Source organism: Chiloscyllium punctatum, chromosome 43, assembly GCF_047496795.1.
Source record: "Chiloscyllium punctatum isolate Juve2018m chromosome 43, sChiPun1.3, whole genome shotgun sequence".
NCBI lineage: Eukaryota > Metazoa > Chordata > Chondrichthyes > Orectolobiformes > Hemiscylliidae > Chiloscyllium > Chiloscyllium punctatum.
In genome coordinates this window covers 8303985-8376073 of record NC_092781.1, presented here as the reverse complement: position 1 = coordinate 8376073, position 72089 = coordinate 8303985, and the positions used below count along the sequence as shown (strand labels likewise).

Genomic DNA, 72089 nt, shown 5'->3' with positions numbered 1-72089 from the left:
GTGGTGCCAGGCACCGAGCCGAGCCGGGTGTCAGATCGCTCAGTGAGAGATCATTTCGCTTAAACGAGCCACAACTGCGTCAGGTTTATCATAGCAATGGCAAGGGAGACGAGGAGACAGTACAGCAATGTTTTTAATTGTGGTAGGGAACATTAAACTTTTATTAAACAAGTGTAATTGGGAGTATAAATTGGGAACTAAAGGAAATCTACAGCAGAACTGGAAAGGCTGTTTATGGAACACTTGTTGCGAGTGTTGCATATCTTTGTCCCACTGAGACAGGTAAGGAATGTTAAGTGGAAGAAGCCTTCAATGAAAAAAGCAGAGGAGTTTTTCGTCAAAAGGAAGAAGGAAACCTACTTATGTTTGAGGAAGCAAGGATCTGGCACAGCTTTAGGCTCGCTGAAAAAAAACATGAAAAATGGATTGAGTAGACCCAGGTCGGAGCAGTAAAAAGCCTTGGCAGGAAGGATTAGCTGAAAGCCAAACGCGTTTGACACAGACGTGAGGAATAAGAAAATGATGAGAGGTAGAGTGGGCCAATCTATGATTGCGGATGGAACGTTTGCCTGGAGTCTGAACAGGTAGCTGAGTCCCCAAATGATTGTTTGGTTTCCGAGACAGAGACTTCGTTGTTATGAAGTTAAAGATGTGTAATGTACTTTTAAGAGAGAGTGAAAGCTGGCAAGCACCTGTCATATGACTGATAATTGAAGCATGCAACTTAAGAGGAAAGCTTTGGCTGTCACCTACAAACCTCAATTGCTTTGTCAGCATTTCGAATTAGCCAATCATTGTAAATTAAGTCCCAAGAAACAAAAATCAAATTGAATTCCAATTTTACTCTTTGAGCAATATTGAATCAATGAGACGATCCAATACTTGGAGTATAAAAAGCAGGCGTTTTGGACAGTTAGCCAGGAAGAACAGTATCGACAACTTGTAGTACTGATTTCACCACATTCTCTGCCCAAGGTACCTTTTTCATACGAAACACCCAAGCATCAGATGACTGAGGACGACTCAGGCAGATAAACAAACAGAGGAAGATCGACAGTGGGAGTGACAACCCTTGTCTCATGTTGAAATCTGAGTATTTATAAATTTCGTAGGGATTTTATTGGATCAGTGCATTGTTATAAATTTGGAAGTAAATACCAAATAATTTAGAAAAATGAGACACAGAGTTCCAAGTTGCTCTTGTTTAACGTTCACTTTTAGAGTGACAGCATAAAATCAATATTTTTTGTGAAGTGGTTGAATTTGGGTCAGTTGATTGTCATTCATACTTTAGCAGATTATGAGGCGAAGTAAGATTGATTGTGTGTATTTGCTTTAATTAACAGAAGGGTTTGCCAGCGCGTCACAACAACTTGGGTCTTGGGTACGTGAACTGGATGCAGTAATCAGATCCTGTCTGAAATTTGGACAGATTTGGACAGATTTGTGGTAGGAAAGATCGCAGCAGATTTAAACAAACGCTAATTAGTGTCCGACATCTGAAATAAAAGGTAGGTGATACAATTTCTTAAATTTCTGTTACTTGGGATTGGTTACATTAAAACTGAGAGAAATGGCTCTAAAAATTGCTAAAGATATTCTGGGATTTCAAAATGGCTCCCAGATTTGCCAAGAACGTTTCGAAACAAAAGAAAACAGCATACGTTTAAAATTAGTGAAGAGGGTCGAATTCTGTTTAATTAAGGACAAATGTAAAACTGAAATTGTAAGTGAGTTATTCAACCACTTAGTTGTGTCAGAGAAACAAACAAGTGCAGTAAAGTTAGAAAAATATACCTAAATTATAATTGAGAAAAATGGAGTTAGCAGATGTATAAAGAGAGAGCGGGAAACGAAAAGAAAGAGAAGCTTCTGAGCTGAGCAAAGAGAGAGACCGAAAAAAAGTGATGGATAAAAAGAGCAGCAATGGAAAAGGAGAGACAATTTGAACTTCAGAAATTATGACTTATTCAGGAAAGTCAAGTTACAGGATGGAGATGAAGAGACAAATTAGTGACAGATACGATTATGTTAAAATACTATAACGTCTTGATGAGAAAGATGTCGAAGCCTTCTTTATTTTATTTGAATTGTTGGTGAGGCAAATGGAGTAGTCAGTGGAATTGTGGGTAATGCTAGTTCTGTCTAATTTCGTAGGCAAAGCCAATGAGGTCTGTGCAGTGCTGTCAGCTGAGTGATCAAAAGATAATGAAGAGGTTAAGCAGGTTAATTTGAGTGCTTATGAATTGGTACCAGATGCGCATAGACAGCAGTTCAGAAACTTAATGAAGAAACCAGGAACAAGCTTATTTTGAGACTGAGAGAAATAAAATAATCATCTTGAGATATAGGTGCAAGTCTTAAAAATAGTTAAGATCTATGAGTCTCGAGAAGAGATTATTTCCCTTGGAGAATTGAAAAACTCATGTCCCTACACAACAGGAATTCATGTGAATGAACAGAAAGCTCAAGAAGTGAGACGACGTGGCAGATTGGTGCAGAAGGCAAAATTTAGTTCCTGGCAAGACTTGCATCCCGTGAGGGATAGAAATTGGGCGAAGGGGAGATCCTACAGTAAGGAACAAAGAGTAGGGAACACTGGTTATTGTTTCCCACAGTTTAAAAAGGAACCTAATGATGTGGAAAGAAGATGAAAGGCCTCAGATTTCCACTGTGCAAAGATATTACTTGTACACTCACAGCACTGTTCGTTAAAGAAAAGCCCTGTGGGAAAAGATGTGGTAAAAGAGGCGAAGCTAGTGGCATTAATTAATGTAGCAAAGAAAACGGCAAGAAACGTCGAGAAGTTGCAGGACAGTGCACAGCCCAGGAAATGTCGGAGTTCATGACTGATATCTATCAAGAATTCGCTTCTGTTAGTAAAGCTAACTGAGGAAGAACAGAGCAAAAATGGAAAGAAAGTATAATTTTGGGAGATACAGAATCGAGTCATTTTGTAATAGTAAGAGACGAATGTATTTGCACTCTTTTTGATCTGTTACCCGAGACAGTGGTAATTTCTGGGATAGATGGATAGAAATTCAGCATTGCGCTATGAAAGGTCAGGTTGGAGCGCCAACTCAAGACTGGGGAAGTTCTTAATGACAGAATGTCAAGTCAAGAACGTCAGTTTGTTCTTGGAAATGTCTTGGCAGGATCCAAGGTGGGAGTGACACACTTTTTTGCAGAGAAGCCGACGAAGACCAGGTAACTGAGAACTTAAATGAAAAATATCCTGAAATTTTCCAAGACAGTGTAGAAACCAGATCCCACAATCAACTCACTGACCGACCCAAAAACTAAAGAGAAAGAAAACGGAGCTGAGGCTCAGTTAACGGACACCTTGTTTGACATAATAGCCTTTGGAAAAACCAGAACAGGAAGGGAGTCAGGGAGAAATGCTCAGTCCCGAAAAACTCATGAACTGAAAATCGAAAGATGAGACGAGAAAAAAAATGTTGATGCCTACTCTGAAAGGGAGGCAGAGAATGTTCCTGAAGGCGATTATCTTAAACGAAACTAGAGAGCACGGCATGTTAGTGCAGAGGAGAAATAGGCTGAAGTACACAAGATTGTGTTGACGGTAGAATATAGGCAGGAAGTGTCACGGGTTTTACATGAACTACCTGTAGGATGCCATCTCGGTGTACGAAAGACTCGGGCAAAGGTACAAAAACATTTTTACTGGCCTGCAATGAACAAGGATGTGGTTAAATATTACCATACATGTCGCACATGTCAAATGGTAGGTAATCTAAAGACTAATAAACTCAGCACCGTTGTTGCCATTTCCTGCATTGAAAGAACCTTTCACAAGGGTTAAAACTGCATGAATATGTCCTTTCCCAAAAACTAAACGTGGGAACCAGCGCTTGCTAATCAAAATGAATGTGTCTACCAGATTTCCGATGGCAATTCAGTGACAGAATATGAAGGCTCAAAGTTTAGTAGAGGTGTTAATAGATTTCTTCACACAGTATGGCCGACCCAATGAAATTCAATCAGGACAATTTTAATGATAAGTTTTTTTTAAGGAAGTCATGTATAGTTTAGTCATAGGGCAAATTAAATCTATTGCGTTATGTCGAAAATCCCTGGGAGCTTTCGAAAGCTCGCATCAGACCCAGAAGACCATGCTTATTGTCTGGAGTACGTGACAGATCGGGATAAAGGTGTCCCATTCGAATTGTTTGCCGTTAGGGAATTCCTAAACGAATCTAATCATATGACTCCCTTCAAATTAATATCTGGGCATGAAGATAGAGGCCATTTGAATTAATTATTCAGAAATTGGCAGGACGAATGTCGGGGATCTCACATTTAGGTTATGTGTCGGAGGTGTGAGGGACATTAAATTGGGGAAGTAAGTTAGCTAAATAGCACAGAAAGAAGGCACAAGACACAAACACAAATGTTCCCTGTATAGATTTGTGCAGAACACCACTGGTCATGGAAATGTCACAGTCGTTCCCAGGCATCTTAATCTATTGCATGAACTTACTGTGAGGGACCTTGTTAAACGCTTTACCAAAAAGCATGTAGACAACATTCACTGCTCTATCCTCTTTGATCACCGTTGTCACCTACTCAAAAAGTTCAATCAAACTTAGTAAGACATGATCTGCTCCACACAAAATCATGTTGATTGCCCCTCATTCGGACACGCTTTTACAAATGCACATACATAGTCAGTATTCTCTCCAACAGCTTCCCAACCATTGATGAGAGACTCACTGGTGTACAGTTTCTTGGATTATCCCTTTCGCCCTTCGTGAACAGAAACAAAAACATGAGATACATGCCAGTCCTCCAGGATCTGTCCACTGGCTAGCGTGGATGCAAAGATCATCAAGGCCCAGGCAAACTTCTCTTTTTCCTCTGAGGTAGGTACTATCAGGCCCTGGAGACATATTCAACTTAATGCTCTTCAAGAGACCCAACACTTCTTTCTTATGTCAAAATGCCCTGGCATGTTCGCATGCTCTGCATTAATCTCACGATCCTCCATATCCTTCTCCTGGGTGAATATCAATGAATGTTCCCTCCACTATCTTCAATTGATCATACCTTCTCCCGATTATCCTCATATTTTGAATGTCTGTATACAATGCCTTGCGATAATCTTCAACCTTATTTGCTGAATTCATTTTATGGAACCTTCTTGCTCTACTAATTCCCTGCTTGAATTATTTCTACTTATTATGTTCATTATGGGCCCTGTCTGATTTTAGCATCCAAAAACCTGAAATATGATTCTTTTATCCCTTGGACAAAATTTACACTTTCCCTTGTTATTCAAGCATCCCTGATACAGCCTTGTCCTTCATCCTTCCCAAAACATGGCGTTCCCAATATTCACACTATGCGAACTCTATTCCAAACCTCACTGCAGATCGAAAAACATCGAAACATCCAAAAAGATCTTCTGTCTTTCCCACCACACAGTTTCTGTTGTATCCATGTTACCCCTGCCTGTTACACTATGAACGACAACGAAACTCAAGTCTGTTGCGTGGTGCCTTCAGGAAATCCATGTAAACTCCATCAGTAGCATTTCCCTCATTAAACACTTTGTTAATCCATTGAAAAACATTAGCAAGTTAGTTATGAACAATTTCACCATGACCTTTCCTTACCAACCCACTTTCTTCCACGTAACTACGAGCTTTCTTCCAAATAATTATTGCCTGAAGCTTCCCTGGAGTTAAGCAGACATGACTGTAATTAACTGGATTTGCTTTCCAACACGTTTTAGAAAACGGTTTTCGTGTTGACAACGGTCCAGTTTCCTGGGACCTCATCAGAATCTCGTAAAGGCGATAGTCTTATGGCTAGTGCCTCGAAAATGTCTCCTTTCCACGCAAAACCCTTGGATGCACCTTATCTAGTCCTGCTACCTCTGAGTGCCAACACCAATTGGACAGGTGATTGGATTGGATTGGAGCGTTTCATTGTGGGAACAGGCCATTGTGCCCAACGAGTGAACACCATTCCTCCAAAGAGTAACCCAACCAGACCCATCCCCCTTCAAATCGCTGCCAAACCCTATAATCCTGCATATCTCACAACTAACGCACATCTATGCCCCTGAATACTAATGTGTTCGTTAGCCTGCTCAATTCACCTAAACTTGCACATGGGCGGCATGGTGGCACAGTGGTTAGCACTGCTGCCTCACAGCGCCAGAGATCCGGGTTCAATTCCCGCCTCAGGCGACTCTCTGTGTGGAGTTTGCACGTTCTCCCTGTGTCTGCGTGGGTTTCCTCCGGGTGCTCCGGTTTCCTCCCACACTCCAAAGATGTGCAGGTCAGGTGAATTGGCCATGCTAAATTGCCCGTAGTGTTAGGTAAGGGGTAGATGTAGGGGTATGGGTGGGTTGCGCTTCGGCGGGTGCGGTGTGGACTTGTTGGGCCGAAGGGCCTGTTTCCACACTGTAAAGTAATCTAATCTAATCTAAAAAAAAAAATATTTGGAATGTGGGAGGAAACCAGAGCAACCAGCAGAAACTCACACAGAGAGGGGGAGAATATACAACCTCGACACAGTCGCCCGAGGGTGGAATCAGACCTGGGTCCCTGGTGTTGAGGTAGTGCTAACCACTGAGCCACCACTTCACCTTAAAGGAAAGGTTCAGAGGGATCGGAGCCAAACACAGCCAAATGGAGCGAGTTCAGTTGAGGAAAGCCGGTTAGGTGGTGCCAGCCCAGAGAGAGTGCTCTCAGCATGGAGGGTTTGGCCAATGACAGCTCTCAGGAAGGCTCACTCGACCCGAAGGGTTAACTCCGCCAGAGCTGTTGAGCTTTTGCAACAAGTGGGGATTGTGTTTCTTGTGGCCTGTTTCCCTGCTGTGGGCCAGTCTGACCTCCCTGCCCGGGAAAAGTAAGCTGTTTGATGTTATCTCCCCCACAGTCTTCCGACACACGTTAACAGTTTGTGAACCAACATGGAAGCTGTTTCCTTACCATCAGTGAAAGGATTTTGTTTCGACACAAACCCTTTGACTCCAGTGCAGCTAAAACTCCGGGCAAGAGGGAAAGCCAGTAGCCGTCCTATGGGTCCCAGCTTGAAATGCTCAGCATGCGCAAGCACCGCCCCTCCCTCGCGCAGTGTCAGTTAAACGGCGACGCCTTGAGACACCTCGATCCCACAAGACGGGACCGAGTTCAGTCTCCGGCTCCGATTGGGTAAGAGCTCTGTCAATCCAGTGGTGCCGACGAATGGGGATTGCGGTCCCGCTTGGGGCCGCTCCCTGGAGGTGAATCCTTGGAAAACTCAGCAGGTTTGGCAGCTTCTGTGAGATTAAAGCAGAGGAAACGTTTCCCATCCACTCACCCTTCATCACAACTGACAGCAAGAAGGAAAAGCAACCCTCCTTAATCAGTTTAGTCTGCAGACAATCAGATGTCTTGAAAAATTCCCAGCACATTTATTTTTGTGACTGCTCCAAGTAAGCGTCTTTGAGAACTGGAAATGTGATCTTCCAACGTGAAGGATAGGAATTTTATTCAGTTATTAGATGGGGGAGAGGGGAAGGAAATTTGGGTTGAGTATGATCATCTCAGCCATGGTCTGATTGAAAGGTGGAGCGGATTTGGGAGTGAATCAATTCCTTCTGCTGTTCCATTTTATGATGATCCCTGTTCCATGGGGACAAGAACAGTCCACACTCAGTCCCATCAATGTGACTGTTCTCCTGTTTGGTCTAACAACATTTCATATGGTGGCTGGTGGATCAGAGGATCAGCATACCCCAGGTGAGGGGAGAGTTTGAGAAGGCGAGTCCTTCATGATAACCCGTGGTTGTGGGAATTGAACCCACACTGTTGGCATCACACTGTATTACAAACGAATTCTCTGTCCAACAGAGCTAATCAACTTCATTCCAGGGGGCCTCCCTTGTACAACACAATTATAGCCAGCTCTCAACTCGATTAGAGCCAGGAGCAAGCCCATTACCGCCCCGCCTGAGACAGAAGGGAGAGCAGGGGAAGCCAGTGAGGGAAATTCGTCCCTCCCATGTGTCTTTCACAAACTGCGCTGGAGAAGAGAGCACATCGGGCCTGCTGTTTTGTTCCTAATGACTGGCCTTCTCCACCTTGCACTGAGAGACTAAGGGCAGCTTCGAAGAGATTTCACTTCTCACTCAAAATCTTGAACTCAAATCCGAAAAGGCTGGTTCACTCCGAAACTGGCAGAAGAGTGGAGCAATCTTTGGGCCAAGAGTTGGAGGATTGCATTAAGAACATAAGATCATTCCAAATTGAAACAGAAGAGGGCAGATATTGGAGTTGAAACTCTGACAATACAGCGAAAGAGAGAATCATCAGACAAGAGATGGAACCAGAGAGAATAATTGAACACCTCCTCTTTCCTTGTCGTTCATAAACACACAGCGAAGAGAAATGAGGGGTTTAGGCTGTCTCTGGGATTTTACCCCCAAGGGTGACTCCCGATTGGGCCGTGTTAAATAGCAAAAACAATCGCTCAGGGGCTGCTGCAGAGTCTTATCCAACAACTATCACTGACTCCCTCTGTCACTACAGCTCTCATCTCCATTTCCACTTTCCCAGAGTCTCTCCTGCATCTTTTCTTCAATCCCCATCCTACCCCACCGTCTTTATTTCTCTACCATTGTTCAAATTCCTTTCAGATTCCTTTCCTACAACTTATGGCCTCCCTGTCACCTCGCCATCCTTTTTTTTCAGGAATGCTTCTTCATTCAATCCCTTCAAAACCAACATCTTTGCTCATGTCTCTCTGCATCTTTCTCTCAGCTCTATGGAACCTTGGTGTTTGTGTCTGTAGACCATTTTGTCTGCACTGCAGTGGCACACCCACTCTCTTAGCTCGACCTCTCAGCGTTTGCAAATCTCTGTTTCACTGCTCTATATTTCTCCTTGGGATTTCTGTCCAGCTCTCTGTCTGACCTTCTTTCGTTCTCTTCCTGTATTTTCCCTCCCTCCATCCCCTCTTCAATCCTATACCTGTCTGACATTATGCTTTGTTCCCCAAATAAACCCCCACGGTTTTCACTGTCGGTTTCTCGCTCACGTTCTCTCTATGCCCTTCTCTCAGTCTCGCACTCCCTCCTTCTATCTGTTGGTCCTTCTCTCATTTTCTCCTTGCATTTTCTCACGCTTTTTTTCCCTTGACTCCTCTGCTCTGTCCTATTGACTGTACAGGCAGCATTGGGAAGACTTGAACTCAGTGACACAGAGAGCTGTGCAGTTAATCCAGTGGGATCCTCCTTAAAGTGCCTCTTTCCCACGTTTTGCCACCACTATAATCCAAAACAGTGGATGGTGGAGTGGAAGGGGCATGAAGTGACCTCCTGATGACAGTGTGCCCAGGACGGCTGAAGACTGGAACATTGCACTGAATTAATGTGGTCAGTGAAACGGCTGGATCGGAATGAGAGAGAGTGGAGTGTTTTATGGGGGTATGGGAGGGAGGAAGGAAGGGTCTGTTGTATGGGAGAGATGGAGGGGAAAGCACGAGTTGCAGTATGTAGGACAGGATGAAGGAGTGGTCTCCACAGAAAGAGTAGTCAATGAGGCCATTCGGGGAAAATCCTGAGCAATCGCACGGGACCAGAATCATTTAATGAGGAGTCAAAGAGGACAGCCATTGTGACGTGAGCTTCCGTAATATTGGCACTCGGGTCTTGCTTAGCATTAAAGTCCACGCAGACTCACTTAACTCTACCTCAGGGAGTGGGCTTGGCATAATATTTGGGGACATTGGTTTGGCCACTGTGTGCAATTCTCGTCTCCCTGCTAAAGGAAGGATGTTGTGAAACCTGAAAGTTTTACAAAGGATTTACAAGGATATTGTCAGATTTGGAAGGTTTGAGCTGCATTGAGATGTTGAATAGGCTGGGCCTATTTTCCCCGGTGCACTGGAAGCTGAGGAGTGGTCATATAAAGGTTTAGAAAAATCATGAGGGGCACTGATGGGGTGATTAGCCAAAGTCGTTTCCCTTGGGTGGGTGAGTCCAAAACAAGAGGGCATGTTTCGAGGTGAGATGAGGAAAACGAACAAGGGATCTAAGGGGCAACATTTTTATGCAAAGTTTGGTGTGTCTATGGAACGAGCTACCAGAAGAAGTGGTGGAGGTTGGTACAATGATAACATTTAAAAGGCATCTGGATAGGAATGTGAGCGGGAAGGATTTGGAGGGATATGGGCCAAGTGCTGGCAAATGGGATAAGAGTAATTTCTGTTATTACATCGGCATGGACAAATTGGACCTCAGAGTTTCTGTGCTGTACAACTATGACTCTGTGACAAACGTAGAGACACGCTGATACATTTCCAGGCAGAAGTAAACCCCAGGAGAGGAGGAGTGTCAGAAAATATCAAAAGCGCTGGGAGTAACTGGGATAGCGAGAAACATCCTTCATTCTGCCGTCCTTGTTTCTCTCTGTTCTCTCTCCCGCCATCTCTGTCCTTCTCTCTATCCTTTCTCTCTGTCCTTCTATCCATCTTTTCTCTCTATCCTCCCTTTCTCCCTCTTTCAGATTTGTGTGTTTCTCCGTGTCAGTGTCTCTGTGAATGGGTTCTCGATTATATTTGGACTGAATCCTGTCTGCCTCTCTCATGTTCTCTCTCTGTCCAGCTTATGCTTGGAGTGATAAAATACCACGTTGTACTGGACAGCCACATCACTGCGTAAGTAGCAGATTTCTGAGGCGGGAATATCAGAGTCTGTGTATATCTCACATTGCAAACTAAAAATCATACAGATTGTGGATGCCATAAATCAGAAACAAACATAGAAAATGCTGGAAAAGCAGAGCAGTCTGGTAGCATCTGTGAAGAAAACTCAGAATTCTGATTTGGATCGGGTGCAGTGGAAGCATTCTATATAATGTGTATAATGTCATGAATATTGCACAAACACGAATCATTTACCAATTGAAGAGGGAGCACAACATTTCCCCCAGTGACCATGTTCCACACTGAAACGTCTACGTCGAGTTGCAAACCTCTCCACAACTGTCTTGTATGTGTGTCTCCGAGTGTGTGTGTATGTGTGTGTGTATGTGTATTTGCATTAACAGTGTTGTAAGTTTAGATGGTGTTGTGAGCTGCTGCCCTCCTCCTCTCCCTCCCTGACTGAATCTTTGAGTGTTTTCATCCTTCAGCACCCCATTTGCAATAGTGTGTTGGCCAGCAGAGATTGACATTGAGTCACTTTCAACACAAGAGTTTTGTTTGCACTATTTCGAACGTTCACTGTATGACAGGAAATTGCTTTTAAGACTGCATTGGGATTGAAATTGGAATTGAGAAACTTAATGGCTGAAAAGTAAGGAGCCCAGACATTTATTTATCATTTAGCTGGTCACTGTGTTCTGATAATTATTACTGGGGAGTGAGACAATGTATTTAATAGTGAAACATATTCTGATTAACTATTCTGTTTAATTTCATCAACAACCGCAAAAGGATTTCATGTTATTGGACACTTACAGAGGATTCCAAGCTGATAGGAATTACCCGGCAGGAAAATCCATTTCCGTTGTACAATCCAAATGAATTGTCCATGATGGGAAATTCATTGTTTTTCAAGCTAAACTCTACTTCTAAAGTGGGATAAGAACTTTCTGTCAGAATGTGATGAAGTACTCCTGTATTTGTACGACTACAACAAACATTCGAAGCTTGACACTAGCCTGCTTGATTGGCACCACATGCACAAACATCCATTCCCCCAACACTGACCCGCATGAGCAGAAGTGTGTCCCATCGACAAGATGGACTGCAGACTGGCATGCAAAATCCGCAGACAGTACCTTACAACCACGCGTGCATTTCCATCTAGAAGGTGTTGTGGACTCTAAAGAAGGACAGGGGCAGTAAACACATTCTAACACCAACTTTTTGCAAGTTCCCTTCCAAGCCTCTGACCCTCTTGACTTGGGAATATATCACATCTTCTTTGGTGATATTGCATCAAAATCCTGGAATTCCCGACCTAACAACATTGTGGGTCTATCCGCAGCACGTGGACTACAGCAGTTCAAGAAGGGAGCTCACATCCACGTTCTAAAAAAAAAACTAGGGAAGTGTAATATGTTCTGGACACAATAAGTGATGCCCTCATCCCACGAATGAATAAAAAATATTATTTCAAAATCTGGAAAAATTGGGGACCTCCTGTGGACTACACTGAGGAGTTTCGTTTAGTCATAATTCAAGGAATTCATGTGACCAGTTATTTTATTTCATGACCGTTCTTCGTTGTGCACCTAAACAATCATGTCTTTGTACAGCAACGTACGCTTCATGACATGAAACCAACTACAATAAAGTCATATGGAATCAGCAGGTAATCGACAAGATTAAATCCTTGAAAGACATAATATGAGAAATGTAAATGATCGATTAAACACAGGTAGTTGAAGCTCCGAGATATGGTGAAGAGCAAAATCACAGAATTCCTTCTGCCTTCCACCTCTGGATTTCTGATTCTCTCCTTGTTCTCTACCGTCAGCCTCTTGCAAACTTGACTGATCACTAAAATGTGTCTGCCTGTCAGAGCATTGAGCAACAGACTTAAAGCGAATGGCAGTAAAGGCGGTAGAAACAAATCAATCCAGTCTAGTGCCACCCACCAAGTCTCAGTAAGATAGCTTCATTTTATGTGGGCCAGGCAGGATCAATTGTTGTTTTGGGGCCTGGAACGTTTCACCTGAGTGGGTGAGGAGGCAGGGTGAATTGAGGATTTTGGGACAGGAACAATGTGTCTAAGAGTGTGGTGAAGGCAAGGTCAATTGAGGGCTTAGGATCAGGATGATAGTGCCTGAGAATGTGGCCGAGGCAGGTTCATAAAGTTGTGCAGCACGGAGACAGGTCCTTCAGCACAAACTGGTCCATGCCGACCAAATTGTCCATCCATTGTTACCCTATTTCCCTGGACCTGGCCCGGATCCTTGTAAACTTTTCCTATCCATGTATTTGTTCAAATGTTTTTTAAAAATATGTTGTCAATTGAAGGGTTAAGGTATTGAACACATTGAATGAGAGTGCTTCTCAAGGATTGAGGGATTGAACATGCTGCCTGATGGAATAATAGATTTAGCGTCCACAAAACACTGCCTGAGAGTAAGGCAGGGCAATCGAGGGTTTAGCGTCTGGACATGCTGCCTGACAATGTGGGGAAAGCAGATTCGATCGAGGATTTAGGGTCTGAACATGCTGCCTGAGAGTGTTGGTAAGACAGGGTCCATCGAGGTGTTCAGGCCTGAAACGTGCTGCCTTAGTGTGTGAGGGAGGCAGGGTTGATGAAGGGATTGGAGTCTCGAACATTCTCCCTGAAAAAGCAGTGCAAGCAAATTCAATCCGGAACCTGTGGAGCAGAGCTCGACAAAAATGGAAAGGGACACTCCAATACTGTGGCACTTCTTCAATACTAACACCTGACAGTGCGGCACTGCATCTCTCCTGTCCTGAGACAGTACTGTACTAAACATTCGATAGTAGAGCACTCCCTAAGTACTGATCCTCCAAAACTACGGTGATTCCTTAGTTATGACCCTCCAACAATGCAGCACTCCTTCAATATTGACCCTCAGTTGCTACCTTCCCTGTTAATTTATCTGCCCAGTTTACCTTCGCTGTTCTGACAGTCATTTCATTATAATTGTCTTTATATATGTTGAACACAATTGATTTTAATGCAAATAGCTCACTCCCAAACTGAATATTATATTCTATCATGATATAATTGCAGCATCTGAGAAGATCGTTCATTCAGAGGTCCTTCCTTAAACCTGCCCCATTACCATTTCCAGATCCAGTGCAAACCACAATAACAGCTTAATTACAAGGAGCACACATAGTCCAATTGGCCCTTTGAGCCTCTTCAGCTATTCAATAAGATCATGTCTAATCTTTTCAGGTGCTCAGCCCCACTTACCACCTTCACACCATAGCCCTTAATTCCTTTACTGTCCAAAGCGTTATTTATCTTCGCTTTAAGACATTCAATGAGGAAGCCTCAACCATTTAATTGGGCAAGGAAATCTATAGATTCACTGCCCTGTGGATGAAGAAGTTCTTCCTCAATTCAGTCCCAAATTTGCTCCCCTAACGTTGAGTTTTATGCCTTCTTGTTCCAGTTTCACTTGCCATGCAAAACATTCTCTCTAATTTGATACTATCTATTCACCTCATAGTTTGATATGTTTCTCTTAGGTTCCCCCACTATTCTTCTAAGCTGCAATTTATATATTTCTGGATTAGTGGTGCTGGAAGAGCACAGCATTTCAGGCAGCATCCAAGTAGGTTCGAAATCGACCTTTTGGGCAAAAGCCCTTCATCAGGAATCAGAATCAAGAATCTGGTTTCCAGCATCTGCAGTCATTGTTTTTGCCTCTTTGCAAATTATAAATTCCCAGTCACCTCCGCCTCACGTCATAGGTCAATCCCTTCAACTCCAGCATCAAACAAATGAATCTCCTCTGCTCCCTCCCCAGCGCTAGTACCTCCTTTCTCAATTAAGGAGACCAAAAGTGATGAGATCTTCATCACTTAAGACAATGACAATGAGACCTTTGATGAGTGCATCTGACCACTGCTAATCAAAGCATCCATTGAGACCACTACCGCCATCATCTGGTTTCAGATACGAATTATCACTGTGGTCCTGAATGCAATCTGTGTTTCTTTGGTTTTGCTTGTCTCCTGAAAGTTCTAATAAAGTTCATTGATTTTCCTTTATTTTCTCAACATTGTTCTTTCATGTCTGTGTTTTTCCTCGTATCTTATTGTTAAGTTATCCCTTGTTCATTCTGTACTCCTTTATAAGTTCTGCTATTTTCAGCGCACAGTATTGACGATAAGGATTCTTGAATGTGCAAACTTTCTGACACTTTCAGACTTGTCGAGAAAAAGTCTTCTTCTAGTCCTCTCTGGCCAAACCTCACATGACTTTATTTAATGCGGCATTCCCCTCATTTAGAACTTCGATTCCAAACCGATTCTCGTCTTTTGTTTTCCATATAAATCTTGATTAAAACGGAGTCTCTAATCTCCAGCATTTGCAGTTCTCACTTTCTCCTTGATTATAGTGGATCTGTGAACTAGTAGATGTACTTTAAGAATTCTCCTGCCTCTAAGCCATTCACGTTATCATTATTCCAATTAATAATCGGAAAGTTGAAATCGCCAAACCAGCTCCATATGAATTTGACAATTCCTGGAAAATAACCGACATATATACTCATTTGTTTATCCCGGAGTAATAGAGGGCATATAGTACATTCCATAGTGATGTAATCGCTCATTTTGGGTTCGTTTTTATTTACTTTTAATTGGATAACTTCACTTGAGGAAATTCCTCACGCTTTATCATTCTGTACTCGTGCAAAGTGATCACTGATCACTATTATGTCTTGCCCTCCAATTTTTACTGCTTCTCTGTATCGTTTGAAGCCTGTACATTCTGGAAAATTGACGTACCTATCCCTCTGCTGGCCTTCAGTGACATTAATGACTTCAATCCCTTTCTCTTAACTTATGATATCAAATCCTCTGTCTTTGTTCTTCAGACCCATTGCTTGAAAATATGTATCATTCAATCTTAACAATTTCAATTTCGCTTCAACGTGACTGGATTTCTACTTATTAGAACCTCCTAATTTATTTCCGGACTGTGTTTTCTCGATCTTAATCTGTATCTCCCCGGATGACTCATCCCTCGGGATACCTCCCCCAACCATCTTAGTTTAATCCTGCACCAACAGAATGAGCAATCATTACCGGAGGGATTCAGTTCTCATTCTGCTAAAGGTACAACTAGTATGGCTTTGCTACGACCTGACCAACAATTGTCACAATGTCCCAGAAAGCAAAATTATCAAGACAAATTTCATGCAGACTAAAAACAAAAGCAAGATTTATTCTTATCGTGAAAGACCTATGATGTGCTTTCATGGTTTGCAAAACAATTTAAGACAAATATAAATAATATCCATGAGTAATACAAAGAAATTCAAAGGATGTGAGAGATCAGAGGGGGGTTGATGAGAATGGTCGGGGGAATATCCATCCTAGTAGAACAGCCAACCAACTGTACAATCCTTAGAAAAAGGATTCTTGAATGAGCATCAGATAAACCATATCATTCAAGTCTATGGATCACATGGTCAAAAGTGGGAAGAGTTGATAGACCGTAGTTTTGGCAGAGTAGCCTCGATGGTCCAAAGGCCTTATTATTTAGTGGGTGATTAGATGATTATGTCTTATGACACTAGGTAAACCTCCCTCCACCCGCCACACACCCCTCCGGCTCGATAAGTTAAACGAGCAAGACAGATAAGATTTACCCCATGCGTTAATATGAACATTTGAGGTGCAAAGAACTATCCCAAAAGTCACTATTTCAAGGAAAAATTAGCATCTTTTTTTAATGTCTATCAGGGAATATGAACGAACAACTGATTACAACTCATTTATCTTACCCTATCGATTACCTTCCCCTCTACAATACTGGTCTGAAAAAACACCTGATCACGCTTTGCTGAAAAATTCAAATTTCAAAAAAACAGCCAGCTGTTGAATCTTCTCTTGGCATCTTCCTCTGTAGGTTTGCTCTCCGGGTCGGTGTAGATTATTTTTATTGTGCAAATTCCATCTCCAGACAGGTAACTCTCAGAGAGTTCTGAACAGCAGCCTACATTTGCTGGTATTATGGCAATTCTCTCTCAACTGATCATTATTTTTTTCTGGTTTTATACCCCAAAACATGGGATCACTTCATGGTTTTAATATTGGCAAAATACTAAATTCAAATTTGATTAGAATTTGGTGTCTTGGGCATAATGCACACTGACTGGTTGAATTTGCATTTGCTTTTGTCTCACAGCAGGTCATCCCGTGCTCGTTGTTCTGAACAAACGTTACATTATTATCTTGTTCTTGTCTCTGTGCCTCTCTGATTCCTTGCTAGCTTTCAACTGTCTTAAAGGTACAGCACCCCTCACGTCATTAATGATTGCAAAAGAATAAAAATTGTTGCAAGTCAATTATATTTTCAGGTATGTGGAAAACTACAATATTACTCGTTGAAATCACAGCAACCCAAGCTCACACGGAAGTTATGTATCATACTTCATATTTAATGTAGCACATAATTTATTCAACACGTAATACATATCACACAGTTGACATTACAACATCTTGCGAAGGTGGCCAGCATCTTGGAACAGCACACTACATTTCAGTGATGTTGTGAATAAAATATATCAAGTTGCATTTCAGCTTGATGAATCCCCACTAGAACAGGAAAATGTTTGAGATGTTCAAAATCCAGTTTCAAAAACACATTTTTCATAACCTTTGGTTTTCTACAGATACCATGCAGTCACTTGGCAATAATTCCTCCTTGGTCAACAGAGAGGTCCGTTTCATCAAAGTTTTCGTCATTTCATTCCTCCCAAAAATTTGTAAGTTCTGAAACAAAACAACAGATTCATGGCCTATTCCACAGAAGAATATAAAACATAGAACTTGGGCTGGCATGATGGCTCAGGGGTTAGCATTACTACGTCACAGTGCCTAGCAGCTGGGTTCAATTCCCCTCTCCTGAGACTATTTGTGTGGAGTTTACACAATCTTCCTGAGGCTGCAATGGTTTCCTCCCGAAATCCAAAAGATGGGCAGACCAGGTGAATTGTCCATGCTAAGTTACCCGTAGTGTTAGGTGCATTTGTCAGGAATAAATGAAGTGAAATGAGTCTGGGTTGGTTTGTCTTTGGAGGGTTGGGCCAAATGGCCTGTTTCCACACGACAGTGAATCTAATGTACAAAAACACATGAAGGCCCTTCAGCCCATTGAGTGCGTGCTGTCCATGTCGTCGTTCTAAACATACACCGTCTTCCACCCCCCTCCCCCACTAACTTCAAAGTATGCAGACTATTACGTGACATTTCCACCCTGGGATAAAGGCTCTGACTATCGACCCTATTAATTCATTCCAACCTTTTGCATATCTATCAGGTTTTCCATTTGACCTCTGAAACCTCTTGAGGTCATTAATCCAAGTACATCCTTCTTCTACTGATAACTAATGGTTTCCGATCCATGAAATATCCTGGTAAACCTCTTTCACACGCGAAACCAAGACTTCATATCCTTTCCTAAATTTCAAACAGAACTGCACGCAATACTCCAATGTGGCTCAAATCTTAGATGCTTGCAATATGACTGGCCAACTATCGCAGTGAAGGATCATACCAATGTCAAAAAGCATAGCATTTGCCTTCTTTACCACCTTATGCACTTGTATTGTCACTTTCAGGTACAAATGGTATTTATCCCATCTAATACTTCATCCAAAATGAAAAAGGAAATCTGAAGTAAGTTTGGAAAGGGTCAAATTGAATTCAATAATATCTACAATTTAGTTTAGATTTAATTAAAATTAAACTAGTTTGATGGATATCATGTAACTATTTAAACCGCTGAAAATAACATCTAGTTTACGAACATGCTTTTTCGAAGGAAATTTGCATATCTTACCGGGCGTGGTCTACATGTCATTAAAGAGATATAAACATTCCGGTTGATTCTGAAATGGTCTTTGAAGCAGCTTCGGAAGCCAGTCATGTGTGTAGAAAATTGTGAACTATAATAGGTTTTGAGTTACTCATTGAAAATTAAATTATTCATTTCTAGTGTGTGGTAATGTATACATTTCACCTACGCGTATAAACATAAAAATCAATGTATTTCTCGGTCACAGTTAAATGTCAGAATCAACATAGTGGGATGATTAACAATCGTAGCCGCAACTTATAATCAATAGTATATAGAGCATTATTGGCTTCGTCGGAAATAATTATTTTCTGTCACTTTTGTCATGTGAAATTTATTTGAAAATGATCACTTCTAATCTGGAAGTTGTGCAGCTCATTAAGCACGCGGACATGGTTGATTTGGGTTCTGAGATGTCACTAATATCGTACAACCTTTGAACATCACTGGTCGAGATGGACAAATGTTATAATTCCTCATTTATTAAGATGTAATGCGTCACTTGGTATGGTTGGACTGAGCACATTGGGCTGAGGAACACCTGAATTGGCAAGGTGTGATAATTGTAATCCCTATCAAGAATAACAATCTTGTTTGATTCCTGCTTTGACAGTCCTGAGACTTCCTGCTGGCTGCAATTGATTTAAGATGCATTTGGATTCTTCGATGTTGTGATTATTCAATAGCTTACTCCAGGTCATGGGTAGTTAACCATAGTATGTGCATTTCCTGATCTCGCTCATCGATATCAGCCAAATGGAACAGAATCTGTTCCTTTCAGCAAGGTCTGCAGAAATTGAGCATAGTTGAGAGGATGGTATGTCACATCTGTTTTGATGAGACCTCCGATCATGTTACTAATGGGAAAAAATTGGACAAACTGATCTTGTCACGTTCTTTATCAAGTAATTGTCATCTTTCCCCAGCAATGCGCTGGTGCAGACTTGGTCAGTGTGCAAGTCACCCTGAACAATACTTTAGACAATGGGATTGATACAAGTTGCTGCTGCCAGGTCTAAAGCCATTGGAAGATAGATCTTTGCATTAGATGACATGCCTGCACTATTTATAACGTCTGGATTTGCACAATCTGTTCGGAGGACCGGGTTCGTTAACGGCCATATGTCTGTTGAACATTAACCCATTGTTGGAATATATACATCACAGAACCATGTCAGCTCGATGGTGGTTCCATTTCAGTTTCTTTGTTGAATAGTTTGTATCATTGAAGAACTTCTACTGTTCGGTGAATCATTACAGATTGGGGGCTACTCTGGAGTTGAACCTCAAGCACTTGTTGGAGAGTGTCTGTTTTTTGGATGATATTACTCAATATATATAAGATTGAGGGACTGGGAATTCAACTTACAGTGTGATATGTTGGGATCATTTGTATTATTTGCACTTATTTCAAAAGTCGAATAGGCTGCATTGTTTGCAACATGTGCTTCTAGGAACTGAAGTTCATTTTAAATGTTTTATTGCCTCGAACTTCCGCGAATCCCAACACTGTGGAAACAGGTAATTTGACCCAACACATCCAATACGACCGTCTGTAGGGTATTCCACTCAAACCCATTTCCCGACCCCATTTGTCTACATTTCCCCTAATGCACCTCACCTAAACATCCCTGAACACTACGGGAAATTAATCTAATCTGCACATCTTTGTGTTGTGATCGGAGATTGGAGCACACAGAGGAAACCTGTGCAAACACAGGGCGAATGTGCAAACTCCACACAGACAGTCGCCCGTGGCTGGAATCGAATTTGGTCCCATGTGCTGTGAGGCAGCAGTGCTCACCACTGAGGCACCGTGCTGCATGAGGTAGAGATACTAAATGAGTTGATGTTATAGAAGTAGATTCAGATTTTCAATTGAGTGTTTGTTTCTGTGTGTGCATATGGAGAGTGTTTGTTTTATGTGGTTGCAATCGTCTTGCACAGTTGTGAAAATTGCTGCCTCAGAGGACAAATTGCTGGAATGAACAGAACTTAACAGGCCTGGAGACAGTGTTTAAATATAGGTTTGTGAAATTGCAATATAATTCCAACCGTCCACACTAATTTTTAAGGCAGGCTGATTGTAAATATATACATATCAAAGAGGAGGCTTAAATGTACATTATAACTCTGAGATATGAAGCAGGCATCAGTATTATTGATGACAATGGTATCATTGAATAAAAATCGATTTAAAAAACTGCGGATGCTGTGAATCAGAAACAAGAAGCATAGATGTTGCTGGAAAGCCTCAGCAGGTCTGGCGGCATTCGTGGAGAGAAATCAAATTTAACATTTCGTGTCGACTGACACTTCCTCAGAACTGTTGGCTCCTCGGTCAGTTTATCTGCAGACGATAGACTGAGGGAGGGGTAAGGAGTAAGGGAATATAATCCGAAGAAAGAGATGGAATGTTGAACAAATTGATATGGCCCAGGAATGTGACTTGCAAATTTACAAACATGCCTCAACAGGTCAATCAAGCAATTCTGATCGATGTTGAAAATGTTCCATGAAAGTCTATGGCAGGGGACGTTGATCATAAACTTGCAAAACCAGGAATTGTGAAATTGGAAATGGCATTCTTCGGGCACAGGAACGGAAGTGGGTGATAACACTGAGGAACATGAAGGTGAAGGCCATCGAGGAATTCGCAAACCCATCCTCAAAGAAGGAAGTACGACGAGTTTTACAATTGAGTGGATACTACAGGAAATTTGTTCCAAACATTAGTAACACTTTTAGTTCGTAGTTCGGGTTCAACCTCCACTTCATAATAATGTGCATTTTGCTCTTGCATACATTACATCATCTGTGACATAGCTAGCGTTGAATACAGCTGCAGCATCACTTTCGCGCTCCTATTAACAAAGGCACGTATACCATATGCCTTCATAACGAGGTTATCCACCTGTTCTGATCAGAGACTTCTTATGCAGATCAACGAGGTTGACAATCGGGTAGGATAATGGCTGTCTCACGTTGAAACACTACTCTCTACAATTTCCCCACCACGCCAATATCTAAATCTTCCGTTATTCTCTTGAATTGTTTCCTGTATTCTGATTTGCTTTATCTTTCCTTGCAGTTGGTTTGCTGGTTCATCATCATGTTTTGGTATACATTGTGAACTGGACCCTTATGCTGTACCTGACAGCCTTATATTTATCTGTACAGTAACTGCAGAAGACAAGTTGGATTGGTTCATGTGCTAATCCTTGTTTTTACCGGCCCAGGTTCTAATTAGCAAAATAGAAGGACTATACGAAATCCTCAGAGAAAGTTGGCGATACTTGTTTAATTGACTGCTCAGGCTTTATACGTAATACTGAGTAGTTAGTTATTTTGCATTTGAAGAAGATAATCTCATTTCAGACACAGTACTATGCGAACCCTCTTTCTCAGAACCACTGTATCACACATACACACACGAATACACATGCACACGTGTTTTCACACATACTCTCACACAAACTTTTTCAAACAGACTCATTGTATCAAATACACTAAATCAAAGTCACACACGCTGTCTCTGTCGTTCTGTCTCTCTCTCACACACAAATGTAGTCACATGCGTGCTCTATCAGATATGCAGAAAGACCGCTCAGTCTCTCCCACATACAGTCACTGACGCACATGAGCAACTCCTGCCTCCAATACATACGCTGGTCGTTATCCAGGAGTTCGTGTTTTCATTTTCATGCTTATATTTTTACGATTCATGAAGACTTAGCTGCAGCTACATGTCCTTAAATAATTCTTCGTGGTTCCAGGCATCTGTTCTGCTCTCTGTGTCGAACGAAGTCCAATTGATCAGTGAAATGAGACAGTTCGTGCACTTAATGTGCAAATCAATGCCAATTTTCTGGAATAACGGGACTTTCATTTTCAACGATTCTCCCTCTGAGAGGTAACCCTCCAGTACTTTACTGAGGATTGTGGACTATCGTGGCTGTTCGGGCCATGTGTCCTGTCAGAAGAGTCTTCAAATCTCTGCCCTCAATCCTTTACTTCTGGGTTTATCAGTTGAATTAAGAAGGGCTTATGCCCGAAACGTCGATTCTCCTGTTCCTTGGTGCTGCCTGACCTGCTGTGCTTTTCCAGAAACACATTTTAAGCTCCTAACTAACTCAGTAGGCCAGGCTGAAAGGTAAGTGTGGAGAACAGGCTGAAGGTAGATACTGAAGGGGGCCAGGATTCTTATTATAATAAGTTGTCCTGTATTTCCCTCACAACTGCTTTCCTCACGTTATGGTGGGCTCTTGCCCGAAACGTTGATTTTCCTGCTCCTCGGATGCTACCTGACCTACTGTGCTTTTCCAGCACCACACTAATATCGACTCTGCATTCCTCACCTGAACCATGAGCCTCGCCCTTCCTGGAGACAGATGGCAAAAGAAGATGGACGCCTCTTAAAACATCTGTCAACCTAACTTTCACTCACATTTCGTCTATTTTGCGTCATCCCGATCGGAGCCAAAATGCTGGTCTGCAGACTAGTCACATGCCTTGCACGACAGACAATTGTAAAGACTGCTGGCTGGAATTTGTTGACCATGATGTTCCAAGATCGTGGTAAGTTGACGAGGAGCCCTGCTATTTTTATTTATTTTTTGAGAGTCCTGTACTGACCATCAGTCCTACCGGTGTGTCTTTGGTCCTAACTATTTGTCTTGTTTGTGTCTGGCTTTGTTGGTGCTGCAGCCTGCCTTACATGCGGTCACTGAAGGGGATATGAGTGCACAGAACCCCAGACTCTGCGAAAGCAGACCGCCCACAGGCACAGCTCTGCCTTTCTCCCTCAGTGAGAATGGACCACAGCCACTGATTTTTTTTCACGGAGGTCACAAAGCTGCCAAGGTAAAACGTATGTTTCAATTCAAATAGGAGATCCTCTTGCTGCAAGAGTGTGTTGCTGGAAAAGCACAGCAGTTCAGGAAGCATACGAGGCACGAGTCGGAAGATCGACATTTCGTGCCACAGCCCTCGATATCCAGCCCCACTGCAAGTCCGAGCTCTGGTCCCAACTTTAATCCAGTAACAGATCCTAGCTCCCATCCCAGCCATGCCTACACGTTGTCCTGGACATCTCCCTCACTGGGGATAAATGTTCAGTCCTCAGTAAAGGCTGCACGTTTACCCCTCTACGGTCCAGATTAATGAGGTGAAAACACGCTGCGACCTTGAAGTTATTCCTCCTCCGTGCCCAAATTTACAACTAGACACGTTCTCCCACCTCCAACACACCTCATCTACCTCGACACCCCGTGCTGATCTGTACCTGCCCTTGGTCTCTTAATTTCAAACTGCCGCCGTGACATCAACTGCCTCAACCTGTCCAACTACCTCAGTAAATCTACGCTCTCACCCTCACAATACGCAGCCCTCCACTCCCTCTGCTGCAACCCGAACCTCACCATCAAACCAGTGGACACAGGGGGTGCAGTAGTAGTTTGGTACACTGACCTCTACACCGCTGAAGCCAGGCCCAACTCGAAAACACATTCTCCTACGTCCTCCTGACGACTGCCTCAACCCCATCACCAAATCATCATGTCCTAGACCATACACAAGCTCATCACCTCCCGGTATCTCCCACCTAAAGCTTCTAACTTCATAGCTCTGGATCCACGCACCGCCTGATTCAACCTCCTACCCTAGATTCACAAGTCTGAGTACCCTGGCTGACTTGTAATCTGAGCCATTTCCTGCCCAACGAAGCTAACCTCCATAAATCTCGATGCTGTCCTATCCCACTAATCCAGGAACTCCCTACATACATTCGGGACACCACCCACCCCCTCGACCACCTCCAAAACTTCCATTTCCTCGGCTCCAACTCCTCATCTTCACCATGGGCAACCAGTTCCGCTACATCTCCATCCGCCATGACCTGGGTTTTCAAGCCCTCCGTCTCTTCCTCTCCCGATTTCCACACCAATATCCTTCCATGGACAATCTTATTCGTTTTGCTGAACTGGTCCTCACTCTCAACAGTCTCTCCTTTCAATTCTCCCATATTGTCCAGATGAAAGTCTCCAGACCGAAACTTCGATTTACCTGCTCCTCGGATGCTGCCTGACCTGAAGTGCTTTTCCAGCAACACACTCTCAACTCTGATCGCCAGCATCTGATGATCTCACTGTCTCCCTGTAAATTCGCGCTGGCGACTCCAGAAACGGACTCACTGGTGAACGAGGTGGCTGCTTGTTACCGAGCAGCTGCATAGAGAGCATGACAATCACAGAGCAGCCTTATCTAACACCGCCACCCAAACCCGCTCACACCTGTCGCAGGGAGGTACTGCTGCCCTGAAATCTCCAGACAGCTGCAGCGCAATCATTACAGACTTAGTGATCAGTTTCAGAGAGGCCACTGTGCAGACGAATATTGGGCAGCCTCAAGCCAGCAACACACGAATCGGTCCACTCTCTCCCAGCCCTCCCACACAGAGCAAAACCGATTCCTGTATCGTGGTAGCCTCAAACGGCTGCCTACACTGTGGCTGCGCCATTTCCCCAGACTCCGAAATCCTCGGGCTGCCTCGCAAAGGAGCTGGTGCAGTCTGCCTCCATACGCCTCTTCCAGTGTCTGTCAGAAAAAGGCAGGATGCACGCGGAGTTGGGGGGGAGAGGATTCTTATTCCAGTCTTGCTTGAATCTGGGGCCATCGACTGATCTACACCTTCCTCTGTGGAACTTTCCTCCAGTTCTCAAACTGGTCCCACCATGGCTATCTCTGTAGTACCCTTTTTACAGTCGTTATCTGAATTGTCAACTTTTGCATAGTATCTGTCTCAGTTCCGGATACATCAACAATATCTGCATCATGCCCAGTCGCCTTCCTGGGCCTGCAAACTGTGTGAATGAAAAGCCAGCATTCATTGCTCTCTACAAGGTGTCTCGCTCGAAATCCTCGACACACATCTTTCCATGTTTTAGGCTGCCACTTCCAAATGCCCAGTGTCCTGTACGCATTCAGAAAACATCTGTGCCTGATCATGTTCGCACTCACCTGATCGTGACCTCCTTGACCCCCTCCTTTCCCTCTTGCCAACAACCTTTCTATCCCCCACTGCACCCTGCATCAGCTGAGTGGTATTGACAGATCTGCCTTTGCCAATTGAATTGCACTGCCTCAGGCCCGCAAGAGCAGACTTCACATCACAGTGTGCTTGTGTACTTTCATCTCGCTCTGACAATCCCACTGGCCCTGATCGGACCGCATTTTTTAGGACGACAGGAGGTTGCAACAGAAGTCTAGCTCAATGCAGAGCAGACTGCACTGCTCTGTTACGATCTGGCTGAGATTCTGCATGTTCCTCCCATGGTCTAGAGCCCCTCGCTGCCCCAGAACTGGTAATCTTTGACAGTGCGGCTACAACAGCGACCACTGTAATTTGCCCCCATTGACCCTGTCAGAACTCCCTTAGTTCAGATTGCCTAACTAGCGCAGAATGAGTTCTGCGAGGGTTGCATTCTGATATCGTTGCTGGCCACCTTCAACAAACAGAGCCCAGCTACTGACCCCTTTTACGAAGCACCCATACTGCTGAGCAACTTTCCAGCCTCGGTGTGGACACAGAACTCAAATCATCCAGGTCAAGTTCTATCTTCCCCATCACATACCATAACGCTCAAGCAGGGAAGTGTCCTCCCGTCAGTACGGCAATACAATCTATCACCGTCGGCAACAGTGGGAATCAAATCAGTCATTGATTCCATCTTACAATATGGCGTCTTAGTGCCTACGACCGGCGCCTACAATATCCCTGTGCTGCCTATAACAAAAACCACGAGGTCAGGGATATTGGACTTCATTCATGACCTACAGGAAACCAATTCTGTCGTTGTTCCCTGCTCGCTGGTGGTTCCTGAAACTAATGTCATTCTCAACAGTATCACTGCATCGGCCACTTGCCTCTCTGTTATCGTCTTCTTTTCAACCTTTTTCTCCATGTAATTATCCCCTGAGAGCGCGGACCCTTTTTTCCTTCACTTACCGTCGCTGCCAGTGTACATGCACGCGGCTTGACCAAAGGTATATGGAGAACCCCACTATGTATGCCTCTGCATACAACGGACACGTGCAACTCTCCACTTGCCAAGCCAAATCAAGCTCCTTCTGTGTGCTGACGATTTATTCGTGGTCTTTACCTCCACTGATTCATGCAGACAGGACACTGTTCTCTTATCTCATTGCCTGACTCAGGATGGACACAGAGTCTGCATGGACAAACTGCAACTCTGTCAGAAGAAAATACAATACCTGGGATATGAACTGTCACACAGTATCAGAGCACTATCTAAGGAGCAGGTGACAGCCATTACTAAGCTCTCCCCAAACGGATCCAGCTGCCAGCTTTTCTGGGGATGAATCAATATTGAAGGCACTGGATTACTGATTACTGTGTCGTTGATTCACCCTTATGAACGACATCCTCACCAAAGTAGCCAGCAAAGGGGCGCTAGTCACCTGCGATGGAAGAGGCATTCACAGACCTCAAATCTCCGTTCGTGCTCCAGGGCTCGCTGACTAAACACAGCCATTTCACTGAGAAAGTGGGACATGTGTTCGCCATCTTGAAAAAGGTTCATTGGGATCTCTGGCGCCCTAGAGCTTTCTATAATTGCCACCAGCTGTAAGGGGAATACAGGCCTGATTGAGAGCTGTGGAAACCACTGCGGTAGAGTTAGGGACTGCCAGCCCAATTATGCTGGACTATCGATGCACTGTTTTATTTCCCGATTTGGTCTCCCTGCTGTTTTACACAGCATCAAATCAACATTTCATAGCCACTGGGCGAACAGGCTCTGAGGTAATCTTGCTCCCTTGGACCAACCTCTTCCTTCAGAACGTCCCTGCTTTAAAACATTCATTCGGTCACCCAGGAGCTCTGCAGACAACAATCATCGTGTGGACTGAGTGCAGCCGTGCCCTGATCTCTCTGAGACACCACGAGATAAGACTGGCCTGTTCCACTTCACAGATGGGTCTTCTTTCAGAACCTCAGACCATCAGACACTGGCACAGTACGCCATCTGCATCCTCTGTGAGACTCTCCTGTGTGCCTGCGCTACCGGATCAGACATCTACACAAGCTGTGGAACTGTTCGCTCTTACCAGAGCCTTTATTATCTCTGAAGACACCTCAACCAACATTTATTCAGACTCCAGGTATACATTCAGAGTCGTCCACGAATTCAGCAATCTCTGGAATGCAAAGGATTTATTACATCAGCCATTTCACCACACTCAGTTAATTGACAACCTGCTGAAAGCAATCTTCCTACCCTCTGTCCTGGCTGTTATATATTGTGTTAATAACATCACGGCCAGTGACTCCATCACTCGCGGAGATACCTCCGCTGACACAGCAGCTCCAGAAGCTATTTTTAACTACACTACAAAGGTACTGGAGACCCGCAGGATACGGGAATTTCCAGAATCACTTTGACGCCACTGACACTTTACGAGTCGCTAAACAGGTTGCTGGAATGGTGGATAAGGACAGTTGGATCCGCCGGGGGGCTTGGGAATCACCATTTCGACAACTACGGATGCACCTCATAAGGCGGTCTTATCTAACCCAAGACCCACGTCCATCTATTAGATCTGGAAGCCCAAAGCATGGACCACACAGCGAAGAGAGGGACGATACATGCGGACAGGTAATCTCGGTATGGGATGGGATTTGTTGCCGTGGCCCCAACCCTACTGTCACGCGGTATGATTTGGCTCCAAGACATTGCGGGTTAGCCGAAAGCCAATTATGACGACCTATCTACTCCTGAGGGACCCTTCACCCACCTGGAAGTCATTTTAAAAAAAAAAATAAACTCCTAAACAAGGCTTTAAATATATTTTGGTGATTATTGGAATGTTACGCAAGAAAGTGAAAGCATTCAACATGAACGATGACGTGAGGACAGCGTGTAAATTTTGGACGAACGGTGTTATTTCGATATTCAGAGTTCAGGCTAACATTTAAATGGACGAGTGGACCTGGGAATATCATGGAATCATCACGTTCCATATCAGCCCCAGTTATCAGGTGAAATGGCATGCTTATAACTATCCTACTAACATTATCCAGGAATCAGGTCTGTCCTGGCAGATGCCTTGCTTTAGCCCTTTACACAATACGTGGTAAATTAAACTGGAGCACGGGGCTCACGCCTTTCGAAGTTCTTCTGGGAAGATCCCTGCCGACAGTGACCAGGCTCACAAAACCCCCCACAGGTACAGCGCTACTCCTGACCCAGGAGACCCTGCTGGATTACGTTCAAGCCCTTAATAGGGCCATTTACCTTAACGATGATTTGGGAAAGGCAGCAATGCCGACACTCCACCGTGAGTCAGTTCATACATTCCAACCTGGGCATTACATCATGAGCTGAAAATGTTTTGCCGGAAAAGCACATCAGGTCAGTCAGCATCCAAAGATAAGGAGAATCAACATTTCGGGCATGAGCCCTTCTACAGGAATGAGGAGAGTGTGCCAGGCAGGCTCAGATAAAAGGTATGGAGGAGGGACTTGGGAGAGGGGCGTTGGAAATGTGACAGGTGGAAGGAGGTTAAGGTGAGGGCGATAGGCCGGAGTGGGGGTGGAGGCGGAAAGGTCAGAAAGAAGATTGCAGGTTAGGAAGGTGGTGCTGAGTTCGAGGGTTGGGACAGAGACAAGGTGGGGGGAGGAGAAATGAGGAAACTGGAGAAATCTGAGTTCATTCCTTGTGCTTGGAGGAGTCCTAGGCGGAAGATGAGATGCTCTTCCTCCAGGCGTCGTGTTGCTATGGTCTGGCGTTGGAGGAGTCCGAGTACCTGCATGTCCTTGGTGGAGGGGAAGGGAGAGTTGAAGTGTTGAGCCACAGGATGGTTGGGTTGGTTGGTCCGGGTGTCCCAGAGGTGTTCTCTGAAAGGTTCCGCAAGTAGGCGGCCTATGTCCACAATATAGAGGAGGCCAAAACGGGTTCGGGGATGCAGTAAATGATGTGTGTGAAGGTGCAGGTGAATTTGTGGCGGATATGGAAGGATCAACACGATGGCTGGAGGAAGAGCGCCTCATCTTCCGCCTAGGAACCCTCCAACCACAAGGGATCAGCACGACAGCTGGAGGAAGAACGCCTCATCTTCTGCCTCGGAACTCTCCAACCACAAGGCATGAACTCAGATTTCTCCAGTTTCCTCATTTACCCTCCCCTCACCTATTATCAGTCCCAACCCTCGAATTCAGCTCCACCTTCCTAACCTGCAATCTTCTTCCTCACCTCTCCGCCCTCACCCCCATTCCAGCGTATCACGCTTACCTTAATCTCCTTCCACCTATCGCATTTCCAACGCCCCTCCCCCAAGTCCCTCCTCCCTACCTTTTATCTTAGCCTGCTTGGCACACTCTCCTCATTCCGACAGAAGGGTCCATGCCCGAAACGTTGATTCTCCTCCTCCTTGGATGCTGCCTGACCTGCTCTGCTTTTCCAGCAACACATTTTCAGGTCTGATCTCCAGCATCTGCAGTCCTCACTTTCTCACGACATAATGATCAATTCACTGGAAAAAGATTTTCTCATCGAATTAGAAAGACCCATAACTGCTGTTTCTGACAACCCGGAAAACTGTCAAATTGAATAGAAAACCAGCATGAGACCTGCTGCAAGCGAGCTCCACCGCAAACGGCAACAAACAGGAAACAGAGCCAAAGTCAGCTCCGCTCCCTGAGGAAATTCTAGCTGACCGCCGCAATACTAATCATTTATCTCCTCACCCTGATCATCCTGCCACGGAATGATTGGAACCGGGGGCAGGTAGTGAGAAATTTTAGGAGTTCACGACTTACGGGTCAAGCAGATTAGATGTTGCGTTTGCGCTCATGCCTCCATGCACTCCCAAGAGTGAATTCCCTTGAAACCCATCCCCTTCAACGAATCAGAAATCAATGGCGGCTGGAACGCGACAAGTCCCCGAAGTAACCTCTCTCAGCTTGTCACCAGGAATGGAAAGTTACGGGTGTAAATGTTTGGCCCACTGGAAACCCGCAGGGTAGCCATTAAACAAACTTTAGGGATGGGTCTTCGCTTATGCAACCTTTCCAACGATACCCCGGCACTACCCCTCACAGACTCGACCAGACAGTGCAAACCCCTGTAATCTGTCAGCCTCAAAAACAGCCATCCAATCAGATGGAATGCTGGCTGGCGCCAGTGCATGAACTCGTTGGTCCTCACTCCCGCAGCAAGGTGGTCCACAGGAGAAGACAGTTTACTGATCCTTCACGTCATCATCGTTGCCAGCCAAAACGCCACCTTCACCAAACCCTAGAGAGAGTTCCAGACCGGAAAATTGAGAATCTATAATGGTATCTATGCTATTTGTGGCCCCAAACATTACCTTTCATTATCCTGACCCAGGAGCTGTTATGTTGTATATGCTTTGCAGTCTCATTTGCATATCATTCCCAGTATTTCCCTTTACGACACCACCATATCACAGGAAGCGAAGCCTCACCGATCTTCACCTGGTTCTCTCTATCGTTTCACCCAAATATGCAACCACTCGATTCAAAATAAAAACTCATCAGCTGGCCCCCACCTTGGAGGAGGTAGCCAACGACCAGTTGAATGTCAAAACTGTTGGCATCCCCAATGGCACCCTGCAAACCTGGATGATCCAGGATTATCTGCTATTCGAGAAAGTGGACGCATGCACCCTCATCGTTTCTGATTGCTGCACTAACTTACCCAACCCCAGTGTGGACATCAGTAACCCAGCCTGGCATATCCAATGTGCTGCCGCTGTACTGCTCAACCAAAAACCAAATGGGACCTATGGAATTGGGCAAGAACTGCGACAGTTTACCTGGAGCATAGGCTTGCGACAGGGATTCATATTCGTCATTACTATCATTGTCGACATCGCACGACTTGCATGGCTATTAAAAAGTGTTTAAATCCCCAGCGTTTGTCCTCCAAGGTGCTTCCCCCACCCCCTTACTTTGCATCAATGAAGGCCCACTCAAACAATAACTTTGCAACCGACAAGGAATATGCAGCTTTGGATTCGGACTCCAAATACTAACCAACTGATTCTCGCCCGACCGCGTCAGATTACCCCCCGGTTCTTGCGACACACCCCCTTCACCTCAAACTCAGTTCTCAGATAAAAACAAAAAAGGTGGAATTGTCGGAGAAAAAAAAATGAACTACTCTGCGTGCCCACTAATTGCTTGCAGAAGCCGTGTCGATTATTAAGTAAACACAACATACGCAAAATACCTCAACTTGACTACAACGAGTTCAGTGACAAAACAGCAAAACAAGCCATTTTCTAAACAGCTTCCAGACTCAATGAATACACTCCTGAGATGATCTGACAACAGTATTCCTAGCTCACAATAGCATCATCTCTTTATAGAAGCGTTGTGATGTGAGGACATCCCCAGTCTCCTCAAGTACATAACCCCACAAAGCCTACCGAGACTGAGTGACACCTGATACGACGGAAGATTGCACACCACCCTGCATAAGCATTGAAACGAGGAAACTGGAGATGAGCACTTGCACTAGACGAGGAACGGACACCCCTGTTACAATTATATATATTTTTTTCCATTCAATATAATTTAAGTCATATTGTCTTGGAATTAACAATGCACGACCAGAACACGGACGTAACACTATGCACACTATTTGTATCTGCAGCACGGGATAGAGAATCCTGGAATTATCTGTGCAGTTTGTCCATGCTGTACCACTCCTAGCAATTTCTCTTGCCCATGATATCGTCAGAAATAAACCAGTATTCGTCTATTTCACAAGATCTGTGTGTGACCTCTTTTTGTCTTTGACGATTCTCCACAAATATTGCTTTGCCATACTTAAAATACTCGGTTTGCCACATTTTCTGTTCAGTGACAATTAGTAGATGAAACTACCCATTCGCATTTGTCTGAACTGAATCTCATCGGGACACTCCCAGTCTACAGTCTGACCGGCTTAACCTGTTTCCAGGAGGGTTTCTGGTTAGACTCTGTACAATTAAGCCTTATTGTCCTCAACAACCCCATTGCATTTATTCAGTAACTGTGCTTGTGTCAAAAAACGCAGACTCTTCAAATTTTCTGTGCATTTGTGGACAACATGGTTTGACAATAGATTTCATAGCAGACTAGGCAATTCATTAGGCACAAAGACAACTACATTCCTTTGGACAAACAAACTCTGAAAATGATTGCTGGCAGCCTTTATTATATTGTTGGTCATCAGCAGTACATGCAGATTGTCTTCGACAAGCTGGAGAATTTATTTACTCTATCATTTACAGTGGCTATATGTATCAATCAGACAATGCCATTGGTTTTATATGAAGCGATAGAAATGGCAAAAATAGTCATTATTTCACTTTTTAAATTTGCAGCAGACAATTAAAGCAATGTCCTTGAATGAGTCAGCATTAACAGAAATGGTCCGGGTTTTCATTCAGCTGGGATTGATGAAGCTCTGTCTTATCAGTTGGCTCGTTACACGACAGGGTACCACACAAAACTGGCAATTCCACAGTGGTTCCCTCTATCCTTAGCAATTTTGATGTACCCGTCTTCACCCCAGTCAGTTCCCCAGCTGGAAAATAAGAAAATCGATTGGTGTTAGAATCAAAATGCTGATAAAAGAGATATGTTTGAAGAAGCAGCTGTTTTAACTCTGGTATGCAATTGGAATTATTTTAGGGACTGAATTCTGGAATTACTGAGCAAGACAATGAGTTGTAAAGAATAAGTTGCATCAGGGTGGAAAGAGTGAATTGTTTTCTTTAACATCAATTGCTGATCTGTATACTACGTATAGACTCACTACAACAATTAAAATGGCATGAGGTGAGATCATTATCAGGGATAGTCTGCAGCTGGAGTAGATACGAAGTTATAATTGAATAGGGCCGAGTGTAAGTGCATATGGCCTCCTGGAGATTTCCTTCTTGCCTTATGGAGGAGGAGATTTTCTCAGGGTTTTTTTCAACCAACATCGTTCTGAGATTGCCTGCCACAGGATAGAGTCTGTAGAGCATGAGTTGATTTGGGCAAAGGTTACCCCGTGTCTCCTAAACTGCAAGGATACTTCGGCCTTAGAATTTGTTCCATATCCGGTTACCCTGCCCAAATCACATTTCCAAGCTTTACCAAACTATTCCAGCACCCATTACCCACTAAATCTACCTTATTAAAGAACAATGTGTGTGTTTTTATAAGCTACCCACATACTGTTTCTTCTTGGAAATCAAGTAGAAATGTGTGTATGTGCCAGTGTGTGCCAGTGTGTGTGTGTGTGCGTGTGTGTGTGTGTGTGTGTGTGTGTGTGTGTGTGTGTGTGTGTATTCACCAGAACCACAGGACTTATTTAATCAAACATTTTGTATCCAATCTGGCCCTGAAGATGTGACTGCTTCTTCCAAACCTGACTGCCGTGATTTAAATGACGGTAGCCAGCGATGCCTCAAAGAATAAATGTCTGAAAGGAGACAGGCGGTGGTAGTTGATGGAAAATATTCATTCTAGAGTTCAGTTACTAATAAAGTACCGCAAGGATCAGTTTCGGATCTACTTTTGTTTGTCGATTTTTATAGAAATGAACTCAATGAAAGAGAAAGATGGTGGACTAATATGCGAATGACATTAAGTTCGTTAGAGGTGTGGACAGTTACTAAGGATGTATGGATTGCAGAGATAAGTAGAAAAGCTGCAGAGCTATGACGACAGGTGGCGAATGCAGTTTAACGTGGTAAAGTGTGAGGTGATTCAGTTTGGAAAGAATCCAATGTAATGGGCGAATGGTCAGATTCGTGCTTGTGCAGATGAGCATAGAGATCTCAGTGTCGAGGTACATCGATGTTTGAATATTGCCTCCCAGGTTGATAGGGTTATTGGGATGGCATGTGGTGTGTTAGCTTTGATTGTTAGGGGGATTCAGTTTCGGAAACAGGAGATCATGCTTCAAGCCATACTAAACTCTGTCGCAACCACATTCTGGGTAATATGCACACTTCTGGTCACCATATTACAGGAAGAATGTGCATGCTTTGGAACGGGTTGAGATGAGATTTACTGGGAAATCGCCAGTTATGGAGGGAGATAGCAAAAGGAAAAGCTGAGGGAGTTAAGGCTGTTTTCGTTAGGATAAAGTTTCAGGTGAATTAATTGAGACACATAAGTTAATTAAAATATTTGATAGGTTGGATAGTGAGAGGCTTTTTTTCCTTGAATGGCGATGGCTGGCAGGAGGGCTTTAAAATCAACAGAGATAGACATTGGACAGATGTCAGTGGTAGTTTCTTTCCTCAGATTGTTGTTGGGGCTTGGAACTCTGCCTGCATCAGTGGAGGTATTGCCACATTTCAGAGTATTTAAATGGTCATTGGTCAGGCATATGGATGAGAATGGAATAGTATTTGCTCCATGGACTTCAGATTGGTTGCACATCGAGTGTAAAAAGACATTTACTGGGCTGTAAAGTTCTATGTTCTACGTTCCAGAATTGGGGCTGTTAATCTGATCCCATCAGTGTCTTAGTGACAAGTAATTAGAGCTGTGTTCTTGTTTTCCTGTGAACAGGTTGTACAGTTGGGTTTGAGATATGACTTTGCCGCCCATTTCCCCAGGAAATTGTTTTCTTTTGTTGTGTATAGCTGTTAATTTTAACCATATGTTTGTAATTTGTACTGGTAAGTTTAAAAACTGGTTGTGATTCAGGGATAATGACACTCTGATGCCTGCCTCTGTGCGAAGCAATACTTCAGACAAGAACCGTACACTTCTAAGTGCAGCGTTACTTGGTGATGGGATACCTGCCTCTGACGTTTTTATTTAGATATCATCTCAGACAGCACAACCATTAAGCATTCAATTCCAGATAAACACAGAGTTACGTGCTCGTTGAACAGATACAAAGGTTGCAGCACAGAGACAGGAAATTCATTCCATGCCACTCTCCCTTCTCCGTCTGTGATCAGGTGTTTGTTATTTCAAAGAGTACGGACCTGTTTTTAACCAGCCAATATCTCATTCCATCCTCAATTCCAAAACCAACGACCAGCACTTCATCAGTTACATATCCATTGCAATTTTCATCATAGTAAACTCCTGTAAGGAGAAACATATTAAATGGTTTATCTGTGAAATATTTAATTAGTGTTAATTTAGCTTTGATTAATGAACACTGACATGTCTGTTTTTACGAACTGTCTTCAAATTGATCGTCCTCACTCCTCACCATGACGTCTGTTGACTTTAATCAATGTTTCCCAATGACATCGCCTCCGCCATTCTCACTTCCTCTCGGCACATCCTTCAGAGTCATAGACTTTTTTAGTGTAGAAATGCTTCGATCCTTCGATGGAAATCGTCCATGCTGAGCACATATCCTCAACCAATCTAGCCCTATTTTCCAGCACTTGGCCAATATCCCTGTAAACCATTCCTATACATCTACCCATCCAGATGCCTTTGCTAATGTTGTATTTGTATCACTCTCCACCACCTCCTCTGGTATTTCATTCCAGACACGTACCATGGTCTGTGCTCCTCAGTTAACGTTTAAATCTTTTCCTTCTCACCGTAAATGTACGGTCTCTAGTTTTGGACTCTCCTCCTCTTTATTCGTCCCATACCCATTATTGTTTATGAACCTCCACAAGCTCACCCTTCAGTCTCTGTCGTACCAGCGAACAAGGCTGCAGCCTTCTCAGCCTCGGGCGAAAGTGAGGAGTACAGATGCTGGAGATCAGAGTCCAGATTAGACTTACGCTGGAAATGCACAGCAGGTCAGGCAGCATCTGAGGAGGGAGGAAAATCGACTTCATCAGGAAGGGCTTTTGTCCGAAACTTGATTTTTCCTCCTCCTCAAATGCTGCCTGTGCTGCTGTGCTTCTCCAGCAAAACTCTAATCTAGGCTCTATTCAGCCTCACTCTAACCTTCAAATACTTCAACCCTTGCTAAGTCCTTGTAAAGTTTTTCTGGATCCTTTCAAATTTAACAAAATCTTTCTGAAAGCAGAAAGTCCAGATTAATATAAAATTCTAAAACTGTCCTTACTAATGTCCTTTGCAGCTAGAACATACCAACGCAAAGCATATACTCAATGCACTGACGAATGCTGCTTTCACTACCCTGTCTACGTGTGACTCCAAAATCATGGAAATATGCATGCAGGCCCGAGGTCTCTTTTTTTTAAAATAACACCTCCGTCAGGCCCTGAAACTTATTGCATACATTTCTTTACTTGCTTTAATTGTCTCCTTTCCATTCGTGCTTGCACTGGACCACCATCCCTTTTCTTATTTAATTTCCTTGTTGCACCCAATCAGACTATCTGTTTTCCAATTGAAGGTCCGACCTTGATTACATTATTCTATTTTATATAATTTTTGTTGTTGTTTTTATATCAATGATTGATAGAGTATCTTGCTGAGATTATTTTCACAGTGGAAAAAATTTACCAGACATTAGCAGAAGACACTGACCATGGTATCTGACCGTGTGAAACATCAGTTTGCTGCCATGTGTGTTAACACATTCTGTTAACTTACAAAATCCTACACCTGGGGTAATGAAGGAGCTCCACTCTGCATTCAGTAAACTCCAGTTTGTCTCCAATTGTGGGTTGTACAGTAGAAGTGCTTTGTGATTTAAAATGTTGATGAAGTCAATCGGGAATGGTCCTGCACATGGAGACGACCAGTATCATCATCACAAGGAGCATGTACAGGCGTCGATCTACCTATTCAGACCACCGTCTTTGCAAGTCATCTCGAGTTGCCACACGAGAGGAGATCAAGAACAGAATAGAAACAGCTGCTGAGAGAAGAGGTGGAGCGGAGAGTGAAGGACTTTCAGCAGGAGGCCGAAAGATGTCAAGTTGAAGGTCTCGCCCTTCCTCTTAATCCAGATACAGTGAGTGTAGTGTCTTCATCTTACAATAAAAAAAACGCTGACATGTGCAGGCACTCAGCAGCACATCAGGACAGTTACACCTCACTGTCAGTTCTCTTAGCTACAGCACAACGTTTTGAGCTATTTGCATCACACCGAATGGAGCAGGTCCATTTCTCATTACCTTTCATGAGCTCAGTTTGTAGTATGATCTAGCTTTAACTCGATGATATCTGACAGTACTAGACGGCATGTAACACGGCGGGAGTGTCGGCAGGAACACGGGTAAGGGTCATGGTCCATGGTAAACTTTGCAGTAATATTAATACCAAAATAGTGACAGCAAATGTGTCTGTAGATGTATGATTTCTAATAACTTTTCTTAAACGGTCGATAATCTGATTCAAAGACATCATCCAGTGCTCCGCGACTTACCTTCTTTATAATGTTGAAAGGATTTCAGACTTGCATTAATCACAACAGACGTCGGTCCTATCTCTCTCACTGCTTGTTCCAATGCTGCCTCGCCTCCCCAAACCCATTTGTAGTCAGTGATTTTAGCAGCAATTTTATCAGATTCAAATCTGCAGTAGCGTCCATCCTAAATTTTAAATAAAATGTTCAAAATGAATAATCATTAAGATCATAATAAAGCTATTTTTTTCTTTTTTTGACACTGATCTGAATTCCCACATTGGCAGCCAATTTATTTTCCCAATCTGTGTGATATTAGTTCACTTTTTTTTAGAAAAAGGTACATTGACAGTGACTTAGCACGAAAACAAACCGTTTGTTCCAACTCGTCCACGCCGATCACATATCCTGATTGTAGTCCCATTCACGAACATTTGGCCCTGAACACTTCCAATCCATATACCCATCGGGGTACCTTTTAAATTTTGTAATTGCCCCAGCCTCCACCACTTGTTCAGGCAGGTCATTCCATACATACATGAGCCTCGTCGCGAAACAATTACAACTCAGATCATTTTTAGGGTTTTCTTGTGTCAAAGTTAATATTTATTGCTCAATGTATTCGAAACATTCTACACTGAGACCAAGCAATGGTATTGCAAATGAATTGAAATGTGAGTGCATGAAGAACATTGTTTTTTGCCTTAACAATTCAATATCCCAATCAAGCTCACCCTCTGGTTAGCTCACAGTGAAACTACATTAGAAAGAGTTGAGCCTCTTCAGAGTTTTCGGTCGACTCATATGAAAATTGTGATCGTACATTAGTGAATTAAAATCTTCACATGCAGATAAACGTTTCCCAAACCGTCAGTAATTGCAACATCAGAATCATTGGATTACAATTAATTAGTATTAGTCTCAGTGCCTATTCAAATTTTTCCCCTTTCATCTTCAGGCTCTGCTCTCTAGGTTTGGACTCCGATCCCATGGCTAAAACATTCTGCTCTTCACCCGATCCATGTACGTCATGATTTTATAAACCTTGATAATATCATCCCTCACCCTCTGTTCCTCCGCTTGGAGAAAAGCCCCAGCCTATTCAGTCTCTCCCGATAACTGAACCCCAATCCCAGCAAAACCCTTGTCAATATTTTCTGCACGCTGTGAAAGTTAACAACATCCTCCTTTTAACAGAGCAACCAAACGTGTGTACAATTTTACAAAAGAGGCCTCGTCAATGTCCTGTACTGCTGCAATATGACGTCCCAATACCTGTATCAATGCTTTGAACACTGAAGGTAACTATGCCAAGTGCCTTCTTCACCATCCTGTCTATCCTCGGTTCCACTTCCTAGGAATTATGCACCTGCACTCTTGGCCTCTCTATAAATTCCTGCATGTTGGAAATGATGGAGTATATTGATTGTCTAAAGTATGGCCACTATGCCCGTGTTTAAACGAAAATTGGACAATTATAAATGTGGTGACTTTGCAGGGTGTTGCTACTGTCTGATGGAGTGAAGATTCTGGTCAATCATTTTCAATTACTTCTCACCAATGTTGCAGTTACTTCAGCTTCAGGACACAGGACAGATCATGATGCCAACTTTAGGGTGAGATTAATACTGGGAGTGATATTGGAATGGGTGTCTGTGTGTAGCAGGAGGGATTGCCACATTCCCCAAATTTAATTCCAAGGTGGCTTAAAATGTAGTTGTGGCAGAGTGTGTCAGCGTTCATTCAAACTTGGCTTGGAGAAGGTGTGATGAGTTGCCTTCCAGAACATTTTTGCGGAATTTTTGATTGGTACTATTCTGTTCAAGAGGGAGTTCAAGGCTTTTGACCCAAAGTCGGTGACGGAATGACAATAAATTTCTGAGCCGGGATGGTGAGTGATTTGAGGGGATATTGTAGGGAGATGTGTCAACTGGATCTATTGCCCTCCTTGGCGGAAGTGGCCTTCGGTTTGGAAGATTCTGTCTACAGTCATCAGTCAACGTCACAGCTGTAGCTCGTGGATTGTACATACTGCTATCACTTTGTGATGATATTGGAGGGAATTAATATTTGTGGATTTGATGCCAGACAAATGGAGTGAATGTCCTGGATGGTGTCAAACCTACTCAGCGTCCAAACATAGAACACTGAACAGTGCAGCACAGTGCAGGCCCTTCGGACCCCAATGTTGTGTCAAACATTTATCTTCATCTAAGATCAACCTAAATACACACCTCTCCAATTGCTGCCGTGCATGTGCTTGACCAGCGGTCGCTTAAATGAGTGAATGTCTCTAACTTTACTACCAAAGCTAGCAGTGCAGTCCACGCATCAAAAACTCTGCAGAACCAACCTACCTCTGGTGTCTTCCCTTTACTTTCTCCAGTGACCATAACCGTATGACCTCTCGTGACAGCCTTTTTCCTAGGTATACGTCTCTGGTTACCTTCCACTTCTTTATCCAAGCCATTTATTTTAAAAAAACAAAGAGCAAAGGCCCAAGAACAGATCTATTGAAATTTGGCTGTCTGTATATGTAATTGGCTGGCCGATAGATGGGAAGTCATTCATTTGAAGGTCGGAGACCAGTGATCTCCTGCAGGGATCTGTTCTTGGGCATTTATGCTCTCTGTTACTGAAATGCTCTCCCACCGAGATATCTGACACCTGGCCTGGCGAATTGCCTCGCTCCAAATCCAATATGGCCTCTCCCAGTCGGCCTATCTATTGATTGCGTCAGTATTACTTCCTGGAAACACCCAACAAAATCATCTCCATCCAGATAATCTGCACCATGGATATTCCAATTAATATTGGGGAATTTCAAATCACCCTCATCAGCAATCTGTTATAGCTGCACGTTTCCAAGATCTACTGTCCAATCTGTCCAATGTCTATAGTAGACAACCAATAAAATAACTGTTTCTTTCTTTGTTGTCGGAGCTGCAGTCATCCAGGGAAGTGGAATTATTCCACTATATCCTTGCCGTTTGTTTCGTTGATGGAAAGGCTTCAAAGATGTTGATAGTGTGCGATTCAGTGATGGTTAAATTATCTCTCTTGTTGGATTATGTCATTGTCTGGCACTTCTCTGGTGAGAATGTTATTTCTCATTTATCTTCGCAAGTGGAGATATTGTCCACACCTTGCTGCATTGGACACAGATTTCTTCAAAATGTGATAAATTCAAATGGTGCTGACAATCGTGTCGATATTCCCCCTGCTTACCTTTTGGATAGAAGGCCACTGACGAAGCAGCTGAAGATGGCTGTACCAAGAAGGCGACACTGAGGAATTCCGATCACATGTGCTGAGCAGAAAGCCGTCAAATAAATGCAAACACCTTCCAGTGTGTTCGATACAATTACAACCAAAATAACTTTTTCTTCCAATTTGAATTCACTGCAGATTTTCTTGGCCTCCTTGACGTCATGTCATGCCTTGAGGGAAAGGGGTGTCATTCTGAATTTCAGTCTTGAGACCAGGTCGTTTCCCCAACTATGGAGTGTAAATTAGGGACGAAAGGTGTACTGAATCACAAGCCGAGTATTCGTGCTGGAGTCCAAACTGAGGCTACCAAATTGGCAATTTATAATACTGAGCAGTTCTGATCCCAATGCCAATATAATTCATTCAGGGGTGAGTGAGGTGATCAACATGAGAGGACAACGACATGCAAATGTGTTCAGCATTGCTTGTAGATTTAGGGATTGGGAAATATCAAGTATCAGTTGAGGAAGGGTACACCTGCCGTTATCTGACCTCACTGCACCACGTCCCAACCCAGCCAAACACACCCCTACTCAAAGCTGTGTTGTGATCGTCACCCCACTCCTCTCACTCAGTCACTTACTGTTGGTCTGTTACCCAAGATCAATACCAGCCCTCAGGATGTTGTTGTAATGAATGTTACTGCCTTCCTGTTGAGCAGGGCCACTGGCCTCTGGCTGGTAATGACCACTCCTTGGCCCTGTCATTTGTGCAAAGCACTTCTCTTGTCCAGCTCGGTGCCTGAGTGACAATATCGACACTGGAGCTTCATGAAAAGAGGGGACTCTGTTAATGTTGATTTGCCATCACCTCCATAAAACATAGCCAGAGAATAGGTTTAGTTTAGAGTGATGCCCAGTCACCAGATCATGTACGCCTGTCATATGACGAGACAGTTTCTTTCATTCATTTGTTTCTTTGGCCAATGAAACGCTGGAGTTTTGAGAGTAGAGTGCGTGGGCAGACAATGAATTAAAGTCTGCGTTTCCTGTGGCCTCAGGCTACCACAGGAACAATTTAACAGTGTTGACACAAACCCAAAACAAAAGCAACTGCTGTCCTAGATAATAACGCACAAGTCATCTGCAATGAATCCAGACATGAGAGTGTGGACGAGCTGTTGTAAGGACTTGAAGAATGAACTGAAGAACAAGGTGAAACTGTGTGGCATTGAAACAAAGAGCTGGGATTTGCACGCAAGAGGCTGATCCCAATCAAATCCAATACTCGGGTCAATTGTGACGTGTAGACAGACAACAACGGCGTCTGGAGGAACAACATCAACTGTAAAGCAACTTACGCAAAACCGTCTCCTGAGTATCGATTCAAGCCAAGTTTCTTAATTACACCACAATATGTCAAATGTCAACCCAGCAAGTTGCACGGTAAATGACATTCCTAAAGAGTAAACACCTCTCTTAACAAAGGACAATATTTATACACAGACCTACCAACGACATGAGCACATAATTCGAAGATTTCTCATCAAACGTTTATAACTTCTCATAGCTCACACTCCAAAAGTTTTCATGTAAAATTGCAGCTTATATTAGAGTGACTGACCAGCATGATGGCGTATATGGGAGAAGCAGACAGACTAAAAGTGGTTACCGTTATTCCTGACTCTTCAGATCTGTCCTTCGCTGTGTTAGGATGTTAACTGTTGTTGTGGATGGTGCACGTACCCGTCTGAAGGACAGAACAGGCTGAATGTTCCGTTGATTCAGCTGAACATCACCTCCACATGCGAGCTCACAGTATCATAGAATCCCCAGAGTGTACAAAATGCCCATTCGGCCCTACTTTATCCCTGTAACCCTCAGTCTCCCATGTCTTAGACACCTAACCAATAATTCCCTGCTCACTATGATTAGCTTAACATAGACAATCCCCCTAACCTCCACATCCTTGTACTGTGGAAATGGTGAGCATTAATTCACAGAAATTGTAGTACTCTTAACTCCTCAGACGCATTGGCTGAGGGTACGAGGTGCTGTGTCAAGATGTAGGAGAGCATTCCAAGATAAGGTTGTGATGACTGAGAGTGCTGAAAGATTATATTCTCTCAGCCTCCTTAATGCTGCTTGTACAGTGACACTTTCAGAAACCTGTGGGCAGATTCTCAGGGAAGGATTGACACGGATCCAGGATGGCAGTTCCCGTTTGAAAAGCGCTGCATTCCACGGTCTGTTGCCATGGATATTGGAAAATGTCCGTGCTTTTGAAAACCACATTAGGATTTTCATTTGAGTTATTTACTGTAACGGGCATCTTTTTTGCACATACAGTGAAATGTGTTGTATTGTGCTGCCACGCTGCAGCACCATCTCAAAACACATTTAAAGTCACAAGCGACAATATAATGGAGAAAGAAATGGAGAAATAAAGAGAACGTCCAACTTCATAGTCCTTGCTAAGTGCTCCATCATGGACATGCTGGTCAGGCATGTGTCCCCTTCTCTATCACCGTCGGAATGAAAGTCGCCCAATCTTTGGCAGCATCTTGACTCAGCTGATGCCTTGGTAAAAAGGAGGTCTTGATGGACCTCAGCAAAGTAGTTGGCACTGATGCTGCTTGGCATGACATTGGTCCAAACACGATTCTGTTGTTACCACGAGGCTGCTTTAGACATCATTTACTAATGCAATCACTGCAGTTGCTGCCGGATCTAGTACTGGGCCTAAGCTCCATTGCTGCCTCCATGAATCTGTGATGGCGACCTGCATTGACAGGTACCCTAACTCACCTCCTCCCCATCTCCATGAATCTGTGCTGGACACAAATCATGACAGGAACCCGAAAACATCTTTCCCCTCCCTCCATTAATCTGCGCTGGATAGCGACACTGACAGAAACAAAACCAATCGGCACTAATCTATGATGGATGCAGTAATGACAGGAAACCAAACTCACCTTTTCTGCCTCCATGAATCTGAGCTGGATACAGATACTGACAGGAAACAAATCTCAGATCCGCTCTGCCTCCGTCAACGCCTGCTGGATACAGGCATTGACAGAAAACTAACCCACTTGCACGCTACCTCCATGAATCTGTGCTGGGTGCGGATGCTGCCAAAATCCCAGACTCACCTGCACAGCTAATTTTGTGAATCTATGATAGACGCAGACATTGCCATGAACGAAAACAGAGCTCATCTGCTGCCTGCACGAAACTGTACTCAATACGGACACTGCCAGGGACCTAGACTCGTCACCGCCTGAGCAGCCATGAATTGGCGTCAGGACAGGAGCAATAAGCAACCCAAACTCTCTTGGCTATCTCCGTTGTGAGTCCATGCTGCTCGACACACTCACAGGTTTCGCTGCTCTTCACCAAGAGGTAATTAAAATAAACTCCAATAAAACTTGCATGTGAACACAGACAGGACAGAAGAAATGAAATAAAACGAAATGAGAATCCCGACTCCACCACAATCTTACTAGAAGTCTTGGGGATTTACCTTTCCTGTGTAAGGGTAAGTTTCCTCAGAGTTGATGCCTTGAAATTCAATCACTTGAAGAAAGCCGTGCCATGCGAATCCCATGGAGCATCCATCAGTTGGTTTACTACAATCAATTAGATTCTGTTCACTGAGAGAAACCAGGTTTCCATGTCTTTTTGCCCACTGTCCTTCTATGCTACCAGTTGCACTGAAAGCCCAGGAAGAACGACATTGACCCTAGTGTTGACAGAAATATAACCACATTAAATCATATTGATCGAAAAACGATAGCCAGTTTGCATCTACATTCATTTGGAACACCGTCTCACACGAATGCTCTTCATCTAAATGTTTGTTCAGGTTTCTCAGAATTACACGGAACCTGTGAATATCGGTGTGCCTGGGTTCAGATGTGATTTGATTTATGTATTGTCACGTGTCGCGAACAACAGTGAAACCCTTTGTTTATGACCAAAAGAGGCACATGATAGTATGCGAGGATGAAGAGATCAAAACAGAGTTGGACAAATGGTACTTCGCAGAGAGTGGGCACAAGGCAAATTCAATGTCAGCAAGCTCAGTAGGATTTGAGCTAGAGAGTTTCAAAGCAGACTAAAAACAGCTGGGGAAAAGCTGTTCCTGCATCTGCTGGTGGATGTGTTCCAGCTTTAGTATCTTCTACCTGACGGAATGCATGTAAGTAGTACATTACCGGGGTGAGGTAGGTCCTTGATGATGTTGCCTGCCGTTTCATGGCAGCGAGATGTGTAAATAGAGTTCATAGATAGAGTATTCGATTCAATGATCGTCTGGGACTCGCATACAACCTTCATTAGTTTGTTATGATCCTGAGCTTCGCAGTTGCTAGACCTGGCCTTCTGGACCCAGACAGTATGCGCTCAAAGGTGCAACTGTCGAATTTAGTGATGGTCCTTGTTCACATGCCAATATTCCTGAGCTCTCTGAGGAAGAAGAGGCATTGTTGTATATTTTCCAACGGCACAAACACATGGTATTTTCCGGAAAGTGTGTCCATTATGGTCAGTCTAGGAAATTTGACATTTCCATTCTCTCAACCTTATTCCCATTGATGTAGATGGAGCGTGTTGTTCTCCTTTCATTCTGAAGTTAATTATGTGTTCTTTAATATTACCGGAATTGAGAGAGAGAGAAGCTATTCCCATTGCACCACGTCAATGATCCCTCTATCTCCATTGTGTCTTTTCATTCATCGTTAACAAATCTCCCTCCTGTTGCAGTGCTGTCGTCAGTGAATGTATAGATGGTGATCGTTCATAATTCGTGTGTGTATAGGTAGTACAGTAACTACCTATTGGGGGACGCAAGTGGTGAAGGTTATTCGGGAGAAGGTACAGTTGCCTATCTTCAATGATTGTTATCTGTGGATACAGCAGATAGCTGCGGATACAGTTGCAGACGACAGAATCATGACCAATGTCACAGGGTTTTGAGTTCAATGTGGCAAAAGTGTGATAAGAGTGTTGAAGGCAGAGGCATAGTCAATGAGCAGGAGTCTGACAAAAGTGTCCTATTCCCAACGTTCAAGGCTTGCAGGGCGAGAGATATTTCACCCACCGTGTCTCTGTTACTTTAATAGGCAAATTTTAATTGTCAGAGGGAGGCTGGGAGAATGGAGTTGATGTGGGTCCTCACCAGCTTTTCGAAACCCTTCATGATTATTGTGCTCAGGTCACTGGTCTGCAATCATTAAGGAACAATGGATGAGTTTTGTTTCCTCACTTATGAATATGATGGTGGTCTTCTTGAAGCAGGTTGGGACTTCAGCTTGTAGAAGAGAGAGTTTGAAGATGTCGGAGATTTTTCCGCTAGCTGGACCACACTGGAGCTATGTTGCCTGGCGGGGACAGTGTTTGGGCCAAGCAGCGTCCTGAGGGTTTTTCCCAGGAGAACTAATCTGATTTCTACAGCAGTGACCAACAACTTGAAGCATTGATATGTAAGAGGATTCTTTGGTTATGAAAAGTCTTCTTAATACCAAAACTTGACTCATTATTCAATTTCCTCTCTTGACAAATTCGCAAAATGCATTGGCTATCGAGGGAGCATAGCATGGCTCTCAGAGAGGGACATGATGAACGCTGTTTCCGATTAGTTACAAACGACCATGGTGTTCGAGCAGACCAAATAGGATCTCAGGGCAAAATGCACAGGCTCCAGTTGTATGGGCCTTGCCCATGAACTTTGGCATCTGGCATTTGCTCGTCCCCAGTCCAGGTATCGACCATAGTCTGGTGCCAGGGCGGGGAGTTGTCCTTGCGTCTGCAATGCAGAGACTTGGTTTCAACAGTCCTTTGGCTACAAAGTGACTAGTTCGGGGATTGGGAACGGTTGTCACAGGGAGAAGAGTTTGCAATTCTTCACCTCTGAGGGCTGTGCGTTGAGAGGTCTGGGAGATTGCAGTTATGAGCGAGGTTGGGTGATAACACGTTAAGCAATGGTGAATAAAATGAATCTTGGATGGGAAGGGATTCCATAAAGTTGTTGGATGAGGTGTGATGGTGTTAGCAGCACAGCCTTACCTCTGCAAAGCTTGCTCCTCTTCCTTCCACATGCGGCACCAGGCTCTCAGTACACACATTGATCCTATGTGACCATGTCATTAGGCATCATGGTGGTGCAGTTTTATTAAGGCTTCTCTCCACCGAGAGAGAAACAGCCAGGTGTAAGGTCAAGCTGATACCACATATCGAAAAGGATCAAATAACGTACGAGGTTAGTCACACTTGCCACTATACCTCATTTTCCTTCATTGTCTCAGATTTCATGAATACCAGTTTCTGGGTTGGGCAGGAAGGATCGGACACATTGTTGCAGCCTGCTAGCCCTGCAAGGGTTTGTTCAGTCAGTCTCGCAGCAATTGTGTCTGTCGGGCGTGAGGGAGCACTGACAATGCTGAGCAGAACAGGGCAGCAGTTTGGAGCTGGAGGCTCAGCCACTTCTATGATATCTGGAGTCTGGGTCTTCGGAGTGACCTGTGTGTTTTCCTCCTCCAGCAGGGCACTGTCCCTATTACTTGTGATTAGAAAGTGGCACCTCTACTACAGGCCTGTGGAGCAGTTGGCGATGGGGTACAGCTTTGTGCCCATGGCCAGCAGACGCTGAGGGTGCTGGGCCTGCTTCTCCATGGCAACTGGCACACTGTCCTTGGACTTTAGATGATTCATTGATTGGGGTATCTGGGTCCCCGCAGAGTATCTGTCATCTTTCAAGTGTACATCCCTGTCTGCTGCATCTGCTGCTCCCTGGTACATGTTGATTTTTGCCGACACCACGGTCTCTTTTGCCCGTCCCGGGACGCTGGCAGCCCTCTGAGTGCTGTAGGAAATGACACAGTGAGGTGCTTACCAGAAAGTGCTCCCACACCCTCAATAGCTCACATTCCCAGGGAGCTGGTGGTGTGAGCTGGACGCAGCCTTACTGATATTTCCTCTGAGGCCGCAATACTTTCATGCTCAGAGAATGAGGAGGTGTCTTCTTTTCCTGTGGAGCTAGAGTAGATGCTGATGGAACCGACAGAACACGAGAGACAGAAGTTTCTGGGACCAATGCAAAGACACACTGAAGAATTAATGAGACTGACAGAGTGCTAACAAGTCAGTGATTAGTTGTATTTACTCGCTTAGTGGGATGTGGGTGTATCATGTTTTCTTGTGAGAAACAGGAGTCACTCCTCACAGGCTGAGGAATCTGGTGTCAGACACCTCTCCACCAATCCAAGAGCTTTCTGTCCTCCAGTGTTCTCTCATCTCCTGGAATGACAGAAACGGAAGGATTGAGTGAGAGATTTAAGTTTGGCATGGCCGTTGGTGTTGGTACATGACGGGAGTTATTCCGAGTAGTGAAGTGGCAATGCCGATGCGATTTAGGTTTTGAAGATGAGGAAGACCTCAGTGACAGCATAAATCTGGGTAGGAGGGGGTGCTGAGGCTGGGATAGAGTGAGTCGGAGGGGGCAGGTGGGTGTTCACAGCGATTCTGACACATAGCATTCTGATGGCAATGTTGGTTGTTTTTCTGTAGCATTCTCTGGCATGTTCGAAGGCATTCCTATCTGAGCAGGGCAATGTTACCATGCTCCTGCTCATGTGGGTTCACAGCAGCTTTTTCATGATGGGTCAGCTCCCAGGATATCGGTAACTAATCAGGAATCTATTGAATTGCACCGGGAAGAATGTGTGGGAAGATTAGACACGGAGCGGATATGGGGATGTTATAGCTGCATTGTCGTAGCTGACGAGATGCTTTTGATAACGTCGGTGAGAAATCTCACTGAGCCTCGTGGTGGTATCCCTCCCAAAAATTCAGTCCAACTGACACTTAGTGAATTACAGTATAATCTGATCTTTTACAGTATAATCCGATCCATCATCACATATCTTATCATGCGGAACTGTGGATGTCTGCATATCAAACTGAGATTGCAGACTGGGAATGAATCATCTGGTGTCCCTTTTTGATGTGTAGGGAGGGATACATGTCGGTTTGAAAGGGGATGAAACATGTCCCATCCTCTGAGTAATGTATGAAGTATATACTTCATATACTTCCCAGCAGGCTCTGCCCTCCTGTCGATCAGCCTTGTCAAGTTGGAGACAATGATTGAGAAAGGTACAACGCCCAACCGAAGTGAACTGTGCATGTGTTTTTAAATTTGGGGTGTCGAGCAAATGATCGAATATTATTTGAATAAGACTGGACATGGTATCACAGGGAAGCTTGGGCACTGCAGCTTGCAACATTACCATGATTGAGTTGTACCAATTTACATCTGAACTTATATTTATTACAGCGGAATTGTACTTGTAGACTTCAATTTTACAACTTAATCTAACCATTGAATTTGTTTTTGCGGTAAGATTTCTCCAGATATTATGAGTAAAAGCACGAACATTACCATTGATACATATACCATGCTGCCTTGCCTGACCATAATCAATACCAGGAAACAAATGCAACAAGAAAACAGGAGAAGCAATTTGGGTTAAAAATGATCTACTGAAACTGAGCCTTTCCTAACAATTCCCACAAGCTGATCATAACGTCCAATCCTGTTGAAAAATTAATGTCTGCACTTAATAATCTTGAGAGCTTTTTCTGATTTTTACCTGGTTTTTCACTGGAGTAACTAAACCTTCTCTTCGCCAGTCAACAGTTGCAGTTCTAAATTCAATGGGACTTTCTTCAGATTCAATACTTTCATCTCTTTCATCAGCTTCAATTTCAGTCATGTTAACAGCTTCGATTCGGCGATGTCCATTCATGAGCTTATTGAACTCTTCATTGGTCTGAAAATTCAAACACATTGGTGAAATGATTAACTTTTAGTGGTGATTATGTAGAAGAAGTGTCAATAACGTAAGAGAGCTACATTCTACATATTCGCTGACTTTAGCATGAAGTGCGGGCCAAGCAATGAGGGCTCTCGTTACTCGTGTTTAATTTTTGACTGAGCAGCAGGCAAATAAGTGGCCATCCATTTCGTACCAATCCAATATAAAGCTGTGTGAGAAGCGTCGAGCAGCTCAAATATCTCTTTTCGATCGTTCAGTTACCAAAATGGCAGGAGCTTTATACATGTGTTTCATTTTGGAAGAATTAGTTCGATAGGCATTTCTGATCATTAAAACTTGACTGGTCAATTTCATCATGGAAGGATAGATTAAGTCACCTCAGATTGGTGGGGTTTATTGGTGTTTGAGATGAACCTTCCCAATCAGGAGGATTTCTAATTCCATCACCAGCCTGATCTGATTTCCAGATAACACGTTGGTCTTGAGTTGGCCTCATGGCCTATGGATCATTAGATTTAGATGCGAAACTCAGATTGTTCATTTTCATGAAGATACTGGATTGGAATGGTTAGAAAAGGACCAGATTTGATGCTATCCATCATCATATATCTTATCATGCGGATCTGTGGATGTCCGCATATGAAACTGAGATTGCAGACTGGAAATGAATCATCTGGTGTATCTTTTTGATGGATAGGGAGGGATACATGTCGGTTTGAAAGGGGAATGAACATGTCCCATTCTCTGAGTAATAAGCGTGGCCCTCGGTTCATGCAAAAGTCAGAGTTGCGCCTGCCTTTTTGCAGGCTATATGGAGCATGCCTTGTTCCAGTCCTGCTCTGACCCCTGTCAAGTTCTGTCTCTGATCCATTGATTGTTGCTTCCTACTCTCACCCAGAATTAGAAATAGTAATCAATTTTACTCCGAATTTCCACCCTTCTCCCAACTTCACCTGGAATCTCTGAAAATCTTCCTTTCCTTTCTTGATTTTAGAGTTTCAATTTAAGGGCGAGACCATCTACTCTCTCCCGCAGTTATGTTGAACTACGTCTCCTCACACCCTGCGATCTTCAGATTCCATTCCATTTCCCAGGTTCTCCACCTGTACTGCATGTTCATCGGTGTCACCACCCACTGGGGTGTTTGTAACATCTTCGTTTTTCCTTACCTAAGGTCTCCTCTCAATGCCGTTGACAGGCATTTCAGCTGTCTTACTCAGTTTGTGCAATTATTTCCTCCCCCATTAGAACATAGCAAATAGAAACATGAGTAGACTAGTGGCCCCTCCACCTTGCTACATCATTACATTCAGCCTCTCCCTATCGCTGGAATCCTCCAGTCCTGCCAAAATACTTGTAAATCTTTTCGGAACCCTTTCAAGTTTCACAACATCTTTCCGAGTGGAATGAGACTAGACTTGCACGCAATATACCAACAGTGGCCTAACCAATGCCCTCTACAACAGCAACATGACCTCCCAACAGCTCTATTCAATAACATTACAAATATAGGGGAGAATAACAAATGCTTTCTTCACTGAACTATCTTCCTGCAAAGACATTCAGGCCTCAGAGAGAAGGAATTCCTCTTCATCTCGATTTCAAAACGCTGTCCATTTATTGTAATTCGATGATGTCAAGTCCTAGCCTCTCTCATTCGCGTCAACATCATCTGTGCACTCATCCTGTCAAACCCAGTAAGAACATGTAAATTTCAAAGGGATCACCTGTCATTCTTCTAAACCCCATTCACTAAAGTCCCAACCTGATTAGCCTTTACTTGCGTGACAATCTTTGGTGCAGTTGTTCCCCTTCATCCCAGAAGGAAAATAGGATTATTTCTGTCTTCACTTTCCATAATCCCATTCTCTGTTTTCTGTTTAGCGAATAAATCCTCAACCAATGCCAATATGTTACGCATTTCACCATAATCTTTTATTTTGTTTAGCAACAGCTGATGTGGCCCTGCATGAAATGTCTTTTAAAATTGCAAGTGAACACAATCTATTGGCTTTCCTGTGGTTAAAAAAGTGTTGCCTGTTTGTTCACTTATTAACATTTGTGTGCACATAGGGCCAGCAAGTTATTAAAGAGGCAAAATAAATATTTGCCTTTAATGCAGAGCAAAGACAGCATCAAAGTGGGGAAGTCTTGTTGCGATTGGACAAAGTCAGTCAGACAGCACAGAGGGCACTGTGATTAGCATTGATTTCACTCGTTGCGGAGGAATATTTGGAAGGAAAGTTGAAGCAGGTTAATCAAAACTATTCCTACGAAGAAGAGAGTTATCACAAAGAAACAGTTTGACAGACTGGGTCCACTTCTCATGAGGGATGAGAAGATTAAGTGCTGAACTTACTGAAACAAATAAGATAAGAAGGCGATTGACAGGGCTAATGGTGAGCGGATGCTTTTCTTGATGGGAAAGGTGAGTACAGAACAATGTCCTGGCATAGACATTGACGCTACTATTTACTAATCTATGTCACTTAACTCTGTGATCTGCCTGTGTTGTTCGCAAGTCAAAGCTTTTCACTGTGCCTTGGTACACATGACATTAAATTCAATCCGATTCAATTCAATTCAATTAAGTTCAATTCAGCTCAATTCAATCCAATTCAATTCAATTCAAGCCAATTCAATACAAATCATTTCTTTTCGATTCAAGGGATGCTGGTGTAATGCTGATGTCATTAGTCACATTTTTTTGAAGTGCCGAGAATAGGGGAAATGACCAACTGTCCTGAGGAGCAATAATACAGAGAGCAGGATTATTCTTTAATATGTTTGGAAAGCGGGCTAGTTTATCCGCTGTGTATAAAGTTTAGCCAGCGATAGGTAGGACAGAGGCAGAGATCCAGCAGACTCAAGAAGAATATTATAGCCGAAGGGAGGAGCCTCCACAGTACAGAATGCAACTCCGGCGTCCAGACTTCATAATAGACAGCATCGATGAAGGCTCAACAACACAAAGGTGTATCCATGCCGTCCATAGGGTGTGCTCAAGCCAGCCAGTTCTGTATAATGCAAATTAGTTGTACAAAATATGATTATGCAAGTGAGCAGAAATTGTCAAATTCAGGGGATTGCCAATCATTAGCGTTCTCTTCCAAGAGAGAAATGGAGACTTGAGTCATGGAATATCTTCAAACTTGAGAGAGATTATTCTGATTTCCAGAAGAGTTACGGGTAATGGAAGCCTGGAATGAGAAGGAAGGAATCAACAAATTGGAGTAAAGTGAGATCAGACATTTAGTGTACTGAATGAGTGAGTCAGCTTGGGGGACCAAATGACCAAGTGCTGCTCCTGTTGCTGAATATAACCTTGTACCAGCTTCACAATTTCCCAATGACCGGCATCAAATAGGTCGTAGACGATATATCCTGTACACACCAGATCTCCAAACTTGTTCAGTCCCAATTTAGATGTGCGTTTCCCCAATGAGTGCTCGAGGTTGTGTTGTTCGATGTATCTCATATTTTCCTCCCATATCATTCTCCTGTAGCTCTCCTCATCCTGAATAAACAGATTAATATAATTAGACTCCAGCTTCTTTCATTCATAAAATAATATAGACGCATTAAAAACAGTTTGTGAAATCTGAAATAACATTTTCCTGTCAGGATTCACCGTCCCACCCAGATGTGAAAATGATTACTGAGGTTACCCAGACCCAACTCAACATAATGCACCCATCGCAAAACCTGTCGAGCTGCCAGTCTGAGAGATTCATGCTGAAAGTGAATTAAAATTAAATAGCTGAACAAGAGCCCATGCCTGAAGCAAAATTAGGCCAGTGGTAAGCATGGCATTTTTTGCAAAACAGCTGAGGCCACTACATGGGCAATTACTGTCCATGTATGTATCTTCTTAAACTGTTGTGTGAGAGAACTGCGTTAAGCTGCCAGCATAGTAAAGTGGGTTTCGGCAAAGAGATGCTTCATTGAATGGGCCGCTTGGGATGATCAGACGGCTCCCCCATCCCTCAGTCTCCAAGATGCCCACTTACAAATGCCTCTTCAACACCAAGAATGGATCTTAATCTTCTAGAGTCAGATTTGTGTTTTTTGTCGTAAATCCAACAGGACTGCAGCGGGATCCTAGTAAATTAAGATAAACCAAGTCGCTGCTGATTCACTTTGTGTTTGGTCAGTTCATTAATGAAGATAGAAACTTGTAGAATACCATTGAATTTCAAGATCAATATTTTCTCAATGTCACTTCACTCAGCAGATGCCTCTCATTGACTGCAACTACATATTCTCAATCTCTGTCAATTGTGTGCAGTCCATTCTTATTCTGAATGAGCTGAACAGTACAGACTCTCCTTTTACCTTGGTGTATTGGTTCCCACGTTGTGATTTCCAGTTTTTCCAGTCTTCGTCCAATTTTGAATCAAATTTGTCTGTTGAGACTGAAGCCAGAATAGATACCTCCACACTGCACAGCAACAGCCGGACGTTCATGATGCACAACCTAATACGCAGGACCAGTAGGTTTTAGACAGGGAGTGGGCAACTATCAAGTCAGCTGTTTCCTTATTCTGAGAAGAAACAATACACATTGTACAAATAATACAAACAATAAAAAAACAACATTTCATCCAATGCTGAAAGTTTAATGTAATTCACCTTCACGAGACATCGTCTGTGGACTGGAATCTTCCAGCACTAGATTGATCAAATTAATGACGTACCAAATTGAAAAACAAATATTGGAAACAACACAGTATGATGAAATTGTACTTTTTCATAAACAGCCTCTGTGTGATGAACGTTATTTGAGTCACGGTCCACAGTTCATGTCGTGATAATTATATTGCAATAAGTTCTTAGAAGGTTTGACTGTGGGATTAGCAACAGGAAAAGATGTAAATGTATCAGTATCTACTGTCACTTTAGACAATGCAAAAAGCATCCGAAGACTACATGTAAACCGCGAGTTGAAAGCGAAGGAAGAAATTGAAACAAATTCAATCAAAATGAACGATACAGGTAAAACAAATCAAACCGAAAAAGCTTGTATGTCCTCAGTAAAAAGACAGAATTAATAGTTCCCAAATTGAATGTGTGCAGCATTTTTAAAATGTTGATGTAAAAAGTCACAAAGAAATGGATATGACATGAAAGTTGTTTCAGAGATGTGTTTCCAAAATGATCACGGCAGGGAACATTCAATTGAGTATTCAAGAATCCTTCATGTTTATGAAGTCAACGAACATAGCGGAGGGAATTTTGCCAGCTAGTTTGATAATCTTCAATGTGAAAAGGGGATATTGAAAAGAGAGGCAAGCGTTTGTTTTTTTACACAGAGTCTGGTACATGCCTGGAAAATGCTGTCAGTTGATGTGCTAGAAGTAGATGCAATGTCGAAGTTAAGAGACATTTTGACAGACACATGAACAGGCAGGATATGGAGGGTCACATAACATGTGAAATCAGATGAGGTTAAATTAGAAAATCATCATGGTAGGCGCATGCATGGTGGTCTGAAAGGCCAGTTTATTTGCTGTACTGTTTCAAGTTTAAAGCATCGGATATCAGTGAAATATTGAGAAATGGTTTTGTGGATGTTTATGTGTGGTGATGAGAAAGGAAAATAAGTCTCTGTTGGGTCTCATTCATGTGTTTTTTTAAGAGTGTAGATGGAGAGCACACACACCAACGAACAGACTTTGTAAGAAAGGTACTGAATTAGTCATTACAATAATAAATTTCACGTTGATTGGATGAATCAAATTGAAAAATACAGCCTTGCGGTTGAATTCATGGGGTGTAATTATAAGAGTTTATTTCGAAGAATACGTTCTAGAATCAACTGGAGAATAAGCTATTTTCGTCCTTGTTTGTATGAAACGCGACAGGATCATCAATAATAATATCGTAAATGATTCGTTCAACAAAAGTGGTCACAGCTTTCCGGAATTTCATATGTAATGTAAAATTGAAAATCTTGGATATCAAGGTAGTGCCTTAAACTGAAGGAAGATCAAGCACAAGGAGATGATGACAGCGTTTACCTGAGTGGGAAATGGAAAAAATGTTGAGAGGGAAAAGACTGGATTAACAGCGGGATACAGTTAAGGTAATATTTCGGTGTTCTTCTCAAGGAACTATTCGATAATGCAGAATGTAAGAGAAGAATGTACCATTTATGGATAACTACCAAGTTCAAGGCGAGTCTAAAGATATTGATCATCATCGATTAGGACATTAAAAAAAGTAGAAACTGACAGATGACAAACAGAGATGAAGAGAACAAGAATATGAATGTTAATGACAAATAGAGAAAAGAAACTGAAAGCAAGGACTTTTATCCTTATTTAAATGAAGAAGCTAGCTGAAATATTGATTATTTCCATGGTGAGATTTGCGTATGGATAACGGGAAAGAAGAAAGTTGCAAGAGAGTTTGAACAAATATGCAGTTTCATGTTAAAAAGACCGAAACAAAAAGATTCAGAATCAAGAGGTAAAGGGAGGGAACTACCTTGATCGCTGAAGGAACAATTACTCAGAAAGCAAATGAGATTAAAGTCTGACATTCACTTGGATCTGAATGATTAGAACTAAACGTTATAAATATAGTTACTGCAGTGATAATTGCTCCGATAGTGGCAATATTACTGCGGTTCAGGAATTGTTTTCGCTACGGGAAATCTGCAAATAGGGCAACCCACAAAAAGGAAGAGAATAGCAAATTGGAAGATTTATGCAAGTTAGGAAATATGATGTCATTGGCTAAAATCGAACAAAAAGTAACAACTGTTACCGCACAGCAACAGGCCTATCGGCCCTACAAGCCTGTGTTGACACATATTGCCCGTCACCAATGAACTGTCTTCACTTAGAGGACCCATGACAGTCAACCTCCGTTCCTATTCTTGTTTTCTACCAGGTACTGCCATTGTGTCTGCTTCCAGCAACTCTTTCGGAATGCGCTCTCAGCACTCATCACTTTTTGTGAAATACTTGCCTCTTTTAAAATGCACGCCCGCTCCGCATGTTTCCCTGAGTAACTGACCCCTCCCCCCTGGGAAAAAGGTCTCCGACTCACCATTCGATCCATGCCATCCATGTCCTATTATCTGACAGGTCACCCCAAAAAGAAAACCCAGTCTCCGTGATAATGAACATAACACATAGAAAATTACAGGACAGCACGGACCCTTCGGCCCTCGTTGCAGCGACCTGTGGAATAAAAGTAAAACATATCTACCCTACACAATAATGCATTCATCCGTACGTTTATCAAATGACCATTTAAATGCCCTTTACGCTGGCGGGTCAGCTGCTGTCGCAAGCAGTACATTCCCCACCTTTACTACTGTCTCAGAAAAGAAACTACCTCTCTCATTCGTCCTCTCTCTAAGGTACAGCCCCACAATTTAAAGATGTCCCGTCGTGCTAGCCATTTGAGTAATAAAGGCTGTCAGTCTCCACTCTGCCTACCTCTCTGACTATCTCTTATGTCTCAATTAAGTCACCTCTCAACATTCTTTTCTCTGACAAAACAGCCTCAATTGCCTCAACCTTTCATCATAAGACCTTCCATCCAGACCAGGCAACACTCACTTAAATCTCGTCGAAAGCCTCTCCAAAGCTTAAACACTTTTCCTCCAATTCAGTGAGAAGAACTGTACGCAATATTCGAAATGAGGACACACCACAATTTTGTACAGCTGCAACATTTCCTCGTGGCTACGAAACTCAATTCCTCTGCCAATAAAAGTGAACACAGCCCGTATGCCTTATCAACAAATTTCTTTACCTGCATAGCTATTTTAACGGATCTCTGTACATGGACACCGAGATCTCTCTGCTCATCTACACTTGTAGGAATCTTATCATTCGCCAAGTAAATTTATTCCTGTTACCCCTCATACTTTTGTGCGTTGACTAACATTTGGCTCCGCAGCCCATCTCTGCAGATTATCTTTCTCCCTCCGTACCTTGTAATATACATGAGCACTATCCACAACTCCAGCTACCTTAATGTCACTCGCAAATTTACTATCATATGCTTGTCCGCCCTCATCCAGATTATGTCCAAAAATAACAAACAGCAGTGTCCCCAAAACAGATCCTTGCATTACACCACTACTAACGGAATCCCAGTAAGCACATTTCCCAACAACCGCCTCCCTCTATCTTCTCCTAACGAGCCAATCTCTGATCGAAACCACGAAATCACGCTGAATCCCATGCCTCAGTACTTTCTGGAATAGCCAGGCGTGGGGAACCTTATCAAAAGACTTACTGAATTCCATTTACACCACATAATCTCTTTACCCTCATCCAACTCGTTGGTCACCATCTTATAGAACTCAATAAGTTTTGTGCGGAATAGATCTCCCCTGCACAAAACCATGTTGACTATCCCCAATCAACGGATTCGTCTCCAGGTGATTATAAATCCTGTCGTTTATAAACTGTCCCAACATTTCACTCACAGGAAATGAAAGGCTCACTCGTCTATAATTATGAGAGTTGTCTCGACTAGCCTTCTTGACCAAGGGGAGAACATTTGCCATCCTCCAGTCTTCTGGCAGTATTCCGGTCGCCAATGAAACCTCCTCCTTGTTTCCCAGGATCCGAGGATAAATCCTATCCAATCCAGGGGACGTATTTATTTTCACACTTCCAGAATTGCGACACCACCTACTTGTGAACCTCAGTCCTATCTAGTCTCTTAACTTGCATTTCAGTATTCTCGACAGCCTTTCGCCATAGCCAAAATGTCCCCCATACCAGGCAACATGTTAGTAAACATTTTCTGTACACGCTCCATAGCATTGACATCCTTCTGGTAGTGTGGTGTACAGAAGTGTGAACATTATGCTGAGTGCGGCCTTAAGTAAAGTTCTGTAAAGCTGAAGCATAATCTCTCCACCCTTACATTTACTGCCCTTTCAATGAAGCCAAGCATGCGATATGCATTTCTCTAAATACCTATCGATATACGCTGCTGCCTTCCATGATCTGCGGACCGAGAAACCCAGATCTCTCTCCATACTAACTCTCCTAATGATTCTTCCATTCACTATATATTTTTCATCTGTACTTGAATTCCCTAATGCATCAACTGACCTTTTTCGAACTCAACTCCACCTGCCATTTTTCTGCCCATGCAGTGACTGATTTATATCCTGCTGTCTACTCCGAAGGTCATCCTCACTGTCCACAAAACCACCAATCCTTGTCGTCCATAAACTAACTAATTTGGCCAGCCATGTTTTCCTCCAAATCATTTATGTAGATCACAAACGACAGGTGTCAAACCACTGAATACTGTGGAATTTCACTTGTCAGAAGCCACAATTTTGAAATGAATTCTGATTAATTCCACAGCTATACTCTTCCTTGTTCGGGTAAGCAAGGTCTGTTTATATCTTGCCAGCTCACCCCTGAGACAATGTGACTTCACCTTTTATATCAATCTGCCATGAGGGACCTTATCAAAATTTTTACAAAAGTTTTTGTCGACAGCATCAACTATTATTCCCTCATCAATTAACTTTCTCAAACCCTAAAAAAAATCGACCACGTTCGTGAAGTGTGACCTTCCCAACATAAATATATGAGTCTATCCTTCATAAGTCCATTTGCTTCTAAATGCCTACAGATCCTACCTCTGAGAATCTTTTCTAAATGCCTACAGATCCTACCTCTGAGAATCTTTTCCCATCGTTTCTCTGCAAACAATGTGAGGCTCACAGGTCTGTAATTTCCATACATATCACTATGACCTTCCTTAAACAGTGGGATAACAATGGCTACTCTCAACTCCATTGGATTCTCACCTGTGGCTTCCCCTGGTGGAATGCATGACAACATAAATATTAAGTAAAGTCACAACATGGATAAGGACCATGGGTTTCCACTCTCTCAGTGGACGCAGATGGCATGTCATAGTTAAACATAGGGGTCACCATATCTCAGGAAAGGGCTTAGCTCAAGAATGTGGGACTTTCAAGGTAACCGTATGCGATATGGAAAGGAAAGAATAACAGCACCTTTAAATATCACACTTTCAGCGAGGTCAATCAACGTCGTTTTCTGAAAGGAAATTCCATTTGTTCAAACGATTTTGAGGATATAACTGCAGGTTGGAAATCATAGGACGCAGGATAGTATTGTGTTTCAGTAGCTTAAAATGTTCAAAATTGTTAGAGATGAAAAACGCAAGAGCTCACACTGATAGAGTTGTATATCAGCGGAAATAGAGGGTTAGCGAACAAATAGCAGACAGAAAGTTGGGATGAACAGATAACTTCTAATTTGACAAGTTGCAATGCGTGGAATGCCGCAGCAATTGAATATGGAACATCATCTGTCTATTAGCTATAATGGTAACATAATGAATGAACATAGTCTTTAACAGCCAAATCTTAAGAAATCTGCAATGTAAATTGGGAAGAGGACACAAACTGCGTGCAAAGTCACGGAGAGAATTTCTCGGGAGACAGATATTTGGGAGATGGAATAAAATATGGCAAAGTGGTCGATTCTCCATTTCGTTGAGTAAGCAGGAAAGCAGAATGTTATTAAATGGAGAGTAGAATGTAGTTGGACTCAGGGATGCAGGACAGCCTCAAATAAATTCTGGGGAAACTCAGAAAGTCTACAAAATCTATGGAGTGAGAAACAGAGTGAATGTTTTAAGTCTAGTTTGACATTTTCAGAATTGAAAAGGGCTGGGTCTCCATGCCGTGCAACAAAACATGTAGTCACAAAATTATGTGTATCGAAATTAATTTGACAATTGTTAGTCCATTTTGCCCGTTTTATTTGAACAGTTCCCATAATTTACTGTTGCGTACTTCGAAACTTTCCTCAAATTTAGAAATTGTGCTTTTAATTACAAACAACAATCTATTAAAATCAACTAGGAGAAAGTGAGGACTGTAGATGCTGGAGATCACAGCTGAAAAATGTGTTGCTGGAAATGCGATGCAGGTCAGGCATCAGTCAAGGAGCAGGAGATTCTCCTTGGATGCTGACTGACCTGCTGCGCTTTTCCAGCAATACATTTTTCAGCAACAATCTGTGAAACCAAAACTTGAGTAAAATGGCCATCATCCTATTCTTTAATACACATGACCTGAAGACCAGTGTAGGTTAGGTGGACTTGGATCGGCGCAACATCGAGGGCCAAAGGTGTATTCTGCGGTGTATTGTTCTATGTTCTATGTTCTATGAGATCTTCATTTCACGCAGAGATCTCTGAATCAATCATTCTGTAGAATATATTTTCAATCAGAGTACAAGACTGTGGTGGAAGTCTTATTCATGCCCAATTCTGCCTCACTGTTTCTGATTTCTCGTGTTGTCAGAGATATAGACAGCAGGGGTATATACAATGTGTGCATGAAATCTTCAGTTCACATATGACACGTGGCGAGAGAGGCACGTCAGTTAGAAGCTGGGTTTGAGGGATTGGCTCGCTGATGGGTTAAAGATTGGTGGGTGATGCCGAAGAGTATACAGTGTTATGGGTCCTTAAGTCAGACTGAAAATGACGAGGAATGCTGCGAACTGCAACATTTGATGGTTATTGAGTGTTTAGGATTGTGACTTCAGGGGGTCATTTGTTTCACAGCGAGTCAGAGCGTTGTGTCAGTGTGAGAGATGGGGCGGGTGGTGCTGCGATTACATGCGGGAAGGATAGTTCTTTTGGATGGGTGGTTTTCCAATTTGGTAGATGACACAAATTTAGGAGTGCAGTGGAGAGTGAAGACTATCCCACAGTAAATGGGACGTTGATCAGATGAATCAATGAGCCAAAAATGACAGATGGATTTTAATTTCGGTAAATGTGAAGTGTTGCATTTTATTCAGGCAATCGAGGGCAGGGCTTATACACGAAATAATATACCCTGGGGAGCGTTGTTGAACCAAGAGACCTATGGGTGCAGATGCAGAGTTCCTTGAAAGTGGAGTCACAAGCAGACAGCATGGTCAATGAATCACCAACATGGACAGCATGGAAACTGGTCCGTCGGTCAACATTTCCATGCTGAGCAGGTAGCCTCAATTAATCTAGTCCCATTTGCCAGCACTGATGCATATCCTTCTAAACCCTTCCTATTCACACACCCATCCAGATATCTTCTAAGTATTCTCATTGCACCAAACTCTACCACTGGTATTTGTGTTCATGCCTTCTCTCACATATGCAATACTCTATTACAGTCGTTTAACAACCCTCCCACCAAATAATTTCTGTCCATTAAAATTTCAAATCTTTGTTATCTTCATCTATGTCAACTCAGTATCATGATTTTCCTGACCAATATCCTTCTTCAGTGTTGGATTTATATGAATCCTTTCCGAACTGTGCCACCCTACCTCCTTTCCACTTTTGTTTGACGACTCATGAGATAGTCAGCTCCTATTTTTGGTCACTCTGCAGTCATATCTATGTAAGCATAACTACACCATAACCGTGTATATGTATTTACACAACTGCTTAATTTACTTTACTGCAAATGCTCATCACAATAAACACAAAGTCTTCACACTTGACTTTTCAATGTTTTTAATCTGCTTAGATTTACGTTGGCTGCTTTTGGTACCCCATGCATTTTCAGTTTTCCACTTTCGTGGACAACTGTTACATTTGAAATTTAGCTTCTTAATTTTGTACGACGTTCCTCATAATTATATGTACAGGACCAATTCCTCGTTCTGAATGAGTCATTGGTACGTACAACGAGAGTGTACTGCTGAAAAAGTACAGCCGCGCAGACTGCTGTCGAGGAGCAGGAGAATCGTCGTTTCGGACACAAATCCCCAATCAGGAAATGTTCAGCACCACACTCTCGACTCTGGAAGCCAGCATCTACAGTCCTCACTTTGTCATGTTTGGTATTGAAATGTCAACTTCAAAATAATGACCCCTCCCCCCTTCCATTCTATGTTCCTTTTCTTACCTGAACAGCTTTCCTAATCCTTTCAATGGCTGGACAAGAGTCTGGACTCTTGCTCAATACTGCAGAAAAAAAAAACATTCAATACCCTTCATTATACTGTTTCCTCATCCTACGTTTCATTATTCTTCTCCAGAAGGTAATGTCTTACTCAATTATGGTGCAGTGGTCCGTGAGGTCATCCATCCCTCAATCATCAAACTCCTCCAAAGAAGGTGGAAGAACCAAACATCCGCTGAATAATAGGAAGGCGTTGTCTCCTCCACCTCTTCGGTCCCCAGAGCTATGCCACCTGCACCCTACCTTACATCATTATTGATCAAATTGGAAGACCATAACCTTAACACTGTTGCTGCCACCTCAAAGAAAGTATCAAATGTACATTGAAACCTCACTGGTGCACCGCATTGTCTTCATCTTGGTCAGTAACTTATGAACTCTAAGGAGAATATCTTCAAGATTAACTTATCCTTTATCCAATAGCCCGCATAAATCCCACACCCGACAGTCACCACACATCACCTGTTCTGCCATTCCCATTTCATGAAACTTCAATTTTTTAAAGTAATTGATAACGAAAAAACTATGTACTCTCACTCGAAATTATTAATGCTCTGAATCATAAGAAAACATAAGGGGAAAAGTATGAAAATATATCCTGGATTTTTGAAAGAAAAAGCAAGTGAACAATCGCCATTCAATCACTAACCCATTTCTCTGAGATTCCATGTCATTTTTTCATAACTTCATGCTTTTGGGGTTTGGAAGTGTTCACAGAGCTGACTTTTTGATGGCTTTCTGAAAGTCAACTTTCAGCTCCTGTTCAGCTGCAGAGTGACAAATTAATAAAAGAAAGGATTGTCTAAAATCCCTCACTCACCGAAGTCTCCAATGTGCACTCGGTTTCAGATGTACTACACAATTTCTTTGGAGGACTACAGATTACATATGTAGGGAGATAAAAAGAGATCTATGAGTTCATTCCAAATTCCATTGGTATGTTTGCTGAATCGACACCATGGTTGAGCAGAAGTGATAAGTAACTAGTTAATATATTCACATTAAGTTTTTACAGTACGTATGCCCACAAAAGTCACTGACTGTAGCCGATAAGCAGCATTTTTTAAATTCCACATCCTGCACAGACAACTGCAGAGAGATAGCAGCATTTTAGAACATAAGACGACTGTGTCACCAGGGATTTTTTTCCACAGACCAAAGTGCCATCCTTGAAAGCCAGCAGCTCTTCAATACTCAGTGTGGCCAGATGAATGGTTTCTAAATTAAAAGGTGAAAGGAATGTTCTCTGTCTGGCCTGACAAGCTGGCAGTGTGACAAAGCAACTGAGTCAAATAACTAAGATTAATGAAAAACTCAACAATGCAAACATTCCACATGAAGTAAACAGAGCGATAAAAGTGATTTGATGACAGTATTCCTCTGGCGTGAATGTGAAAATATTGTATCTTCGATTTAACCACTATAACTTGTGATATCTTTTCAATCTATGAATAAAGCCAACCAAGACCCACATGTTCGGAAGAAGGGTCACCGACCCCAAAATATTATCTTGCGTTTCTCTCCATAGATTCTCTCAGACTTCCTGATGTTTTCCAGAAATTTCTGTTTGGGTTTCCACTGAAAACTGTGTTCACTTTCCCCTTTAACAGAATCTCTTCGTGTAATGCCACAGGCCTTTGAAAAGTGTAAGGTTGACTTTGAGCTGACTTGATATTTCTGATTCAGACAGCGTAAAATAAACTTTTCAGCAAAAAATGCCGATCACAAAAGATAATTTTGATACAGACAAAAATGTGAACACGCTTAGGACATTAAACGCCAAAGACTGATCTGTTGTGCAGTGCTACACTTACACATAGAGCAGAGTCATAAAGATTCTATTCTGAGTCTGTCATTGCGCTGTGCGTCTCGAGTTCATTCAAGCTCACCTTAAGAAAGTCAACGTTTTTTTATTACAACCCGAAAACTTATCAATACATCCACCTTGGGCAAATGAATGCCACTAGAAGCTGTATAATCGCATGGGTTGCAGCGTGCGGATGTCACCGCCGAGATTATGAATGTGAATAAGTTTGAAAAAGGACAGTGATCATTATTTGTGCGGAGGCACTGTCATTATACAATGTCTTCATTTATTCAAAATGCGTATACTGCTGAAGGAATAATTGTTGTTTTGTTTTCTAGGTTTAATCAAAGTCATTTCTTACTTACAAATTTCAATTTCAATTTATAAATCATCATTCAAAAAACGCGCATAAATACTGTCGCTGTAAGAGCAGAACAGAGATTGGTAATGTTAAAACTATGAATGCACCCCCTGTGTCCCCAAAATCTGTCCACGATATAATAGGGACAAGTGAGCCTTAATGACGTATCATTCCCCACTTGTCCAGACAGGTGCAGTTCCAAATCCACTCAGCAGCACGATGGCACAATGGTTAGCACTGCTACCTCACAGCGCTAGGGGCCCGGCTTGACATTCCCGCCTCGGGAAAGGGCCTGTGTGGAGTTTGCGCATTTTTCCCGTGTCTCCGTGGGTTTCCTACGGGTTCTCCGGTTTCCTCCCACAGTCCTCCGATGTGCAGGTTAGCTGAATTGGCCATGCAAAATGACCGAAAGTGTTGGGTGAAGGGATAACTTTAGGGTTGCTCTTTGGAGGGTTGGTGTTGGCTTGTTTGGCCGTAGGGCCTGTTTCCACACTGCATAACATCTAATCTGTAAACAAAAAAAGAAGCAGAAGTTGCATGAAAAACGTAGATCTGGCTGCATCTGTACAGTGAAATCCATGTTATGTTTTTTGTGCGCCGTAACATGTTTTTAGAATCCACGGATATTTGACAATTTGCAACCATTCATGCAAAAGCAGCCTACTCAGTTGGCAACATTTCCACAAATATGCATGCCTTCCACCACCGATAGTCTGCAGCAGCAACATGTACTGTCTGCAAAATGCACTGCAGAAATTTGCCTGAGATCCTGGCACAACATATTCCAAAATGGACAACCACTTCCACATAGAAGGAATGGGCAGGAGATGTAGATGGATACGACCAATTGCAATTCACGTCCAAAGCACACAACAACCTGACTTGGAAATAATCATTGCTCCTTCAGGGTCACTGAGTTCAAAACCTGCATTACACTTCCTCATAGCATTGTGCGATTAACAAGGTCATCACCACCTCCTCATGTTTAAAAGAGGAGAGGACAATAAACATCAACCAAATCAATAAGCGCTCAATCCTGTGAATGAGTATTAAGGAAATAACAACTGGACTGAGACCCGATATTCACAGGACCTGCAAATGTTGCTTACCGTGACATTAAACAGAACTCTTTCCTCCTGTACTCCCTCACTGAATGATCACCGTATCCCAGAACATCTCATAATGCTGCAGTTGAACACAGCTGAAGCTGATTCAACCAGAGACGTAACATCCCTTAGACATAAATATCCACCCTGATCCAAACAAATCGTTCTTGAAAACAAAGATTCAAAACAGGAAAAGTGTCAAAAAGAAGATAATAATTACTATTGTTAAAAGTAGACAACTTTCATGGAAAATATCGACATGTAATCATGAGGCTACGTATGTTGAAGGATCCATATTGAAACTTCCAGGTTAAATCTGTGCAGTATGACTCTGCGCAGTTTTGCGACCTGTTAGCTACTGTCAGTTAGTACAGAGTAGGAATGGCAGGATTTGGAACTCCATCACCTCCCAGATCAGGGGAAATGACAGAGCAGACCGAGGCAAAAATCAGAAAAACCCCTCAACGAATCGGGGTTAGTTCGGGTGAGGATGCCTCACAACTCCTCTCTATCGTGGCTGGAGACACTTCAAATCACAAATCTCAAAGACACCATCACATGTTTCATTTGAAACACCATATTCTATTCCTGTCTGTCCTGTTCCATCTGTCTACCCATCACTGAAGTCCAAAAGGAAAATAATACCTTGCATGAGTAAACTCATCTTTGAGTGATCCTGTCCATCTAAGTACAGCTGTCCCTCAATCTAGTTGAGTTGTGAACTTGTGTCAGTGGTGCGACTTTATATCGACCCAGCTTCCAATATTAATCCATCCTTCAATTCTCTGATTGACAAATAGGACCAATTCTCTTATTAATGATCTCAAATGATGATGTGGAGGAGTTGATATTGAACTGGGGTGGACCAAGTTAAAAATTACACATCAGGTTAACGTCTGACAGATTAGATCTCTATAAACTGGCGTTATGTGCTTTTTAAGTATGCTCAAATCAGTTAGTGCAAGTCCTTGGGAGAGGTATGTAAGAATTTTCCAACATTGTAAGCTTTAAAAGAACACTGTGTCCCAATGTGATCATATGATACGTCCACTTTTTTTATTAGCATCTTTAATTTCCACAAATGGTTTAACTCCCAGAATGTGCAAACAGGCCGTTTGGCCCAGGAAATCCACAACGACGCTATGAAGAGGAGCTCACCCAAACCAATTCCCCGACCACACATCATTTTGTCCGTTATGAATGCAATTAACTGACACATCGCTAAACTCTATTGCCAATTTAGCATAGCCGATTTACTGGACCTGCAAATTTTTGGAATATGGAAGGAAACTGAAGCACGCGGTAGAAACCAGACCAATGCGGGCAGAACGTGAAAGCTCCCCTGGCTGTAATCGAATAAGGATCACTGACGCTTGGAGACACCTTGCTAACCACTGAGCCACCAGGCCATCTCAAAAACCACTGCTGAAGAGGGAGGATCGTCAGCATTGCAAAGGGGAGATTGATCGGAGTGTCACCTAACTGTCAGCAACAAACATGTTTTTTTATGGATCCAAAAGTGGACTAAATCTCCTTCTACCCTGCATCAACCTTCAATTAGATCCCCCTGTGGATAAGGATGGTGTTACCAGGGGCAGCGTGACATCGCCATGCCGCAATTATGAGGACAGACCAAGTTCATAATGAACAGTGAACAACTTGGCATGTTTTCCAATTAATCATTCAATTTTAGCGACACTATCGGCAAAACAACCAATTGTTGCTGTTTCCAAACTGTCAGTAAAAGAAAACAACAACCACCGAGCTGTTCTGATTCCATTTTCTAACATTTCATCCATATTCTTGTAAGCCTTGACATTATAATTACCAAGTGAAAATAAGGTTGGCTTCCAACTGAGCCCTGAAACTTCCTCTGAAACTGACCAACATTCAGACTACATTTCTGGAAACTTACACGAGAGGAATTGATTCCTTTTATAATCACCACGAATGAGACTCGCACTGGAGAAATAATTTCATACATCGTCTTAGAACTGATTGAATTGAAAATCCATCGGTTAAAGAAGTGGGTTTTGAATCCATATTCCAAACTGATACTACCTGAGGTTTTTGGGTAATCAAAGATGGAGGGCGAGAGAATTTGTGATTGTCAGTGCTGCAGCTTTGAGACGTTTGTCAATGTTAGATTTGATTTCCTCCGTTTTTTTCGGAAGAGTAATCACTGTTTTATATTTTTTTTGCATGCTCTATTAGGTTGGCAAAAGAATATCATTAGATAAACAGACATTGCTGAAAACTTTCAGCAAATATCACAGCATCAGAGATAATTTTTCAAAACGGGTGATCATTCCTCAGAATTCCAAACCTCCAAAGAAGATCAAAGCAATTTACTTTAAAGCAAAAGAGGGAGCAGGGGCCATATGAGAGGTGAAAAATAAAGGATAATTTCGTGTTGCTCAGTCAAGATCATGGAGTACACTGCCGAACAACATGACGGGTTTCCCAACATTACATGGACTGCCGTGATTTAAGCTCATTGCCACCTCCTCTAATGTAACTAGGACCGTGCACATCTGATGAACCAGGCAGTGAATTTTCAGAGCTGCCTACCTCTGCTATTAGTTCGATGTATCACAGGACAGCCCATTTCAGTCGAAGAACGGATATAAAATCAAATTAACATTTGGCCTTCAGAAAATTCGTGATGGGTATTTCCTCGCAGAACGGAAACTGCGAAGTGGTTATTTTCTCTAATCATTCTCTATTTGCTTGTAAACTATTATGTAGTTTTTTTTAAAAAAAAGAAGTCCTTCGTCCAATGCTGGAATTGGAACAATGACTAGCCCGAACTGTCAGGGCCAAGGTTATATCTTAAAGAAAGTTTCCCAGTAGGGTGACTTCTTAAATTGTATTTGCAAGTGGGCCCGTGTGTATTGCCTCATTATCGCATTAGACCACAAGTCCGTTCGCTATAGGAACATAGGTAGGTCATTCAGCCTATCAGGTCTGCTGCACCATTCAGTCATTGCTGAGAGAGTCTCGACCCTGATGTCCTGACTCCATCCCTTTACCCTTGATGGCCTTGCGATTCACAGACCAATCTACTTTTGTCTTCACTCCACTCAATGACGTTACCTCAATAGCCTTCGGTGGAAATAGGTTCCTTAGATTCACCACACTCTTCCAGCAGAAAATCCTACTCTCTGTTCTAAAATGACATCCCTTCATGCTGAGGCTGTGCGTTCGAATGTTCATCTCGCCAACTCGCCGAAAATTATTCACCATGCCAACTTTATCTGTGTCTCTTGGTTTTCTGTAACTTACAATGAGATTCTCTATCATGCTGATAAACGCAATTGTGCACATTCTCAGAGACTCTAATCCCTTCTTAAATGACAAGCCCTTCATTCTTGTGATTATTCCTGTGAATCCCCTGGGAACGCCCTACAAGCTCAACATATCATTCCTTAGATAGAGACACAAAATTGTTCACGACATTTCCAATGAAGTCAGACCTTGGCTCAAAGAGCCTCAGAAGTGAACCCCTGCTCTTATATTTATTATTGCCTGGAGAAATAGTGCCAGAATATTGGAGGATGGCAGATGTTGTCCCCTTGTTTAAGAAGGAGAGTAGAGACAAGCGAGGTAATTATACATGAGTGAGCCCTACTGTGGTTCTGGGTAAAGTGTTAGGAAAAGAAAAATTTGAAATTGAAAGGTTGTATTTACAATCAACTACAGCTGAATAAGTTGATGAGCGAGATTCAAAACGATTTCATGAAGGTAACTTCGTGCCACACAAACCTTATTGAGTTCTTTGAGATGGGGACAAAACAGGCGAATAATAGTAAAGCAGTTGTTAAGGTGTATATGGATTTCATCAAAATGTTTAATATGTTTCTCTAAGGTAGGCTATTGTACACTATATGAAGGCATGGGATTGCGGATGATTATGAGGTTGGGTTTGTCTCGCTGAAAGAAGACAATGGGTGGTAGTTGTTGAAAATTGATCATCCTATAGTTCAGTTTCAAGTCTTGTACCTTACGTCAAGGATCAGTTTTGAGCCCAATGTTGTTTTTATTTTTATGAATGACTACGAATGAGGGCATAAAGGAAAGGGTTAGAAATTTTGCGAATACACCATGGTCGGTGGAGTTGTGAATAGAACTGAAGGATGTTATAGATTTCACAGGCACATAAATAAGCTGCTGAGCTGTTCCGACGGGTGGAAAATGGAGTTGAGCACGGAAATGTGTGAGGTGATTCACACTGAAAGGAGCAAGTGGAATAAAGAATACTGGGCTAAATGTAAGAGTCTTTGTGGTGGGGATAAGCAGAGAGATCTCGGTGTGCCTGTACATAGATCCCCGAAAGTTACCATCCAGATGGATAGGGTTGGTGAGTTAGCTTTTTGTGGTAGAGGTATAGCGTTCCGGTGCCAAGAGGTTATGATGCAACTGTACAATACTCTGGTATCGTCCCACATGGAGTATTGAGTACAGTTCTGGTCGTCGCATTATGCAGAGGATGTTGACAATTTGGAAAGGATTCAGAGGATATTTACTTGGATGTTGCCTGGTATGGAGGGAAGATCGTGTGAGGGATGTGACACTGTTAGAGGGAAGAAGGTTGAGAGGTCATTTAATAGGGATATACAAGATAATCAGAGATTTAGTTAGGGTAGATAGTGAGAGCCTTTTCCCTCTGTTTCTGATGGTTCACAAGATGGAACGTAGCTTTAAATTGAAGGGTGACAGATATACGACAAATGTCAGAGGTGGTTTCTTTCCTCAGAGTGAAGTTCGGTATTGAAAGCACTGCCTGTGACAACAGTCGACTCGCCAACTTAACGGTCATTTAACTAACAATGGATTGACTTGTGAATGAAAATGAAATAGTATACGACAGATGAGCTTCAGGTTCACTCAACAGTTCTGCGCAATAAAGGCCAAAAAGTCTCTCCTGTTTAATGTTCTATGTTCTATTCTAGCCATCTCCAAATGAATGCTAACGTTGCATTTGCTTTCCGAATTATGAAGTCAACGTGAATGTTAAGCTGACAAGAGTATTCACTCGTATCCTACACTTCTACTCTTCCTACTGAAGTCCACAGCCTCACGAGTTCCCACATTAATTTGTATCTGCCACTTTTTGCACACTCTCCTCGGTTGTCCGAGTCCACCTGCAGACTTCCCGCCTCCTGAAGACGACATATCCTTCCACCTATCTTTGTGCCTTCTATGAATTCAGCGACATTGCTTTCCGTTGCTTCATCCCCATTATATCAGGATCTGTAAACTTCTGGTTTATGTGAGCAATTCTGCACAATATATGAGAGAGAGGAAACAGCATGGATACGATCGAGTCCGTGGTGGCGACACCGCAGACATAATCAAATTCATCCCTTTTGACCTTTTATTGATAAAACAGAGTTCTAATGTTTGGAAAGGATGTTTTTTTTTCTGCCCAAGACAGGATGCACTTGACAAACTAAAATGGTAAACTGGGAGTAGTCTGGATTGTGCAGTATATAATGATATCCAGGCTTAGTTCAGGGTAACTTCTGGATTCTCTCCAGTTGTTGCATTGATAAGAACATGAATACAACTGTTTGGAGGTGTATGGCCCAGCCAAATGAGACTATTTTAGTTTGCAATTACAATCAACAGAGTTGGACTGAAGAGTCTGTTTCCTTGTTGTATGACTCTCTGAAAGTTCGTTGAAGTTGTGAATGATGAAGTCAGATCCTTTTCCATGAGCATTGTTTTTCGGGAAAAATTTAGTCAACCAAATCTTAAAGCATCATTGAAAGGATCAAACCAGTTCGGAATCCCATGATATGTACAGATGCGAGCATGCAACGCAGAGTATGTTGCAGCTTGGAGATCATGTTATGAAAATAAGATAAATTCTGTATCAGAATGGAATGGTATGTTCCTCT

General features: G+C 42.8%; 1 protein-coding gene across 1 annotated transcript; it reads right to left on the bottom strand.

The window, feature by feature from the left end:
- Nucleotides 1–32934: 32934 nt before the first annotated feature.
- On the bottom strand, nt 32935–54388 carry LOC140466506 (procathepsin L-like). The gene is made up of 6 exons (XM_072561989.1): nt 54257–54388; nt 53316–53438; nt 49736–49915; nt 44608–44826; nt 35570–35672; nt 32935–33159 (listed from the first exon to the last, which is right to left on the bottom strand). Exons 1-5 carry the CDS (start codon nt 54386–54388, stop codon nt 35637–35639), a joined length of 690 nt encoding a protein of 229 aa, XP_072418090.1. The 3' UTR covers nt 32935–33159; nt 35570–35636.
- Between the last annotated feature and the right edge of the window lie 17701 nt (nt 54389–72089).

Coding starts and splice junctions, on each gene's coding strand:
- LOC140466506 (XM_072561989.1), bottom strand. CDS start 54,388: ATGAACGTCCGGCTGTTGCTGTGCAGTGTGGAGGTATCTATTCTGGCT. Junction 44,827..49,735: donor TTACTCCAGTGAAAAACCAG/GTAAAAATCAGA, acceptor TGTCAACACTAG/GGTCAATGTCGTTCTTCCTG. Junction 35,673..44,607: donor CTTACCCTTACACAGGAAAG/GTAAATCCCCAA, acceptor TTCTCCTTACAG/GAGTTTACTATGATGAAAAT.